The sequence below is a fragment of the Cottoperca gobio genome, chromosome 4 (genome assembly GCF_900634415.1).
Source record: "Cottoperca gobio chromosome 4, fCotGob3.1, whole genome shotgun sequence".
Classification (NCBI taxonomy): Eukaryota; Metazoa; Chordata; class Actinopteri; order Perciformes; family Bovichtidae; genus Cottoperca; species Cottoperca gobio.
This window is the reverse complement of record NC_041358.1, coordinates 27,064,436-27,136,524: the sequence shown is the minus strand read 5'-3', so window position 1 is coordinate 27,136,524 and position 72,089 is coordinate 27,064,436. Positions and strand designations below refer to the sequence as shown.

Here is a 72,089-nt window from a genome sequence, read left to right as displayed (position 1 = left end):
TTTATTCTCATCCTCTCATCAACCTTGTTTCCAGTCAGCCTCGTCACCTTCAAATCACGTTCCTATAAAACTAAACTTCTTCGTCAACTGTGTCGCGGATTAAGTTTATGTTTGGTGTATAGCAGAATCCCTTCAGTCCGCTGGGGGAGGAGACGCAGGACTTTCACCCAACGAGGCCCGTGTGCGTGCCTAACTATAACCGAACTATAGCTTTACAACATCAACCACATCTTTAAAACTGCAACCCAAGTGTGGCAGAAAAAGGTTCCTTATGAAGACGTAAGTGTGTGAACGTAGGAGACAGGGTTGTTCCAGCAGCAGCCGATGTACCGTGCAGACGCAGTGGAGCATCGAACAGATAGGGTTAGGGTTATATTGGACTTAGAATCATCACGTGGCTGCTATCCGCTAACACATTTGCCATAAGAGCTTTATAAGGTGATAATATGTCAGTGCAAATTAGCTTTATAACAACAGTAAAAGACACTGTGCTTATTAACATAATACAGATTATAATTATAAGCACAATACGGGTTCCCTCGACAACACAGGTCCACAAATAAGCTGACGCTGCAGGACGAACTTCAGTTCATATTTTACTTTAGCGGTGCGAACAAAATGCCATTTAATCAAACTACAAAAGAGCGAGTGACATGCAGTGAACCTGGGACGGGAGGCTGGGTGTACGGGGGCAAACACTTTGCAAGGTTGGTCATCCAGCTCTACTGGGAAGTCAGAAAGAGAGAAGCATTGTACAAGATCCTCTCCCTGCTGCTTGCATTCCCAGCATTATGTAGAAAGGGATTGCCACACACACACACACACACACACCCCACATGTCTCCATTCATGAATTTCTCTCTGTTCCGCCCACTAAATGTACAGTTCACACAGTGCAGGCGGTCAGTCATGACACATGTTTCTCTTTCACAAGCCTGGAGTTCCTAATTTGCCACACATGCTGCAGTGAAAGTTTGCAGAAGCACACAGATTCAAAAATAAGCTTCTAAGAATTTTGGATTGCAAAAGTGTGAATCCACCGCAAATCCCACTGTGCAGACGAAATGTACTGAAGTGCTCGTGTGCAACAACTGGGACGGTAGCGTCAGAAAACCTCAAACTAATGTAGAGCAGCAACACAGAGAGATGCAGTCCTCCCAGAACCATGACACTTCACACGTCTCAGGCGCTCCTCGTTAAATAATAAGCTTTTAGTGGAAAGTCAGTGAAGTAGTGAGCGTACGAAGGATGATGAGACGTCTTATTATTCTGCACGGGTTGTGTGAGAGTCTATAAGTGTAAAGAAAGAGTGAGGACACACAGGGGGGGGGGTCATTACTCAAGTGACTCAAGTCATTTCCCAGCAGTCACAGCTTTCTGTTTCCTGGTTGTCTGCAGCTTCTCTCTTCAAATATTCCCAGCGTTCAGTTCGCCGCAGAATCCAAACCGCTGCAGTTCGCTGAGGTCGGTCACTTCGCTTCACTGTGCAGCATGTGTCAAACATGCGGCCCGGGGGCCAAAACCGGCCCTCCAGAGGGTCCAGTCCGGCCCGCGGGATGAGTTGTTTTGTTGTTTTGATCATAAAGTAAAATACTGTTCCAGATACCTGCGACTGAATGTGTTGTGTCTGTGTAGACACACTGCTCTGTACGTTGTAACACACGTGTGTAAATGATACGCTGATACTGACGCACTGCTCTGTACGTTGTAACACACGTGTGTAAATGATACGCTGATACTGACGCACTGCTCTGTACGTTGTAACACACGTGTAAATGATACGCTGATACTGACGCACTGCTCTGTACGTTGTAACACACGTGTGTAAATGATACGCTGATACTGACGCACTGCTCTGTACGTTGTAACACACGTGTGTAAATGATACGCTGATACTGACGCACTGCTCTGTACGTTGTAACACACGTGTGTAAATGATACGCTGATACTGACGCACTGCTCTGTACGTTGTAACACACGTGTAAATGATACGCTGATACTGACGCACTGCTCTGTACGTTGTAACACACGTGTAAATGATACGCTGATACTGACGCACTGCTCTGTACGTTGTAACACACGTGTAAATGATACGCTGATACTGACGCACTGCTCTGTACGTTGTAACACACGTGTAAATGATACGCTGATACTGACGCACTGCTCTGTACGTTGTAACACACGTGTAAATGATACGCTGATACTGACGCACCTTCTCTTTCAGGTTGTTCTTAAAGTTTTGTAAGAAGATAACATTTGAACATTTTTGCATTAAAACGAAGAGAAGATGTGGAGTTGTTGGTGTTTACAGGGTATCATGCTGTGATGTTACTGGTCCGGCCCACTTGACATCACATCTGCATGTGGCCCCTGAACTGAAATGAGTTTGACCCCCCCCTGCTCTAACCTGTTCCAAAGAGTATGAGAATGAATTGAATGTGTATTAAACGTTGATATTCAGTGAAACTGAAAACATAAAGAAAACACAGACGAGTCATCGTGTCTGAAGTCTCGACTCATTTATTTTCTAATCGCAGGTCGTCTGAGCTTCGGCTCGAGACCATATCTCCGCTAATTGCTGTACAAATGATCACTCTGCGGTGGATGATTCCTCCGACAGTACGACGATGGAGAGCAGGGGGAGAGATCCTCTGGCCTGAATGAGTGAGCGTCTGTGAAAGTGGATAGGAAGGCGGATGAGCCACGCCAACCTCCTCTGACCGCATTAACAAAACCTAATGGAGCGTCTGGCTCCACGAGGCCTCGTCATCCATTATCTGACTGTTGCCCCGCGCAACCAAAGAGGCTGCAGCTCAGCTGTCGCACCCGATGCTCTCCCTTTCTTTCCTTTGTCTTATTTCCACTGGCCTTAATGAAAATGATGGGTGAATCAATTCCCCCGGTGCGCAAAGAGGCAGAAGAGGATATTGCATCCACGAGGCCCGTGGCCACAAATCAGCTGTGAGTCAGCAGGAGGGGAAAGGAAAGGTTCGGCCGCCGTCCTCTCAGAGAGGGTCAGCAGGTCATGTGGACAGAACTGCTCAAAACATCCATCTAAACACTTTAAACACTTTCTATGATGCTACTAAAAGATTACAATACTTCACAGCTATGAGAATTAAAACGCACAGCATGAAGTATTATAATAAGTCCTGATTATTACTATAATTATATTTGTTTTATTACTTATTTCACTGTATTTTGTTAACATTATACTTTTGATTATTATGATTTGTTTTATTATACTTTATTTTATTAACATTTGACTCATTTTAACATCCTCATTTTAGTTTATTGCTTCTAAAGCACTTTGAGGTGCATTTAATTTGTTCGAAAGGTGCTTTATAAATAAAGTTTGATTATTGATAATACATAATTATACAGTGCAATAAGCAGATTATAATAAATTATTAGTATGTTTATAACCAGTGGGGGAAGAAGTATCTACATAATTTACTGAACAATAATAATAATAATATTATTATTAATAATAATATTGATAATAATAACAACAATAATAATAATAATAATAATAATAATAATAATAATAATAATAATAATAATTTATAAATGAACAAAAAACTTTCTTACAAATGAAAGTCCTGCATTGAAAATGTTACTGAAGTATAAGTATGTTAGTTTAACCAGGAAAATGTACTTAAAGTATTAAAAGTAAAAGTACTTAGTTACTTTCCCCCTCTGTCTGAATGGTAGCATGTCGACAGCGTCAGAGAAAGTGTTTTTTATCTTGCTTTTTTCTTTTATTAAATAATTAGCAACTGTCCACGAACGTTACAAGTGGTCGTACGTAACTCAACACATTTACTGTCGCTGGAGGTTTATGAGACGGACTGAGAGGAACTTTATTCTCAAATGAAAGAAACAAGAAAAACTAAACGAGCTGAAACGACTTTTATGTTTTTTTATCATTCATTTAAAGTTTAGCTGGAAATCTGTGATGTTACTCGGAAATGAAATGAGTTTTGACGACAGCAGTTCAAATACTAACTTTATGTGACTTAACACTTTAAGAAGGACACATTGTACTTATTACTCGCAGATCTTTCCACCGTGTTGTTTTCAAGCCTCTGCTCGTTAACGAGGGGATTATGGTGTTCAAGGCGTGACTCAGAAGACCTGCACCACAGGTCTCCGTGAGAGAGCAGCATTGTGTGCTGATGCTGCTGCTCTGTGTGGAGACTAATGCCAGAGGTCCCTCCCTCTGACAGAACATCTTTGGTATTGTGTGATTGTGACCTTGGCGTTGAGCGGTTTAAACACTTGAGTGTGGCCTGCCAGCGTGGTGAGAGGGTGACAGCATCCTCTGAGAATGGGAGGGGGGGCAATAAAGCCACTTACATAGGCATGCTACACAGAAATTGCTTACTTGATGCTAGGTGGCTAATCTCTCGTTAATCCACGGTACTTACCCAAAATCATAAACACACACACACACGCACACACACACACACACACACACACACACACACGCACACACACACACACACACACACACGCACACACACACACACACACACACACACACACACACACACACACACACACACACACACACACACACACACAATGCATGAGCTGTTCAGTGTCCTCATTTCTTTCCAGTGCTCCTGGGAATGTCCTGAATCAGACCAGCCTTTGCTCCCGACCCCCGGCCACAGAAAAACACTTTCTCTGTGTGACCACACAAAAGGTGCAGTCATTGTGTGTGTGTGTGTGTGTGTGTGTGTGTGTGTGTGTGTGTGTGTGTGTGTGTGTGTGTGTGTGTGTGTGTGTGTGTGTGTGTGTGTATGATTGTTTAAATGTTTTAGGAGGCGACATCGAGTGAGAAATGTAACTTTTGTCTGAGCCGCTGTGTCGGATGATCCTGTGTTAAGAGGGATGTTATGAATTTTGAGGAATTATATCCATGTGACTCACACACGCCGTGCACACACGCCGTGCACACACGCCGTGCACACAACAGAACGTTATTTTCCATCTTGAAAACAATTCTTCTTTTCTACTGTTGTCCGGTATGCTTTCCTTCAGACGGCGGGTCATGTGAGCGGATCTCCAAATGATCATTTCTCAGTAATGTGAAATCATTACAATAAGTTTCAACGTCCACAGCAAATTGGTTTTGTGCTTTGTTTGCTGCTCGGTCTCTCTCCGCAGCCCGGGCCTGGGCCTTACTCATATAAGAGGAAATAATGACGCCAAGGTCCATTAAGTGGGATGGCAGGACATCATATCAGCATTAATCTGCCACTTAGCAGAGCGGCCTCAGGAGGGGGAGACAGGGAGAGGAGAGAGAGAGGATATGATGTTCAGCTCCTCCCAACTGGACTCAGGCTTTACATTTTTTATTACTGTTTGTCCTTTTATGATATTAAAGTTTGGTCTAAAGATCTGGTTGAAACAAATTGATTTTGGTGTTCCAGTCCACATGTTCTGTTTCTTTTTATAACCCTGTTACGCTTCCCTTAAAGTCACAGTGAAGTGATTGCAACTGTATATGCCAAGAGGAGTCGTATTATATATAAATACTCAAATATGTTGTTTTTTAACACATACTTATCGCATGCCAAGCCACAGCAGAGCAATTAACACAGAGACGGTTATTATCATTTCTTTTTTTAAAGATGAAAAGTCATCTAAATACCTAATCTGGTACAAAGCATCTTGTTTGAAATTCATTAAAAATATATATATGTTTGTACATGGTCCCTGATCAAAATACACAATAAAATACTAAAATATATTTATTTATTTATTTAAATGGTAAATGTATTTTGTGTTTGTCACATCATCACCAAGTCAAAGCTCTAAAAATACTTCTGTCATATGAAGTAAAACCCAGTATTGAACTGTGAGTATTGAACGGTGGGTTCATGTGTTTGTTTTTTGGGGGAACGTGAGGGAATAATAACAACCTGTTATTATGTGTAATTTATCATTTTGACGGACATCAGGTGTGAAAATATATAATCCTCCAGGGTAATGATAGACTTATATTTTAAACTGTAGGCCTTTGTTCCAATGTAAGATCCTCTGCAGGACAACAGCAGGACAGTAGACCCCTTTCCTTTGAAAATAAATGTTTTGTACCTGTAAATGTTCTTCATGTTTTCATTTCCTCACCACAGTTGTTAAATACATTTACTAATTTGACTGTAAAACAATGCTATTTTGCAAAAAGTCCTCATTTATTGTTTCTTGAATATACAGATCCCTCTCAGATCACCTTTACGCTCTGTTATTTAAAGCAACTTTTGGACACTATTAGGTAATAAATTGTTTTTGCAACGCACAATATTTGAACCGTTTTTAAGTCAACCAAATCTTTGCATTTTAGTGCCTTTAATTTTGTAAAGTGTAGGTTTGCTGTGTCTCTATAAGTGTTTTGTTTACAATTCTTTTGTCTTATTTTTTGAAGGATTGAGTGTTTTTTTGTGTTTGATTGACATGTATTTCCACACACTTCCACAAAGTCAGTTAAATAGAAAGTAATTTTATTAGCCTATATTCAAATTATAAATGCAGCTAAAACGTTTAACTAAAGTGTAGACCTTTATTGTAAATGTAAGTATATGCAATATACAGTGTATATATTAATATAATCCAGCCTATAGTATTGAAGGGTCTCTATCATGGTTAGTTTCAATGGTGCACAGCGCCATCTAGTGGCATTAAATAACACCAGAGACGGTTTAGAAAGGAGACGCCGCACTGAGAGTCAATTTCCTGTATCTGTGTGACAGATTATGACCGATTCTTTCGCTCCACAGTCACTAAAGAAACTATTGGACCTCTTTTTCACAAGCCACATAACTTCAAAACATTCTGACCCTAAAATAGAATTTTTCAGATGGACAAATCAGGAGCAAATTTACTTTGTTCGACACAATTGTGTCGCAGCAACAAACTCTCGCGAGATCTGGCATTGCAGAGCGTTAACGTCAGTCAAACTGTGTCAAAATGTTGAGCTAACATCAACTAACGTTCACAAACACCGTAGCTAACTACTTTTCGTAATACTTAACATGTTTGATAGCTGTGAAAATATCTATTAAAAGACAGGAAGTGTATACTATTTCATACCATTGACGCCGTTTATAATCACCATGGTAATCACTTGTAGTGCGTCATCTTTACTTAAAGAGCATCTTTGATAATACATGGCCCTTTAATTATAGCTGTCCGAGAAGATCCCTGAAGGACCGTTGATTAAGAATTGTTTTTTAATTAATATAATACATTATCGTGTACTTTGCAACTTTTTTGTAACTCTATAAAAAAAAAAAACAGGCAATAAATTTGCGTTTGTTTTAGTCGTCCGACCATTTGCCTGATCACAATTATCTGTCAGTTGCTCCGGTTGTTAGCAGTTAGCAGGATAGCTAAACTAGGTCCCCGACTGTCAGTTGCTGAGAGCGGTGACAGCTGACAATATCATTTTATCCCTTGCTGTGTGCTCAATACAATCGCCACAATGTTTGAGGAGGCTAGCGAAGTGTTCGACAACATGTTTAAGTCTTCCTTTCCCCTCACCTTCATTGTGTTCATCCCCGCGGTGTTGATCCTGGTGTCCCCGCTGCCGGCCGAGGCGGCTCATGAGTTCACGGTGTACCGCATGCAGCAGTACGACCTGCAGGGACAGCCCTACGGTAAGTGTTCCTGATTTATCACTCAGGGATTAATGTCAGCACTTCTGCGGTAACTTGACCTGTGACTACATCGGTCTCCAGCTAACGTTAAGTTGCCCCAACTAGCATTTCAATGACGGCACGTCTCCAAATCTTTTACTCCAGTCTCACGGAGGTTTCGAGCATTTATGAGGGGAGGGTTGCTTTTAGTAAAGCCCGGTTTGACCTTTTAATGCTGTTTTTATAAATGTGTATTGCCCAAAACAATCGGTGCAGAGAGGAAGTTTGTTTTTACAAAAAATTAATGCTGTTTTCACTAGCGGTGCCTCGGAGGAGGTGTTATCTTGGGGGGGGATTTTAACTGCACAGCAAATGCTTTTTAGTCGGAACCACGCAGAGCACATCCAGCGTTAACCAGATGTTCTGAGAGCGTGTCTGCTTCATGGTTGGGGATGTATGGAGGAGGATGTAACGCAGAGGCTCTAAACAAAACACATGGTCCCCACTGCAGAGGAATAGGATTTCCTCGGCCAGGTCTAGATCGTTATTTATTTGTTTTAAACATCATTAACATTTTTAAATGTGTATGTAATATTATACTGTTGGTTTTTACCGATCAATCTTTGCTTTTATGTAATGTTTTTAAAGAAATGTGTGCCAAGAAGCGCCATACTGGCCACTTTAACTCCGTTTAACATTTGATAAAAAATTTTAGAGAAGCTTTTATTGATTTCTGGAGTGGGTTGTAGGCAAAGGAAGAGTGATTTTAAAGTCTTAGGCAGTGGGGGGGACCATGGTAAGACTGAAATAAAAATGCTTGGCAGCCACACCTCAATGTCCACCCAGAGGACATCACCGATTCTATGAAAAGTACTGGAGGGTGTTGATATAGTGGGAACTTTAGAACAATAAGTGAGGAGTCCACAGGGAGACGAGGTATATTGAGATCATCAAAGTAAAAAAATGGGCATTAAGCCGACCCTGCTAGACGGTTAAATTCCAGGGCGCACGGGTCCGTTCCACGGTTCCAAAAGCAACGAAATGGATGCTCATCCAGTTTCTTCTCGGCCTGGGAGAAGAAGAACGGACCGAAGAGGGTAATCCATCACTGCTCTCAGTCACAGGGCAAGAGAAGAGATAACGGACCAAGCCAGATAAACACGGGCTGGTGAGTTTTTCTTCCTCCCTATCTCGAGTGAGTACGAGGGGAGGAGGAAACGTTTTTAGAGGGGTTTAGGGGGGACTACCTCAGGTAGCAGAACAAACCAACTCACAGCTGGAGGGGGCCGTTGACCACACGGGCGCTACAGGCTGCCCTCTGCAAAAATGCAAAGGACGGCGGGCTACCGGCACGACGGCCCTCACTGTTGAGTTTTTTTAAAGCATATTGGGACATTTTAGCAACAGATCCGTTTAGATTTTTTAACCCGAGAAGTCTGGCCTCTGGTTCCATGCCGATGTCCCTGCAGCAGGCCTGATAACCTCTGCCCAAGAAGGAAACCTGCAGGACACGGGAAACACGGCGCCACCCGGTGTCTTTGCTGGTGTGGATTTACAGATTCTGTCAAAGCTCGGGCCACCAGGCTTGGGGGGGGTATGGAGCAGGTTCATCCACCGGGACCAGACCTAAGTGGGCCCGGCAGGTACCTGGTAGACAAGTATACCTAATTCCGAGGGTTGTGAGGTCTCCAGCTCATTGGGCTTTGATATGGTCTTGATTTCTCTAGACAGGAGGAAAAGGCCTTTTGACCGCGTTGAACACAAATTCCTCTGAAAGTAATGGAGAAAGTTTGGGTTCAGCGCTGGTTTTCATAGCAAGATCAAGGTGTTGGTACAGTGAAGTTGAGGAGAGTGGGTGAAGTTGTTGAACGTTTATATGGTACTCTGTGTGCTCCTTTTAGAGTGTGTAGAGGGGTCCGGCAGGGCGTTGCTCTGTCGGGGATGCTCTATGCGCTCTCCCTGGAACCTCTCCTCTGCAAAATACGCTCCAGCCTACAAGGTCTGGTTTTACCTGGTTTTAATAGCAGATTTGTTTTATCCGCATACGCAGATGATATTATTGTTTTTATTAAAAGCCAGAGAGATGCGGACATTTTAACAGAGCATAGTAGATAGTTTTAGTGTCACATCGGCAGCCGAAGGTAAATTGGAAGAAAAGTGAGGCCCTCGATGGCGGGGGAGTGGACGTGGGCGGTCGCCAGTTCTTCACCCAGAGCCGCCACCTTGGAGAAAAACTGACGGCATGAAATATCTCGGAGTAGTATTTGTAGGAAAAGGAAATTATTGTCCAGAAGAATGGGAGAACGTCACAGAAAAAAAAAAAAAAAACAAAAAAGGGATTCGGGAAGCTTTCCAAGTGGAAGTGGCTGCTCCCTCAGATTTGTCTTTTAAAGGTTAGGGTTTTGGTTTTTAAAACACCTTTGTGTTGTAGCATCCCAATTGTGGAACCGTCTGACCGGTGTAGACCCTCCCTCTGGCCTTTTAAGCAAAACTGCAGAAAGAAATGGTTAGATTTTTTTTGGGATGGTCTACACTGGGTTTTGCCACAGGGGGTGCTGTTTTTATTCCAGAGAGAGGGGGGACAGGGCCTTTTTCCACCTGGCCGCCGAACAGCCCCTTTTTAGACTCATGTTTTACAAAAAATAATCTTACCGGCCCGGCTGATTGGTTTTGGTGGTGGAGAGATGTGACCAGTTGCATTCTCAGACGTGTTTTTAAATAACCTGGGGCTGGATTGCTGCCTGTTTTACCTGATCTAATTTTTTTAAGTTAAATGGGCTGCATCCATTTTATCAGGGTGGTTCTGTTTTTAAGGTCTTGGGCCCTTTTAATCATAAAAGGTGTCCAATGTCGGGACTCTCTGCACGGTTGTTGAAGGAGCCTTTAATTTACAGAGCCAGGCTGGACGTCAGCAGCAGCAAGCACACCCAGCCTGATGGTGGCGCTCTGCAGGTCCAGAACCCTGTGCCTGCAGCAACTGGTGGATGCAGTGGGGCCGGCGCTTGAGTGATGCCCGAGCCCTGGGCTTGCTGCTGGTCTGACCTCCGTTCGAGTGGCTGAGATGGATTCTGGAGCTGTGGAGCCAGAGGCTATCGGGGAAGGAAAGGAAGAGAAAATAAAAGACTACAGTGACGGGAAGGCTTCTCCAGACCCAGCAGACCCTTTTCCAGAGATCAACCTGAGCCCAGGGCTGGGAGAAACTGACCGGTCCCCTGCTCAAGGTCATTAACCCGGCAGGACTGACGCTGCACAGAGCCGACAAAAAGACTCTATATATGAACTGTGTCAAAAGAATCCACAAGAAAGGCCTGTGCAGCAGACCCTCCACTGTGTGGAGCAACAGACTGGGTTCAGGAAGTGGACCAAGCCCCACAGTGGGGGTCTTTTTACAAACCTCCCCTCAAAAAAGCGGGACAGCCGACCCCTCCAGTGGAGGATTTTACCATGGTGCCGTCGCTTTTGTAACGCTTTTATCGCCGTTATTAATCCCGCTGTTTTTAACAAATGCCCTTTCTGCAACCTACGTGAAGACTGTATTCCATGTTTTTTACTGAGTGTAAGAGACTCACAGAGTTTTTCTCTCTTTTAACATTTGTTTTTAGTCTTTTTAACGTAGTTTTTACCGAGAGTGTTTTTATCATGGGAGCTGCCTACAAAAAAGACAACAAAGAAAAGTGGGCAGCTCCTAAATTCCTCTCGGGAGAGGGCAAAAAATGGCCCATGTACATTAGCAGGGAAAAACAGAGTAGAGAACAGAGAGGGGCAGGAGGCCAAGACAGTGTGGCTGTGCAATATCAGGGCAAGACTCTGGCTCGATTTTAGGTTTCACAAACATACGGGGATCTCGACACTTTTAAAGAACGTTGGTGTTTTAAAAATATTATCTGCAGTGTGAAACAATGAATGTTTAAACTTTGCACAAGGTTTTTATTGGTAATTTTTATATATTTATAGAGTTGTTATTTATAAATGTAGTATTTTTTGATATGATAATATTGATTTTTCGTACACTTTAGTGAGTAAACTGTGTGTTTTAAGAATATGAAAATTAAAGTGTTTTTGAAAAAAAGACAAAAAAAAATAGCTACATACATCATGTTATAGACAATTCGCTTAGAGATCGATATAGAGAGGAAGAGAGGATGAAGATTAGACAGATAGAGAGAGAAGAGAGAGAGAAGAGAGATAGAGAGAGAGAGAGGATAGTGATATACGAGTAGAATAGAGAGAGGATCAGATAGGAGAGAGAGAGAGGGAGAGAGAGAGAGGAGGAGAGAGAGAGAGAGAGGGAAGAGAGAGGGAGGGAGGAGAGAGAGAGAGAAAGGGGAGCGAAAGTTTGAAGGAGGGAGCAGATAGAGACGAGAGAGAGAAGCGGGAAAGAGGAGAGAGAGAGAGAAGTAAAAGAAGAGAGAAAGAGAGAGAGAGGAAAGGCGAGAGAGAGAGAATAGGAAGAGAGAGAGAGAGGAAATGGAGAGAGAAAGAGGAAGAGAGTAGAGGGGAGAGAAGGTTAGAGGAGAAAGAGAGCTGAAGAAGAGAAGGGAGAGAGAGAAAGAGAGAGAAGAGAAAGGAAGAGAGAGAGAGAGAAGAGAGCCCAGAAGAATCGAAGTGAGTGGGAAGAGAGAGAGAGCAGGCAACGGAGAGAAAGCCCCAAAAATGTATATTATACGGTGTGTGCAAGCCCCAATCCAGATCTAGCAAACCAAATAACTCCCTAAACTGCTAGACGTCACACGAGATATCTCCAAGAGGGACGAAAGAAACACTCGATAACGAACGGAGAAACACGGAAAGAAGGCGGAGAGAGAAAGAGAGGAAAAAAAATAAAAAAAAAAATAAAAAATAAAAAAGAATAATAAAAACAAATTCTCTCTCTATCCATCCCTCGCCAACAATATCTCTCTACTCGATCCCCACACTCTACTCTCTCCCTCTCGCCCCCCTCTCTCTCCCTCCCTCTCCCCCCGCTCTCTCTCCCTCTCGCCCCCCTCCCTCTCCCCCCCCCCTCTCTCTCGCTCCCTAACAGTCCAGCCACATTACAGTGCACCACTTCCTTACACATCTCAGGCTGACAGCTATTAGCGGTGACGCAGCTATTAAAGATGAACCTGGCGCTGTCAACCTGCCTCACTAGCTCCACTCAGAGTGATGGAGTTCGACCGGAGCCCAGACACCTCTGTGTCTGACGCAGGAGGCAGAGAGACTGAAGACGTTGCAGAATTATAGATATTATATAGATATCTATCCTCCATTAGCAGTGATAGTCATCCATTAGGTGCAATTATGCACATACAAATAATTGTATTTAATGTATTCTATCTCAAAACTTGGCGACATTCTCGTTAGAATTAGCGACTTTTGGAGCGAGTGCTGCCGGATACTTTCATTGGAAAAGAGTTGATCTTTGCCATGATCTGTTTTTCTAAACCTAACAAAAGCGTTTTTTGTTAACATGTTTAAAACGCCGATGGTAATCCCATAGAAAATAAGTTTCTCTCAAAAACGTAATTGAGAATGCAGTTTAGTTGTATGGGCTCGTTATTTTGTAGGAGGAAGTTTCTGCCCGTTTACTATGAAAACACGTTTGAATATCTGATGAATTCAAATATGCATGAAGCACCAGGCTGCATATCCAGCACGCGCTGCTATAAATATCCCTCTATTTGAACACTCAAAGTGACATGTTACCCCCACAGTCTCTGTAGGATTAAGGCGCTGCCTGCTGTGATATTACATTAAAATGACTTCAGCTTATTGAGAGGTTGTGCAGGAAACTGTCTCCATTGCAGTTTTATTAAACTTGCTTTTTCTGAAGTCAACACTCAGATCACATGAAAAATTAATTGAATTAATTAATTCAACGTATTAAATACTGGCAGATTATTTAAAGCATTAAAGGCTCTTTTCCTTGAACATGACTCAATTCAATGAACAGATCCTATAGAGGACAAACTTCTACTCAAGGCCTTGAAATGTTGTGCACACTGCTGTTGTATCTCTTACTGTAGAAGACAGAGGGCGGGTCATGGAAGAAGGAGTAGGAGGAGAAGAAGAGCAGGTAGGTGCTGTATGACCACGACATGGTGTAGAAGACCAGCTTCCACGCGCTCTCCGGCATCTTGGCAGCATCTTTGGGCAGCAGCATGCACCACCGTGCAAGAGGCTGCAGGGACAGAGAGAAGAAGAAGAGTCAGTCAGAGGAGAGGAAGTCACACTCACATCGTGCTTTCTTCAAACTGTGTGAACTCCTGGGAGGTACTTTCCATTCATTTAGATCAGGGGAAGCCAACGTGGTGCCTGCGGGTCGCCCGCAGGGAACGCGTGAGACGCCCGCAGGGCATGTTCTAAAAATAGCACTAGTCCCCATGAAGCTCCGTCTAAAATGTGTATTTATTTGTTTTACTGTTTAAAAAAAAATCAATAACACTTGAATTATTAAAATGACAATATTGAATATAGAATTTAAAAAACTAAAAATGTTTTATGTATATATGAACTCTGACCCTGTAAGCTAAATCTTCATTTCCCTTTTCGTTGAGACGCTAGCGGGAGCAGCTACGGTGGGGCGCTAGGTGCGTTGTTTACGCTAAACATGGCAGAGAAGCGAAAAAAACCAAACTATTTTCACAATGATTGGGATGAAGAATAAGTTTTACAACAGTGAAAGAAAAGTGTGTATGTCTCATTTGCGGGGCGACGGCGTGTCACAGAAGCTACCATGCTAACTAGCATGCTAACTAGCATGCTAACTACCCATCTGCAGCACTGCGGGCAGAACAAGTCGTGAGTTAAAGCAGCTTTGGGCAGCAGCATGTCTGTTCACCAGGCCGGTGAACAAGTCACAGAGATGCAATTTTGTTTTTATAAAGTAAAAGAAAGCCTTTTCGGACGGAGAGGTCTTGAAAGGTGCAATGATGGTTATTGAAAACACTGTTCTAAGACGAGAAGAAAGTTTCCGATGTCATCTCCACTCTCTGATGTTACAAAGTTAGTGGCAAGACTAGAAAAGTGAGCACCAACTCCACAAGGGCTGCCATATTGGATTTCTTCTCTACGTGTTTACATTGTATTTGGCTAGTTTTTAGTGTGTAATCATCGCTCTTCTAGTTATGGGGTTTGGACACTGACATTGTGTGGTGAAAGGATGTTCAAACAGTGGGAGAAAGCTAAATAAATGGGCAGAATCTCATTGTGAGCTTCACGATTGCAAAAATTGCGACTGCAAGCCCCCGTTCGAACTATTTCCATTTCCAACAGCACTAAAGAACAATGATAGAAGGCTAGCATGGACCAAAGCTGTAAAGAGACAGGATTACAATGGGAAGTCTTGGGAGCCCAAGAAATCTTTGTGGATTTGCAGTGAGCATTTCATGCAAGGAAAACCAACAAATGAATTCCCTGATCCTGAACTCGACCTGGGGTATGTAGTCTATCTACCTGATTTATATATTGACAAATGTTCTTTCTATATATTGAGTTTTATAATAATTAACAAACACAAGTTAGGTATATATGTATAATAGCTTACCCTGCAACACAACTGCAATAAGCACTTATGATATCGCCAGTTTTCTTGACTGCGCAGATCCATGCCCAATGTGGCGTATGGGAAATTTTCATTGAATGAGAACATTTTGCTTTCAGAAAGCAAAACTCAGAATCTGCGAGAGGATTGAAAGATATTTGTTTCAACCAGCCAGAGTCAAACAGTCTAAATGCTTTGCCTTCTTTGTATTCGTTCAAAGTTCGTTTATGAAACTCAACATGGTTCCCTGGGTGGTCAGACATTAAACATAATGTTATATCGCTGAGGTATATCGGCGGCCAAGAAGTCATGCTGTTGTTTTCATTGACCCGGCCATCCTGCAGTGTCAAGGGATCAGGCACTGAAACGCCACTCGGCATAACCAAAAGCTTAGTCTTTTCTTTTTCTGTGATTGAAAGTCTTTCGTTGGCTGTTGGTTGCTCCTCAATGCCCATCTCTGATGCAGCAAACACCCCGGCAATAAGCTCCAGTTCTGTTCCTGAAACCTTTAAATTCCGCTTGCGGCAAAATACTTTCAAAGCTTCGACTTTCCACATCTGAACATCATCATAAGAAAGGAGTTCAGAACTCACTGTAGAGCAGTAGGTTTGTTTACAACATGCTTGAAGAATAAGCTAAATACAATGTAAACACGTAGAGAAGAAATCCAATATGGCAGCCCTTGTGGAGTTGGTGCTCACTTTTCTAGTCTTGCCACCCCAGCATGCATTGCGATTCCACCGGAAGCCCGAAACTCCGATTCCGTCTATAGATGCTGCTCTTTTACAGACTTCTCAATGCACCATTCATTTGCAGAAAACAAATTGGTCTTAAAGGACTAGAAGAGGACAGTGTACATCGTGTCGAGGCCTGTACCGAATGTACTTCACTTTATATATTTACAGCTTCACATATTGAGGTTTTCGAATGTCTGTCGTCCCCTTTATGACGTCATTCAACTAAAAGAAAAGTAAACTAGAAGGACACTCAGAGAGCATTCAAGTGCTCCTTATATGGTTCACAAGCTGGGAAGTCGTTTTTCCGAATTGGGAGTGTTCATGAGCTTGAAATCGTAATGTAGAAACAAGAAAGAAGAAGTGTTAAAGGCCAATTTCATCTCAAGGGGTGTCCAGTATTTGCATGACAACGCAGAGCAACAAAGAAACAAGAAAGATAGATAGAGAGATAGATAGATAGATAGAGATAGATAGATAGATAGATATAGAGATAGATAGAGAGATGATAGATAGAGATAGATAGAGAGATAGATAGAGAGATGATAGATAGATAGATAGAGAGATGATAGATAGAGAGATAGAGAGATAGATATAGAGATAGATATAGAGATAGATAGAGAGATGATAGATAGAGAGATAGATATAGAGATAGATAGATAGATATAGAGATAGATAGAGAGATGATAGATAGATAGATAGATGATAGATAGATAGATAGATAGATAGATGATAGATAGAGAGATAGATAGATGATAGATAGAGAGATAGATAGATAGATAGATAGATAGAGAGATAGATAGAGAGAGAGAGATAGAGATAGATGATAGATAGAGAGATAGATAGATAGATAGATAGATAGATAGAGAGATGATAGATAGAGAGATAGATATAGAGATAGATAGATAGATAGATAGATAGATGATAGATAGAGAGATAGATAGATAGATGGAGATAGATGATAGATAGATAGATGATAGATAGATAGATGATAGATAGATAGATATAGATGATAGATAGAGAGATAGATGATAGATAGAGAGATAGATATAGAGATAGATAGATAGATAGAGAGATAGATGATAGAGAGATGATAGATATAGAGATAGATAGATAGATGGAGATAGATGATAGATAGATAGATGATAGATAGATAGATGATAGATAGATAGATATAGATGATAGATAGAGAGATAGATATAGAGATAGATAGATAGATAGAGAGATAGATGATAGAGAGATGATAGATATAGAGATAGATAGATAGATAGATAGAGAGATGATAGATAGAGAGATAGATAGATAGATGATAGATAGATGGAGATAGATAGATAGATATAGATGATAGATAGATAGATGATAGATAGAGAGATAGATATAGATGATAGATAGAGAGATGATAGATAGAGAGATAGATAGATATAGAGATAGATGATAGATAGATAGATAGATGATAGAGAGATAGATGATAGAGAGATAGATGATAGATAGAGAGATAGATATAGAGATAGAGAGATAGATGATAGATAGAGAGATGATAGATATAGAGATAGATGATAGATAGATAGATAGATGATAGAGAGATAGATGATAGAGTGATAGATAGAGAGATAGATATAGAGATAGAGAGATAGATGATAGATAGAGAGATGATAGATATAGAGATAGATGATAGATAGATGATAGATAGATGATAGATAGAGAGATAGATATAGAGAGATAGATGATAGATAGATGATAGATAGATGATAGATAGAGAGATAGATATAGAGAGATAGATGATAGATAGAGAGATAGATATAGAGATAGATAGATAGATGATAGAGAGATAAATTGATAGATAGATAGATAGATAGATGATAGCCAGATGATAGACAGATGATAGATAGATGATAGATAGATGATATATAGATGATAGATAGATGATAGACAGATGATAGATAGATAGATGATATATAGATGATAGATAGATGATAGACAGATGATAGATAGATGATATATAGATAGATAGAGAGATAGATGATAGATAGATAGATGATATATAGATAGATAGATGATAGACAGATGATAGATAGATGATATATAGATGATATATAGATAGATAGAGAGATAGATGATAGATAGAGAGATAGATATAGAGATAGATAGATAGATAGATGATAGAGAGATAGATTGATAGAGAGATAGATAGATAGATAGATGATAGCCAGATGATAGACAGATGATAGATAGATGATAGATAGATGATATATAGATAGATAGAGAGATAGATGATAGACAGATGATATATAGATAGATAGAGAGATAGATGATAGATAGATAGATGATATATAGATAGATAGATGATAGACAGATGATAGATAGATGATATATAGATGATATATAGATAGATAGAGAGATAGATGATAGATAGATAGATGATATATAGATGATATATAGAGAGATAGATGATAGATTGATGATAGATAGATAGATGATAGATAGATAGATGATAGATATAGATGATAGATAGATGATAGATAGATGATAGAGATAGATGATAGATAGATAGATAGATGATAGATATATAGATGATAGATAGATAGATAGATGATAGATAGATAGATGATAGATAGATAGATAGAGAGATAGATGATAGATAGATAGATGATATATAGATAGATAGATGATAGATAGATGATAGATAGATGATATATAGATAGATGATATATAGATAGATAGATAGATGATATATAGATAGATAGATGATAGATAGATGATAGATAGATGATATATAGATAGATGATATATAGATAGATAGATGATAGATAGATGATATATAGATGATATATAGATAGATAGAGAGATAGATGATAGATAGATAGATGATAGACAGATGATAGATAGATGATATATAGATGATATATAGATAGATAGATGATAGATAGATAGATGATATATAGATAGATATATGATAGATAGATGATATATAGATGATATATAGATAGATAGAGAGATAGATGATAGATAGATAGATGATAGACAGATGATAGATAGATGATATATAGATGATATATAGATAGATAGAGAGATAGATGATAGATAGAGAGATAGATATAGAGATAGATAGATAGATAGATGATAGAGAGATAGATTGATAGAGAGATAGATAGATGATAGATAGATGATAGATAGATGATATATAGATAGATAGAGAGATAGATGATAGACAGATGATAGATAGATGATATATAGATAGATAGAGAGATAGATGATAGAGAGATAGATGATAGATAGATGATATATAGATAGATAGATGATAGACAGATGATAGATAGATGATATATAGATAGAGAGATAGATGATAGATAGATAGATGATATATAGATGATATATAGAGAGATAGATGATAGATTGATGATAGATAGATAGATAGATGATAGATAGATAGATGATAGATAGATGATAGATAGATAGATGATAGATAGATAGATGATAGATATATAGATGATAGATAGATGATAGATATATAGATGATAGATAGATAGATAGATGATAGATATATAGATGATAGATAGATAGATAGATGATAGATATATAGATGATAGATAGATAGATGATAGATAGATAGATGATAGATAGATAGATAGATGATAGATATATAGATGATAGATAGATGATAGATAGATAGATGATAGATATATAGATGATAGATAGATAGATAGATGATAGATATATAGATGATAGATAGATAGATAGATGATAGATATATAGATGATAGATAGATAGATGATAGATAGATAGATATATAGATGATAGATAGATAGATAGATGATAGATATATAGATGATAGATAGATAGATAGATGATAGATATATAGATGATAGATAGATAGATGATAGATAGATAGATATATAGATGATAGATAGATAGATGATAGATATATAGATGATAGATAGATAGATGATAGATAGATAGATAGATGATAGATATATAGATGATAGATAGATAGATGATAGATAGATAGATATATAGATGATAGATAGATAGATAGATGATAGATATATAGATGATAGATAGATAGATAGATAGATGATAGATATATAGATGATAGATAGATAGATAGATGATAGATAGATGATAGATAGATAGATGATAGATATATAGATAGATAGATGATAGATATATAGATGATAGATAGATAGATAGATGATAGATAGATAGATAGATAGATAGATAGATAGATAGATGATAGACAGATGATAGATAGATGATAGATAGATAGATGATAGATAGATAGATAGATGATAGATATATAGATGATAGATAGATAGATAGATGATAGATAGATAGATAGATAGATGATAGATAGATAGATAGATGATAGATAGATAGATAGATGATAGATAGATAGATAGATAGATGATAGATAGATGATAGATAGATAGATGATAGATAGATAGATAGATGATAGATATATAGAACAAAACAAATGTTGCAGGAGAGAAGAGAAGTCAAGTCTATAGTTTGGAGAATGATGACATCCTCTACATGTTAGAGGTATTTAATAATAAACATGAGTTTGTTCATTTATAGTGCTGCATATCGAAAGTGTAAGATGACCCTAATAAGATTCTAATGTAAGATGACTGTTGTCCTGCTGCCAGCGCTGCTGACAGTGTCAGGATGTTGTTTAGATCACAGATACAGCAGATCGCTTTTACATACGCATATGACTCAAATATCCCTCCTTCCTCTCTGTCGCTCTCTTGCTGACACACACACACGCACACACACACACACACACACACACACACACACACACACACACACACACACACACACAGCATCATCAGTGAGCTACAGTACAGTACAACCATGTGACCGTCTGCACACAAAATGTCTTTCACAAGTCTTATGTTTGCTTTGCAAGCAGAAATAGAGGAAGTCGGAGAGAGACGGCCCCTGACTTCCTGATGCTGCAGCCTGATAACGTGAAGACCCCACCTACTCACATTATCTTCTCAGTCCCTCCCTAATCTGGCTGCCTCCTCACTTGGCATGTGATGAATTTCATGTCACCGTTATTCTGAACAAATTAAATCTAATAATCATCACAAATATGCGTACAACTCTTAAAATGGCACGAAAAATCATACTGGGTCTGTTCTTTCTTACATGATAGTACATGTGTTTTTTTAAACCAGGCTTTATTTTTCACTTCTCATGATAGGGAGTTTTCTCAAGGCGCTCGTGTCAGGATATTCACGATTACCTTGATAATGCAAATTCACCACAATCAACTTATTGCGATGGTTTTTATTGTTATCTTTGATATAAATCCTGTATCGTCCCATCCCCCACTCCTCACTACCATCTTTAACCTCCCTCTTCTCTCTCTCTTCAGCAGCAGAAGCTCTGAATCATAGTCCTGGAGGCACAAAGAGGTGCAGGATGACAGGTAAAATAGGTAAGACATCTATATCAGTTAGGCAGTGAGACAGGCAGGTGTTCACTGAGTCCTTGCTGTGCCAAGACAGGAAACCAAGCCCTGCTCACCTCCTCATGCACAAAATGACACGCGCACACACGCACGCACGCACACGCACACACGCATTCACACACACACACACACACACACGCACCACTTTGGAAGGCAATGAAATGGTGTAACAGGAGGCAGGAAAGTGAAAGTTGCCGGTGTCAGTGATACAGTTCATCTCAGTCAGTTGTTACTAAGCAGCTAGTCTACAGGATATGATACGACAGGGCTCAGTGACCGACTGCATGACAAATTAATGGAGGGAGAGTCGCATGTGAGCCATGTGTTCTCACAAAGTCACATTCACAGGGATTCATCAAGCTGTTTGTCTTTCCCTGTCTGTGTGACAAAAAACATGGACGTCTTTTGTCTCTTGTTCATCATCTTACTTTCTTTCTTTCTCTCTGTCTGTTTTCTAGAATTGATGGGAGTTGCTGCGTCACACTCACACACACACACGCACACACACGCACACTCGCACACACACACACAAGAGAGTCAAAACAAAACAGGGAAGGAAGCTGACAGGGCTGATGTGAGATAAAATGTACCGGGAACAGACTGAAGTCGTGACACATGATAGAGGAAGATAAGCAGATGCAGTGAGCCACATGATCCCACCCGGGGCTGCTGATTGGTCGGGACGGTGGTGACATGTGCTCAGGACACTCACCACATTCTTTTAAGTCTCTCAGAACATTTGTATCAGTCCCTCTCTATCAGCTCCCATCCTCCGCCTCTCCCCCTCCATCCCCTTTCATTTCTCCTTCTCTCTCCACCCCTGCGTCGCTCCCCTGCCTGCGACATTTATTTATAGAGGCCAGCTGTCAGCACACAGCATACCCCCCCCTCCAGTCTTCCACCACATCACCCCCTCCGAAACACAAAGAAACATACGCCTACGCACATTCACCCAGGCTGAAACACTAGTGGCTGCTACAGGTTACTGCAGACAGCAGCCTCTCCTCTGCAGCTCATATATTTCTTGTTAATCACCATTACTGCTGTCTCACTGCTCGGACATCTCTTATTAATGCCTCCATATCCACGTCTGTTTGCACCTCTCTTATATCTTCCATGCCATTGTTTGTCACTTTACACTGTGTGCGACTACACTCATGTGAGAACTCGTGACTTCTCTTATGAAAGAGTGTCTGCCACATTTTGAAAACCAAAGTGGTGGGACTCTTCAGGTAGGTGGTGACAGATAATGTGGTGTATTTTATTTTGATTGCACCAAAACTATACTAGACAAATGAAGCTCCGGGGTAAGTTCAGTCATTTGCATGCTTAGGCGTGTAGTTTTGTTCTTTTACATCCTCTCATGATCACTCATCATTTCCTTAACGTCTCAGCTCTCAATCGTGATATCAGCTGTTCTCGTCAGCTGGTCACATCTACCCAATAGCACAGCGACACACCTACATTGTTAGCCAATCATCAAGCTGCTGTCTCTTTTTAAACACGATTCTCTCTCCACCTTTAGTACGTTCATGCTGCTGTTCATCCCTCCACCTCCCCGTCACCACTGAGTGCAGTGTCTGAAGACTTTATCATCACATATCATCTGTTATAATAAACAATTATCTTTTCTTCAATCCCCTGTCTCTCCTGATTGTACTTGCTAGCAACATTGTTTGACATGTATCATGCTGGCTGCAAGTCTTCTTTTTAAAATGATATTGACCTTTGATACTTGATGTAAAGTAGAGGAATACAACTGGTTCTACAGTTTACTTTGCTGGGATGGAGAATTTGAGTAATTGTATACAACGATATCTGTCCTTCAGAGTCTGTCATCTCACTGGATTGTAGGTAACGTATTGCTTTAAAGACAGTTGTGACCTATTTTAGTACAAAATGAAGTGTGTATTCGAGCCTGTAGTCAGAATAATGCTTGGCAATGCTCAATGGGAATATTTGTTGCACCAAACCCCACTATCACCACCTACACACCTTTACGACATGGAAGTACAACAAGGGTCACAATGAACACAAGTCCTGTGACTATCTTGTTTTATCCTTGATGTTCTTTAGAACTGTGCATGTCACCATGTAAGTGTCTTTTTGTCAAATAAACTAAACACAACAGAAAGTGTCTTGAAAACTTTGCCGAGTTGTCAGATCCTTCTTCAATCCTCACAGTAACATAAACCGCTCTTTTGGTGTCTGATAAGCTTTCAAACTCATGGATCTGTTACTCAGACTCCATGGATCACATTTCTAATCTGTACCTGTAGCAACACTCCCCCACCAAAGCAGCCCCATGCATTTTTTAATACAGTGCTGTATCTGGATTATCACCCAGCGTGACACAAGAGCAAGAATTGTCCTGATTGTACATTCAGTTTCAATGTTTAAACCTTTTCAACACCTGTTTTTAAGAGTAAATAAACCTCCAAACACAATATGTACGAAGCCTGTTACCGCCTGTAAAAAGCAGAAATGTGCTCCTGGCTGTGCCATGACCCGGGCACCAGCTGATGGCAAATTTGTCTCTGAGCTGCAGTCACCGCTATTTGTAGAGGAAATGTAATATTTTTACTTCCTGACTCGATCTAAACCACACAACAGCGGGAACAAAATCTTTGCTTCCAATGCAGATTCTGAGAAATGATATAACAGCCTGCCAATGGCTCCATTATTGTCTCTGTGTGGCAGCCGGCCCACCATCACACCGGGTCCTGTCCACCCACTCTATCCATCTACCCTTTACTTTTGTATGCCAGCCTACAAAGTGAGGAGTATAGTGGGTCAAGGACACTGAGATAATCCACTCGTCCTCTGCCGTATAAATGACAGGGCCTTGAATTACACTCAGCTGGGACCTGCGACCATTCAACAGCTCCCCCCCCCCCCAACCCTCAGTGACAGACAGACTCTGGCTGAACTCGTTCTCTCGATCACAACATTTTGCTGGATTTCATTTCACTTTCCACTCCCCCTCGCTAAAGAGAAGCAGCTTTAAAACAGAAGGAGGAAAGGAAACGGAGCGTGTGTTTGACAGGAAAGGAAAAGAGTCGGTGTGAAAGAGACTTGACGACAAATAAGTGGTTCCCTTAGCAACCATGCAGGGATGCTGGCAAAGCCTTACAGTGTGGCCTCCATATCTGCTCCACTACAGTCCTTCCTCATCCGTCCGTCCCCCTCTGTTTCCCTGCTCATCTGCAGCTGCGTCCCCATTGCAATCCCTTTCACCCTCCACTCTCTAAAGCCGTTTTCAGACATGCACTGCAACCCTGAAATTATGTAGACATTACCCGGAGGAGCTGTACGTCAGAACGCAGATGTCTGAATCATTCGGACAGGACATCAAGCGGACTTTACCCTGTACAAAGTCTGTGTAAAGTCCAATTGAGAAGCGTCGGCAACAAAATCAGTTTGATTGAACTGATTCTATTGGAATTTCCTAAATGGCCACGAAAAACGCAGCGCTACGCCATTTTGAACTGAACTTTTGTTGGACGCCCTGTTTCTATTTATTGCTGTTGCTCGCTTCGAGAGCAGCGCAATGGACAAGAAATGGCCGATTAGTGAGGTTGAAATAAGGAGGTAGATGCCACCAGGTGACTAATGGTGTTCCGAATAAATGTGTAAGAAAATGTGTTTGGGACGAACAGAGATCTTTCCTGGATGTCCAGGGGACGCACCTTATATTTCCCCTGATAATGCCACGATGTAAACAACAAATCCGTGTTAAAATCGACAGGAGAAGAGTTAACCGTTAGCTGTTAGCAGCCGATGAGCAGCACAATCATGCTTGGCTAAATAACGGAGCTAACAGCTAAAGCTAACAGAGGCTCTATTGAGATACATTATGGTGCGTTTGGGCTCTATTCAGTGAAAAAGAGTATCAGGCGAAGGTAAAGTATAACGTTATCATGATGAGTTCAAATGCTATCTTGAAAAATGTAGTTTTTGGCGAGAAACTTGAAAAACAGTTGTTTAAAGGAGATGTTTTCACAGCAATATAAAATCGTTAATAGTTATATATTTTCATTCTGTTAATGTCTTATCAATGAAGTGTCACAGTTTGTGTTTAGTTGCGTTAAATTACCTTTTCTGTATTGTTTTAACTGAAGTTTACATTTGGGCCACCGACAATGTATTTTGGCCACCAAATTTAGGGGCTTGGTGGCCAGTGCTTGAAAATATTAACGTCTATCCCTGAAGAACGGCTTTAAAGTTCTCAGTCCGTCCCCCCCCCCCCTTCCTTGTAAGCAGGTAAGGAGAGAGGGTGAATGGACTCCACTGGCCTGTTGCGTAAGAGAAACTGGGCCAGTGAGTCAGGATACTGGCTGCTGGCTCATGTGTGGATCTGTTCAATAGGCCCCCTATCTCATTCACCCTCTTTCCTTCCTTCGATCTTTCTCGTTAATCTGACGTCACTTTGTCTGCGTCGGTGTCACGTTTAAACCCAATCCTGTCGAGGATTCCCTCTGTTCTCTTTACATCTTTTTCCAGGCTGGGGCCAAATGGGATTAAAAAAGGCTAATCCAATGGATGACTGGAGACTATATGCAAGTAAATATAGGCTATTTATCTGTGATTAACACTTTACACAACACTCTTTGAGGTGTCTTCCAGACTTTTCTGCTGCTCTAAACACATTAGAATAAACTTCTTTTTCATTCCACATTTATTGTACTTCATCCCAAACAGAATACCCCCCTCTGTCCCCGCCCCCACATCTCCCCCATTGTTCTTAACAAGGTGATGAGCTGACAGCTGTCATTGGGGATAAAGCTCTTGCCCCAGACGGACGCAGAAGGATCCAGAGAGCATTTCCTTTGCAGGATTTCTAATATTGTTGGTTTTCCATGTAACAGGAATGACAAGTTCAAAGTGTAATAAGCACACGTTGCCGGCTGCTTCTTCTCACCGGTTCTTGCTTACAATATTTAAAACTCATTTACCAACAAATGGTGCTAAAATCTTTAAAATCCAACTGCAGCTTTTTAGTGAACATTTGTGTGTAAAGTTTTGATGATCGACTCAATGATCCAATATCATCGATGCAAAGCCATAACCTCTTTACATATCATCATCTCTAAAACATGCCTTTATTTTGAAATTCCCATGGCATGTCTGTGTCACCATTTCTGTCCAAGCGCAACTCCTTCTTAGTCTTTTCAAAATAAACTTGGTTAGGTTTAGGAAAATATTGTGGTTTAGGTGAAAATAGCTACGGAAGTGACAAAGTTCACACAGGACACGAACATTCACCCCGACCTCCTCCTCTTTATACTTCCTGGTTCACAATTACGTGGATTACATACACATTCATTTTGTGGGATATACACAAATTACAGTACATTACTTTCGTATGTAAAGCTATTAAGAGTGTATGAGAACAGCCTGAACACAGCAACAGGCTCCATCACAGTGAGGCTGTTAAAAGTAACAACACTGTGGGAGTGAAGTCGCATCTAGAAGTGTTAACGAGGGGGGCTATGGTTTAGGCCCATACCACGTGATCCCACGTCCTTGATTCAAATACTGTCAGGTAGCTTTGTTGCACGTCACACACACCTCTCTCACCACACGTTTCCTGTACGGTAAACATAATGGGCCAGTAAGATAATGCGTTTCCTTTCATAGTCTCCTTATATCCCTCACTCCGGGTCAATAATGTTAGGTAATGTTTAAATCCCTGACCTCTTCACATCTGTATCCTGCCTTCTGGTGAGATGAGTCGGCTGTTTATTTATACGGGTCTCATTAAAAGGAAATGGACTACAGATGAAAAACATTCTGTGAGGAACTTTGATCAATCAGAGGGACGTGAGCGACTTAGCAGAGAAACTTGTGAAACACTTTTGTAGTTACTTCTGCAGAATGGAAATCAACCAATCAATCACAGTAAAAACGCCACAAACGAGCATTTAAAGGACCTTTTTCTTTGCAGCTATATTGAGGATTAAAGCCACAAGCTTGTGTGTGTTCTTCTCACCATGATGGGATGATATGATGTGTATCTTTGGGTCAAACTCTCTGAGAATCCCCACTATCCCAAGCACGACATGACAAAAATATGCCATTACTTGCAAATACTAGAATAGAAATACCGCCTCGTGGTGGTATGCCTCCGAAATCTGCCCAAAATGTCATCACTTTGGCATTTTACCTTATTAGACATGTGTGTGAAGTTCTCATAATTAGCATATGAATCGTTGAGTTATGGTCACGGTGACCTTTGACCACAAGAATCTAATCAGTTAATCATGTGTACAAGATTAACTGATTAGCAGCGCGGAGGCATAAAACATGAAAGGAAATCATTTCCAACAATCTTTCATTGAACAAGCTCACCGTGCACCAGAAGGCAACAGATGTTGAGGTTTGATGTATTTTCTCTTTGACATGGACCTTGAAGGACAACAGTCCTTTACAACTAAAGGAAACGTGCCAGGATGTGCACATCTGGATGAAGCCAGACAAATCAAACAGCATGTGATGTTTTTTGATTTTACATATGGATGTTACTTGAACTTCTGGCCCACCATGGAAAACTCACATTACTGCACATAGAAAGTCAAACCCTGCTGGAATACTGAAGTTGAACCAATAGGCTGGCTGAACACACACACCTGATTTGATTAAAAGGACAGGATTGCACGAGGCACCGTCGCTGCAGAAACTCATTTGCATGCAAGTGCGTGTCTGCACGAGTTCTAGGACTGTAGTGGCAAAACACACCTTCTGACCATAGCATATTAAGCAAATGTCCAGGCACCCTGCTGAGCTACTTTAAAACTACTACAATGAAACACATCATCCTTGAATCTGTTGCAGGTGGATTTGTATAGCAACTATCCTACACATTTACATCATCCGACACTCCCAGGAAAGGAACTACCAAATACTAATTTCAGTCTAAAATAAACCTGCAGCGGTTTCAGTTCCGTCTGTATTAACACATTTGATATATTCAAATTAGGGATGGGGCCTTTCTGCCTTGTTGTGCATGTGAGCACGCACATGTAGACGGAAAACCCATCTGACAGCACCTTGGTCATTACATTTAAAAAGGTTGCACTGTATGTTGCACTTCCATCGCTTTGGCTTATTTGAAGTTATTGTTCTGCACTTAAAAGTATTCCACCTATTTGAAGCTAATGTACTTGTAAGATTCTTGCTGTTTTGAGTTGTATCTTCATGATTGTTTGCACTTATTGGAAGTCGCTTTGGACAAAAGTGTCAGCTGAATGAAGTGTAACGATGTGTGCATGAGAGCGAGTGAGCAGGTGCACGTGTTCGCAGCAGTTACAGACTATTAGTGGATCCCAGAGGAGGCATTAACCCCCTAATTGGTTCTCAAATTAACTCACAATGAAAGACTTTAAAAGCATTAAGCTAAAACATATACTCACGTACATTACTACGATTGCATGTTTGGGAAGCAGCATTATGTTAGTTGTAACACCTGCTTAAGAGCACAGATTGCTCTATAGCCAAATATGGTGCATTGCGAGCGGCGCCAATGGTATTAAATAGTAAACGCTTCCTGTCTCCAAAGTGGGCAGTCTAATGTATTTGTTTTATTTTGCTTACATGAGATATTTACACAGCTAACAAACATATTTAGCATTAGAAACATTAGTTAGCTAGGGCGTTAGCTTGAAATGTCGACAGTTTGACTAACGTTAACGCTGTGTTGGCGAAAGTCAAAGTACATTTCTTCCTGATTTTGTTTGGATAAAAAGCCATTTTCGTGCCAGAATGTGAAGAAGATATGTGGCTTGTGAAATAATGGGTCTAATATTCACTTTGGTGACCATATTCACTTCTCCCATTGCAGTTAATACTCAGGACCTGCTGCTCGTCTCCTCGAGGGGAGTGGCACATGCAAAACCCATGTGACACAGTTACAGGAAGTGTCCTCTCTACTCTGCTCTCTAGTGATGTGAGATACAGCTTTCATTACGCTCTCCTTTATCTTGGTTATGTGTGGCGGCACAGGGATGTTTCCTCACATACACAGTGAACACTGATGCCAACACTATTATTATTATTATTATTATTATATATAAAGCAGTCGGTAAACAGAGTAGAAGTTATTTAGAAAAACATGAATCTGTAATAACTGTAATAGAATTTGGTTATTAATTAGAAAAGGTGTCATGCCAAATGGTTTTGGGATATTAGCTGAAGATGGTACATTAGTCGGCTGCGCAGGGACCAAACATTAGTTTCCATCAGTGGAGACAAACTGTGGCCATCAGTGAGCTCTTTGTTAGACGTGAGCAGAACATAAACCTCGGGATGTTTGGTCATATGCTTTTTATTTGTGTCTGATGACTTCTAAACTAAAGAATATATAATTATTATGATGCCATTCTTCATGTTCCCTCACTGCGGAAAGAACGGTTAAAGCAACAGAAGGAGAGGAAACATAACGCAGTCTCAGAGTGAAGTGTTCAGAAATTCACTCAAGCTGCTCCCTGTCGAAGCTGACGGCTAGAAGACATATGGCCGTCATTTATAATGCACTGAGCACGCCGTCGGCAACACACAGAGAATGTGTGTGTGTCTACAACAGGCCGATGGTTCACCGCGTACAGGCGCTATCTTAGAAACACCCACACATTCATAGACAGACGGCAGAGTTGACTGAACATCAATTTAATGATTTTAATTTAGAGGCTGTGCATGAATCACTGATTCGTTACACACAACGGATATATTCAACCGCCCATGCTAAATGCACATTCTTGTGCTTTTTGTTTGAATTTCACTCAATTCAGAGACTTTTGAACCTCGTCAGGGCAAAGTCACATAGCTGTAGCGTTACCAACACAGTATATCTCGCTTGACACCAAGTGGAGCTGAATAATAAATACGGATCTGGCTCGCAGAGTCTGGAAACAGACTCTGCAAGTAATATCGTTATATTCAACGCTATCGTTTAATATTATAAAAGGTACAGTCGAGACCTGCTCTATATGAGAAGTGCCTTTTTTTATATGTATTATCGCAGATCACATATTTTCCTCATACCACACAGCAGTAATAGTGTGTGTGGACGAGACAGAAGAAGAAATGTGGGGGCAGAATAAAACAGATGAAAGTTACATCAAGATACAGAAATAAAGAAAGATGACGTGAGGGGAACTGAGGACAAAGAAGGAAGCCACGTTCATGGGAAAGTTAATGACTATGAGTCAATGCTGAGAAACTGAATTAATTGCATCCCAAGAATTACCCATGACCCAAGTAAAGACAAGCATCCAATTACACACCGTGTGGACTTCAATGAAGCGCACCAACATGGTGTAAAGAGCATGAAGATGAAGACTAAAGGAGCTCTCCTCCGACACTGAGCTCACTGATATAGACCGGCCTTGCTAGAGGAGAGACAGCTGCCAAGTGTGAAGCCGCCACTGACAGTGTGTTCTTGTGTAATGACAGCCTGTCCACTGTGTCCGTCCACAGGCAAGTAAGTGAGACAGAGAGCGAGAGGAAGAGGAAAAAGATTGCAAAGTTGGCCACAGCAGCTCTGCAGCGGTGAAGGCCTCACGGCACATTCCAGTTGACCGGCGGAGAGTCGGACTGTCAAAGTCGGCAAACAGAGCTGATTCATGATGCCGCTTTGAAGCTGGTGGGACTTATGGCTGTGATTCCCCACGTTAATGAGTATACAAGCACTCCCGCCGTTTCTACCTTCAGAGAAATCATTGTTAGACCTGCAGTCGAAACAACAACCAGCCTCAAACTTATTTATGGTGTCTTAAGAGGGGGTGTCACGATACTAGAACTGTAGTAGTCGATACCAATACCAGTGAAATTCCACAATTCTGGATAATAATTGGATACCACGGTGAAAAACAAAACAATAAATCCCATAGAATTCAAAATACACTCTTTTATTACCGTTTGCACACTGCTCTGTGAAAACATCTTCAAACAGCTGCATTTATTCAAGTTTCTCCCCAAAAACTAAAGATTTTACATTGAACACATCATGATAACGTTATATTTGACCTACCTAGAGCCTGAACGCACCATAGTGTAACTCTATGGAACCTCTGCACACGGCTAGGAATATATCAAATATGGAGAACAATTATCTTTGGAGTATTTATTCTTTGCAAAGAAGGTTCAATTGTCTTTCGGAGTGCAAGCAAGAAGACGCTGTGTATCTGCGTTCATACATAAAGACAGTGAGTAGAGAGGGCAGGGGGGGGGAGAGTCATACAGCTTATCTGCACATGATTCAAAACAGAAACAGCATAAATCATATTAATACAGCTGATCGAATGCAATCGAAACCTGCTCCAAAAAGAGTTGTGATACAATTACAAGATCTCCTGATAGCACAGTGGAAGTACCTGACTGGTGGAAAACTACAGAGACAAACTCATCTACTATATATAAGTTACCATTACATATATATATATATATATATATATATATATATATATATATATATATATATATATATATATATATATATATATATATAATATATATATATATATATATATATATATATATATATATATATATATATATATATATATATATATATATATACTGTGTATGCTGGTACTGCAAATGGCTGGCAACAATAGTTTGTATAATGGGTCCAAATGGTTCAGAAAGGCAGTGACATGGAAACCAGCTTCTTGACGAGCTGGTCACCAAATCCGTCAGCGGGAAATGTGACCTGGACGGCGTGAAGCTGAGTGCATTACAGGTTGGAACAATCCTGCAGGCAGCCAACCCTACAGGTGCACACAGGTGAGGAACATGTTGTGGCTCTGAAATCAGGTATGCTATTATAGAAAACATCCACAAAACACACTGTAAACGCATAATACAAATATATATATGATATATGTAATTAGACTTCTGTAGGTGCTTCTACAGACTTCTACAGTGTTATGAATAATTGAAGCACAATCTCCGTGTGGAAAAGAGCGGGGTGGCCAGTTTTTGAACCTCTAAGTGCTTCTGTATTTATGATGTGTGACAGCCTCACACACACACAGCAATACATCACGTGCCAGGCGATGGGGAAAGTGCTGTTTGCTTATACGCTATGTGATGATAAATGATATAGCTGAGTCATCAGAGAGGATGTAACTAATATTAACTAAACTTCGGAACAATTGCAATCAGTGTCAAAATTACAAGCAAGTTTCACCTGAGTGGGCACTTTTGGCTGAATGGAGAGCACTTCCCCTTCTCCACAAATCCAGTATTAGGTTTCTCTCTGCGGCTTTAATGCACAACAATGAGCGGGGGCTTCATGGGAAGTGATCTGGGATCTGTGGTTGGGGGACGTTGTCTATGCAGCGAGATAAGCTCTGCAACAAGGTTGGAGCTGGCAAGCATAATGCTGCTCTCTTCTTTGAGTGACTGCTTCAGTGTGTGTGTGTGTGTGTGTGTGTGTGTGTGTGTGTGTGTGTGTGTGTGTGTGTGTGTGTGTGTGTGTGAGAGGCTATAAGAGGCATTTATGAGTGGTTAGAAGCTGCTGCAGCCAGGCCTGCCTGCCTTGTGCAGCTAGTTTGTTGTTGCCTCTTTCCAAACACTTGCTCTGACGCTGCTGGATATATAAGTTAAGGCAGCGGGAAGAACTTGCATGTGTGTGTGTGTTTCATTTGAACCAATATGTGCACGTGTGTTAGTGAAATTGTGTTAATGATTGGCTGCTGTATGCTGAGTCAGCAGGCCTGGCCTCAGTCACACAACCCACTTCTCCTCTCCATTCCTTCCTTCCTCTATATGACTGTCTCTTCCTTCTGTTTATTATTCTTCTCTCATCATAATGCTTACTCTGCTCTTTTTAAAAAGGTAGTTACATATTGTACGTTTAAACTGTCTCCTCTCTATCTTCCCTCCTTCTTCTCCATCCACTCGTCCACTGAGGCTCTGCATTACTACAGCAGGAAGTTGCACATGCATACTATTTAAATAATGCAAGCAAATAGAGACATAAACCTGCACACGCTTTGGCAAACGTGTGTGTGCGGTGGATTTAAAAAGACAATAAGGAGCTCCAGCTACTTTCGCACTTAGTGTCACGTGACCTTTAGAAGATTACAAGGTACACTTTCTTCAGAAGACAGTTCATGAGCAGAGTGAAGAGTTTCAACATTTCACCATTTGTTTCCCTGAAATAAATGCTAAGCTCTTCAACACTTAACCTGAAAGACACATTTTAAAATGCCATGTGTCCGTCGTGTCAATGGATGAGTCAGGAGATTATGATGCACCAGTGTTGTTATGTAACAGCAGAGCTCAAGTGGCTTATCCACAAGTCGTGTTTATTCAAACCTGAATAGGTGCCGCTCTAAAGCGTCGAACCAGAAGTGAAACATGCTAAACCACACAGTACTGTGAACACTGTGTGGGCCGTCCCCACCCCCAACACAATCGCCTCTACCTCACCCAACAGCTTGCTCACTGACATGTGAAGTGGTGTTACCGTGTGGCGACGCAGTCGAAGAGTCTTATGAAGGTTCCTAACTGAGTAAAATGACCCGGAAGTATTACAGTGGCAGCCGAATCGTACAACAATGACAGATGTCTGCGTGTGTGTGTGTGTGTGTGTCTGCGTGTGTGTGTGTGTGTGTGTGTTAATCACATGTATCTGTATTGTTACGTGCTGGGTGCGGCCTGGCATTCGTACACACACAGAGCCTCTAAATGAAGATGTTTCTGTGTGTCACACACACAGAGCCTCTAAATGAAGATGTTTCTGTGTGTCACACACACAGAGCCTCTAAATGAAGATGTTTCTGTGTGTCGCTGGTCTGAACTTTCTTCCACAGCCTTCATCAAACACGTTTAGTGGAGCTTTGACTTTATGAGGCTATAAAATTTTCATGAGAGCTTTTGCACGAGCAAATCCCAAAAGAGTGCGGCACTAGTTCTGTAAATGCTAAGGCAAGGCGCTTCAATGCTTCCTTTCTTATCTCCTTGAGCCTAGGTGACACTGGGCCGTCCTTTACGAAAGAAAAAGGAGATGGAGGAGACGCCGTCCCACAATTGTTTTGTCCACAGCTGATGATGGAAGTGAGCCGTCTCTGTTGAGAGTTGCACAGGCACAAAATCAATCGAGCACTTGCAAAACAAAATGGTGCGAATGAAGACAAAGTGAGCTGAAGCACAGGCGAGCATTATTTTACTTAAGTAAAGATGAAGCTTGACACTTAACTTTAGTCTTTGCTGCTCTTTGATAACCACATAAATAAAACTATTTGTATGTAAGTACAGATTGATCACAGGGATCTGACTGTAGAGTAGAACATGCAGAAGAGATTAATTATATATTTTAAGTGGGTCAGCCTTCATTCTTCAAACATGACCAGGACAACTGTAAGTAACCAAACAGGAAACTGATTATTTTTATCCCACAGCCTTCATGGGGCAGATGTGTTTTAAAGTCCAACAGCAACATCTGTAAATAGATCCTGAGACAAGAAATGAGGCTGCAACTAATTTCCAGTTTGAATTAATCTGCTGATGATATTTAGAATTAACTGTTTAATCTATGAAACATCAGAAAAACTGTACAAATGTGTCCGAGCTCAGAATATACAGTTTACTGATTAATATGCAGATTATTTTCTGGATAAATCGTTTGGTAAAAAATGTCCATCACAGTTTCTTAAAGTCCATCAAATATATTCAGTTTAATATGATATGAAACATACTTAATACAGCATTTCCGGCCATGTTTGCATGAAAGATAACTGTTACTGCACTGTGATAGTTAGCTATTAACTATATCGACTAATCGTTGCAGCTCTACTTTATATATAAAACTAAGAAAAGCAGTTTCAGAATCTAGAGAAATCAATTAATCAATTCATTCTCTTTAGATTTTTAACCAATGGGTTAATTGTTGGTTGCAGCTCAACAAGAAGTTTGTATCATCAACCAAAGTTAACCACGATTTAACAAACAAATGTCCATCTGTAAAGTTGACAGTTATATTAATGTCTACAGAATGTCTTTGAGGTCCATGAAGGACGAGTCAGAAGAACCAACATCCATCCCTCACATGTCAGACCACAGTCTACACAACAGGATGAATTACAGTGGGCTTTGTCCACCGATGTCTAAGCTAACATTTAATGTCCATAAGGTTTCATGAGCGCTGAACCTAATTAAGTATGTGTGCTTAACATTCTGCTCATATTGTGCACACATTAGAGCCGCTGCTGTGCACTTCAACACACAATGACAAGCGCAGCTCCATCATTACTGACATGGTATTAAATGTGTTGTGTGTTTACTTCAGTGAGGAAACAGAGTAGATCAAGTCAGTGCAATTATCTGTGCTCCAGTAAGACCTCAAACAATATAACTGTAATCTCAGCCCGCTCTCAGATTCTATAATGTATAACAGTGATATTTGTTTTGCATTAGCTGTGACCTAACACTGAACCTATCCTCTTCATCCCTAATGTAAGCACGGTACAGGTGATATTACACATGCACTCAGGGGAAGTCTGACTGATTCATAATTCGCCCAACATTACAAATCCCTTAAACGGAGGGTTGCATCCCATATTGTTGCGCAGGGGTCAGTGATTCACACGCACACACTGCGACACACACATTTATAATGTTAACAGGCCTCATTCTTTGCATTCTCAGGCCACATCTGGCTTCACACACGGGGCCCTGAGCCACAGCGCGCTGCTGTAGCATCATCGTCGTAGCATCCTCCACGTGGAGCCTCTCCACCCCCACTCACATCATGGCAGAATAACGAGCCACATCCTGGCTATCTGTGGAGAAGCGCCTCTCCCTGAGAGCACCAGCAGGGCGGAGGTTCTCAGCAAACTGCTTTCAGAGACATTGTGGTTTTGTAAGTGAACATCCTCAGGTGCTTTAGACGTACCTTTCTTTCCTAAATAAAGCCATTATTATAATGTAGAGGCAATAGGCTACCGTGTAAACCGAGACGAGCCGCTTCTTAACGTATCTCTGGGTGTGTGAGGCCGCTGTGGGCAGTGATGCAAATCACAGAGCGCGACTCATGATGCAGATTTTTATATGATTTTTGCATCTATGTGAAGAAACTAGAGCTGCAACTAATCTGACGATTATCTTCTCAAATAATCAAATCATGGTTACGTCTATAAATTAGTGTCTTTAAATGTCTTGTTTTGTCCCTTTCAATATGATATAAAACACAAAAGAGCAGATTGGGCAGCTGTGGCTCAGGAGGTAGAGTGGTCGTCCACCGGATGGAAGGTTGGTGGTTCGATCCCCGGCCCCTGCAGTCATGTCGAAGTGTCCTTGGGCAAGACTACTGAACCTCCTGATGGCCTGGCCAGGTGAGTGTGTGTGAGTAAGTAAGTGTGTGTGAATGGTTACACTACTGAAGAGCTGATGTGCACCTTGTATGTTAGCCTCTGACTGTGTGTGTGTGTGTGTGTGGATGACATGTGTTGTAAAGCGCTTCGAGTGATCGTAAAGATTGGAAAAGCAGAACATAATCTCCATATTTGAATTTTTGCCTGAGAATCAATCATTTAAAAAGTTTTCATCTCATAGCACTTTTGAATTGTCAAGTGTTTAATAAACTCGATTTCCTTTCTGGTTATTATTATCTTTAACTTTTTAATTAATCTTCAAGGAAATTCATTATCTTAAGATACTGATTTTGGGATATTAAATTACATATACTAATTTTATCTGCAGTCCTCACCACTACTTTTAGAAAGAGAGGGTGTGTGTGTGTGTGTGTGTGTGTGTGGGGAGGGGGGGGGGTCTGCATCACTTGCATTTTGATATAATTGCAATTAATGACCGTACTGCAGGTTCCCTAAAAGTGTCTGAAAGCACTAATAGAAATCTAAAAGCTTCAGGATTATATTGACCGTTTAATGTGTAATACAAATGGCTTTGTCAACAACATATTTGATATCTATTTACCAGATTACCAGAAGGAATAAGATACAAGATGAAGAGACATTATATTATATATATTTTATAGCATTTTGAACTATAAAATATAAACGTTATTAGAATTTAAAGCATAGCCTTCCTGTCTGTATGTGAGAACTGGAGTGTAATTATATAAAGTGTTGTACTGTACACGGTTATAGATACCAAACAACTGCTCGCACAAAATACAACTGCAACGATACTAATCGATAAATTGATCGACAGAAAAATAATATTTTGATAATAATGAATCGTTAAAGTAAGATTGTGTTTTAAATAAAGACATTTTTCACTATTTTCTGACATTTTATAGACCAAACGATAAATTCAGAAAATAATCTGCAGATTAATCAATAATGACAATTTCTTTACTTTAAATCAGATATACTGTACTTATTTTTATTTATTTTTACAGTGATTTGTCATATTCTTATTGTATTTTCTTTTTTCTTATGTTTCTTGTACACTTTGTTTTATTTCATAATAATTTCTATGTTATGTTTTTCAATATTTGCTCCTAATTAACCATTTGGATTGTTCTTACTGTCGTTATGTTTGCATCATTATACACCAAAGCAAATTCCTTGTGTGTAAAAACCTAAACCACATTCTGAAATAATAATCATTAGTTGCAGCCCTTCCAAAAATAATTTCATACTTATTTATTACACTTTATCTGCTCAAATGTTTGCCTAACAGCAAGTATAGATAATGGTGTTTCCTGTGTAACACTTTATCTTAAGTCTACAACTAGATATATTTGTTAACATGTGTTATTCTCACTCCCACCTGCAGCCTCACAGCATGTTGTGCATTCAGTCACTTCTGCAGGGCTGAGGCTCTAATTAGAGGAATTAGCAATTAAAACCATTAATTAATTGTGTCAGTAAACTAACCTTGAGGGATGTGGGGAGCGTTGTTGTGATTGTGTGTGTGTGTGTGTGTGCGTGTGTGTGTGTCACCCACCTGAAACAGACTTTCTGTCAGTCCCCGTCTGACCTGCGTCCACAAAAAGGCGCAAAAGAAGAACAGGGCGATCTCGGTCCAGGTAATGTACGCGTTATCCAGGAGAGTCCGTTTGGAGAGCTCCAGCCCGCAGGAGCTACAGTCTCTCCACGCGCCCAGCATCACGGTGGAGGCTCTGCTGATGAGGTCCAAGTATCCCGGCATGGGCTCCACTTCCACCGGCCCGGCGTCCCCGGTATGACTGCTCATTGTGGCGCGGCGCAGAGAACAAAAAACGTGGAAACCAGAGGGGGGGGGGGGGTACTCCAATTGAGGGACAGAGGGAGTGCAGTACAGTCCAGACTGTGTGGCTAATGCGGGAACCAGCTTGCTCACATTAAAAACGCCAAAACAAGCTTATCTAACCAGCTTACCCTCTTCAGTAGCCTAATTCTTTGTTTTCCAAATGAAGACATGGGCCCATTCTGCGCGTGCAGGACAGTTTTATGAATGATAGCAGGGCCCACCAGGTCTGACCAGACACATCGGCTATGAGGGTGTCTTTTATAATCACACAACCCAATAATTAAATGTGTTTCTTTACATTAACACCTGAATGTCTGCTGGAGGTTTCGTCTGATCATCATCCCGCTACGCACACACGCGCTCATCAGCGGCGGCAGCGCGTTCCTGGTTAGCCGCCTAGCTAAGTTAAATCAAACACACACAATAGTGAATGGACCAGCATTGACTGAAGCTTCCCAACCTAAGCTAGCTACTTGAATAAATTACCTTAAAAAACGTGATAGCCCGCACACATGAACGAATTCAGCTCGTCTGTTCCGGCCGAGCCCAGGCAGCACATGCGATTACTGTGCCGCTACACGCGGTAACGTCTCATCTCTGTCCGTTATTCGCCTTATGTAACGTCTCTGTGCCGCTTCATGAGTTAGGCTACAAAAACAAACAGAATCCCGACAGAATAGTCACACAAGTTATTCCAGCGAAGAGGGAAAAGGATAAATCAGAAGAATATGATCCTGTGAAGAGGCTGCCGTCACTTCTGCTGCTTCTCCTCCGCCGCTGCCGCTGCCGCTCTGGGCTGTCCGACGTGCGTGACCCGGGATGCGGTGTTTTTGACGCGCTTCGCTTTCAATATAAAATCAAGTGGTTCGTTGGAAAGAGGACAGCTACGTTTATTATTCGGAAAGAAGAAGAAACCCTAAAGGGGGCGTGCCATAATTAGGGCCGCTATCTTCTTCTTCTTTAACCCTCTTCTGGTTGAGGATTAAAAAGGATGATTTAAAGAGACAGTGCAGGCAAATGCTTCACACTGTACATCATTACATTTAAAGTAAAGAAGCATGTCTAATGTATATTTCAGTTGTAGTATTTATAGTGTATTCTAACTCAGTTATTTGCATTGTATATAGTGTATTCTATAGATATGTATATATTTACTGTCGGGGTTTTTACTACTGTGTGATGCCCAACAACCTGCTGCTGTAACACGATTTTCTCATTTGGGATCACACACACACACACACACACACACACACACACACACACACACACACACACACACACACACACACACACACACACACACACACACACACACACACACACACACACACACACACACACACACACAAACTAAAACAAACCCACACTTCAAACACAACACAGGTAATAAACATTTATTATTACTTCAAAAGGAATGCTTAAAACAGATGTGTTGATTTCCATAAAGAGAAACTCTGATTAATAAAGAATGGACAGGTTGCATCTAAACCCGGGGGGAATTATGAGATCAGGTCTGGTTTAAATAATAATACAGCCAAAGTTGTAATTTGACATGTAAAAATATCAAAAACAAATACAAGTTATAAAGAGAACTTCATGGTGCTTGTACTGAAGTCCATTGTTGAGGGGTCTTAGTGGAAAGCAGATGTCTTATGCTGTAGCGACGGGAGCGTACTGCATCACTAGTCTGTCAAACTCGTTCTCCTGCAGGGAAACGAAGAGCAGAGGAAACAGTTCAACACCAGGGGAAATATCTGACCAGCTGTGCGTCACATGGTTTGTTTCAGTAATGGTGTAGAACTGTGTAACTACAACACACTGCGGGACAAGGCTGAAGATTCAGAGTTGAATGCTCTCATGGCTTCAAGGACACTTGCTGCCCAAACATTAAAAACTAACAAGCCAGGTAACTAAATGGTTACAGAGTAAAGGTTACGAAGGTTCTCAACAACTGAGCAGATCTTATGAACCTGAACAGCCCCGGCCACAGCTCAGAGTCCTCGCTCGGAATGAAAAACTATTAACAACAAATAAAGACGTAATCAAGTTACCTTGGCTAAGTAGTCTTTGAGGAATGGGTGGGCTCTGTGCGCATCTTTCAGCTGAGAGAGGTACCGATTAGTTACCTGAAGGGAAGAGGTCAACAGATGGAGCAAAGGTCAGAATGTGACAACAGGAAATGACGGCAAAGAAGCCTCGTAAACAAGTTTAAAGGCCCTAAAAACACATTTTTTATGGCCTTTAAACACAATTTCCACTTTGTTATCTCAACCTATGAGGTTATTTTTTCAGCTTAGTTTGTTTGTTTGTCTGTCTGTCAGCAGGGGGGGGGGTTGATTGATTGATGTTTCACTTTGGTTAACATTGTAAGACTTTTGTGCTGAATTCATGTGCTGTCAGAATAATGGGGAAAATGTGTTGCCAAGGGGGAAGCTTCATGTAAACACCCCCTCAAGTCAGAAAACGCTCTGAGCAATAAAATATAACATCTTAGCCTCCATGTTGTTTCCAGATTACGACTTAAAGCTCATGAACACACCAACATCGGAACTTCCCAACTCGGGAAATGGGAGCATCCGAGGAGCACTTGAATGCACCATTGACCTTGGCGGAGGTCTGCAGTCTACCAGTGCCTTTCTAGTTTCTTTTCTTCTGATGCCAGTTGTGGATTCGTTTGTGTTTGTTGTCAGCCCACAAGTTTGTCATTAATACTTAATGTTATGGAGAAAAGAAAAGTCCAGTGTTCTTAAATATTGTTGATCTTTGTACAGTGGTGTTGTAAATAGCTTAAATCAGCTTTAAGAACAACGAGAGGAGACAGATAAACGTTTCCAGAAGCAGCTGATTAAGACAAATAACCAGATCCATCATTCAATAACATTACTTATAACGTATTTACACTGGCATACCTGAGGGTTTGGCACTATGTCTACATAATTGCAGTTAACCTTGAGACGTGTTATTCTGTGGTTATCACAGTTTGAAATTATCTCTATGAGCCAATGGTCAGCTTTCTATTGCATCACTCTCAAGTCCATCTAACGTAAGACAGATAATTGAATCTTTATCTCATGAACTCTGAGTTGCAGGGTGTATTACTCACACAGCACTAAAGCACTAGAAACGCTTAGATGACACTTCTCTAGATAGGAGGACAAACGCAATCAAGAAATTGCTTGCTTGAATGCTTTTGCCAGCGTCAATCAAAGCAAACACACATAAAATTGCTGATAAGAGCAGGTTGCACTCTCAGCGCAGAGTGTTATTGCTCAAAGATATGTCACGTCCTCTTTGACTGAAGATGAGTTTGTCTAAAAGGGAAAATACTAAACTGACGGCTGTTGAAGCTTTGCCATTAGGAACAGCTTCTGGTTCAAAGTCTCACCTCGGGAGCTTTGCCCAGGTGCTGAGTCAGCACTATGAGGTTGATCAACGTCTCAGGGTGACTGCTGTCCTGGAAGGGGACGAGACAAAGAGAGACACAAAGTGAGAGAGACATTCCCCTCAAAGCAAACAGGACTACAGAAGAAACAAACGTGGAGAGAAGCTTGTTTTATGACTTTCTGAGATTAATGAATAACTGATGACTCTAATCTCCATATCACACCTACAGCAGCTGGTGCAGGTCAATATTATTATATTATGGCTTCAAATGTACATATTTCTTCATGTACGCGTGTGAAACACAATAACGTCTGTTTGTAAAAACATGTTTGTGGTTTTGCTTGGCAGAATGTTTCCACTGACGTTCATGTAAAGCCACATGATACTCAGGGTAGAAAATTAAATGTTTGCCCCCCCCAGTGCTAGAAATGTGATGCATTTACATAAAGAACAACTCTTTTTTTTGCCCCCTTCATTGTGTTTTATGGGGCAAATAACTTTAATTTGGGGGCAGATTTGCCCTTTGTCCCTGATCATCGTTCAGTGAGCGATGACATCAATGGATAACTACGGCTTTGTAATAATTTACCTTTAAAACATCTTTGATTATATAGTTTCATGTCCCATATAACCTTCTCACAAACTGTTTGGTCCACATAAAAGCCATCGTAGCATTTAGTGAAGCAAAATAATGCATTCTGAATTACATTTATACAAGTACTCCAACATACAGCCAGCTCGCAGCGACCGGTTTGTGTTGGACATTTAATTCAAATAAAAAAGCAAAACTCCGAATTCACTGACCTCAATACGACTCTTCAGTGTTGGCAGTCTATGTAACTCCATATATCGGTCTATTTCCAGCCACTTGACATTTTCTTTGATGCAAGTTCATCAAATTATCTTCAGCTACTTCCAACCAAAATGTCTTCAGAACTTAAATTGATATACATTTGCGAGGGGCCAGATTTGGCCCGGGGGCCTCGAGTTTGACACAGTTTGGCTTTAAAATTAATTAAAAATAATTATCAAAAACAGAGAAAAGCAGGAAATCTCCGTGTTAGAGAGCAAACAGCATTTTCTGCCACATTTAGCATGAAAAATGACTAACGATTAATCAAAAGTAGTTTGCATTCTTTATCTTGTGGATAAAAGGTGTGCACTGACACCACCCTGAGGAGAACACAACGTTTAGTTTGTGGCGCCACCTGCTGTTATAATGTGAGCAGTTCATGTCGTCGAGGGAATTTGTTTCACATTCAAAGGTTTTATTGAGGTTTTTGAACGAAACTGTCGTCTCATCATATTTTATGACGTCATCAACAGAAAGAAATTAAATAAATGTTTTGTTATTGTCGTCATATCGATGTAACGTACGGTGCCGTGAGATCACTGCTACGTGTGCAGCAAGCGGGAGAGCAACTTGTTGAGCAGTGACACACTGAAAGGTTAAACTCCATCAAATACGGACTGAAGCAGAACATTTTATTAGATAAAAACTTGTTGTAAGTTGGGGAAATTATATCTTCATTCAATAAATCTTGACTTTTGGACTTTAAACGCTCGGCAGTTATTGGAAATGTTTGGATCGAACAAGTCTGAAGCAAACCCCCAGAATTAAAACAGAATGAAAAGAAGCAGCATTTGATTGTAGATTTAAAATGTTAATGTCAACGTTCTGATTGAAGCTTCTGACAGTTGTGATAACTTGTTTAAATTGTGCTTCATCATCGTCATCATCATCATCGTGTAAAGATTTGGTGAAACCGAGTCAACATCATTTTCATAACATTTCTCACTTAAACACTTCTAACAGCAACGTTGTTTAAATACAAGACATCTTTGTTTTCCATGTCCCCCCCCCCCCCCCCCTCTTTAATCTGTGCTTCATCTTGTTTAACTCTGTATGCGTATCTCACCTCCGACTCCTGTTATCAGGCAATCATTAAGGATTTCATTATGAAGGATATGAATCTAAAACCAGCCTCAGAAACAAGCCACCGAGAGTGTGTGTGTGTGTGTGTGTGTGTGTGTGTGTGTGTGTGTGTGTGTGTGTGTGTGTGTGTGTGTGTCGAGTAGGTCAGTAAACGTGAGAGGGACAAAAAGAAAATAGTCATCTTACCTTGTCGAGTGCCTCCTGCAGCACTCCCTCCGCCTCCTCCCACTTGTTCTGAGCCATGTAGCAGGCCGCCTGCCCGTTGAGGAGCAGCAGTGTGGACGAATACTTGTCCGACATCTCCTGGAAAATGTAGTAGGCTTCCTGCAGCTTCTCTCCACCCTGGAGCAACAAGCAGAATAAAGCAATTCAATGTAAGGAAGAAGACATCCGAGTCATCAGCAGCGATCATGCTGGGAAGCCAATAATACGGCAACACCTTCTGCTTTTTTGGTTTGTTGTTTTAATGGCATCACGTGTACACTGCTCCTGAAGAACTATAGTGTGTAATATGGAGCACAGCTTCTCTTGGACCTGCAGGACTTTGGTTAGCTTTATATTACACACACAACTGCTACACACGAGCCTGCTAATGATTTCAAACCTGATTGCAGCTTCAGTCCATCACAAATACAACTCGGATGCTGATGAATAGGAAGTTAATTTACTTGCAGACCGATCATTCCATTATGTACGGAGGGTTTACAAGTTATTCACGACAGAACATTAACTTATAAATGTTAATCTGTGTTTATCTTTGATGCGTTACAGGAATGTAACGGAGCGGTCTCCTCACCACAGCAATATTAACCCAGGCTGTGGCCAGTTGGGTTAGAGTAGCATCCTCATCCTGCTCCTGCATCTTCTTCAGCTCTTTCCTGTCAATGACACACACACACACACACACACACACACACACACACACACACACACACACACACACACACACACACACACACACACACACACACACACACACACTTTGTGAGAATAATGAGACAGGCAGCAGTCACGCATTTCTGTTCAAATAAAGCTCTTATACTAATGTATATATTTTATAGTGTATTTATATGTTTATAGTGTATTATATGTTTATAGTGTATTATATGTTTATAGTGTATTATATGTTTATAGTGTGTTATATATATATATATATATATATATATATATATATATATATATAGTACATTTATATTTTAAGAATACATTTTATATTTCTGCATCAGCACCACGACACTTTATATTTATGACCACTTATTTAATCACTTGTACAGTACGCCAGTACAAACTAAATTTAAATTGTACATTGTATAGCTCGAAATGACAATAAAGTTTTTTGATTTATAGCCTTAATTTTGTATTTCACTTCAAACATTAACAACAATGTGTATTTGAATAAACAAATCAAGGAGTTTAAAATAACTTCAGCGCGATGAAACTGACGTCTCTTCCTCAACAGGAAACTTTCTAAATCCTTGTTTAAATGTTTTCAGTGTTCTTGCTCTGCTAGAATATAAATATGTTTTTAGTTGTTAGTTAAATCCAGACTTACTAAACTCATTTAAAAAGCACCTCGATGTTTTCCACAAACCTTCAAATAACAAATCTAACCTGACGATTCAAATCATCCACCGTTTATGTGTTTTGCTTTACCTTGCCAGGTCGAGACGATCCAGACTCAGCAACACCTGAATGTTCATGGCCATGCTGAGAAATAAACAAAACAAATGTTCAGGACACTTTCTTATGAACCCAGCGTGACGCATCAGAGTCACCGGAGCAGAACAAGTTGTGGAAGCGGTGGATCTGCCAGAATGTGCCTCTCTAGTCGTAGTGATTCTTATACTTGTGTTCACATTACCTGGTTGGTGACATTTCAAAACAAAGATGAATCAAGTTCATTTTCTTTGCCGATATATTTACATTACATTTAAACCTCGATCCCTTCTTACCACTCGAGGCTTTCTCCTTGGTGCAGAGTCCTGAGAGCAGCATCATTGTTCATCTCATGGTAGTAGATGGAGGCAGCCATGAGGAGGAAGGTGGTGTTGGCAACATCCACGCTCTTCGCCATGTTCTTGTCTAGATCAGCAACAATAGCATCCCTGCAAGACAAAGAGAATATCAGCCAATGAAGACAAGAGAATCCTTATCAGGCACTAAAGTAGAGGATGTTGTGTCGTAATCTCTGCACACAATAACATTTAGACTTGTAAAGGCTACGGCTGCGAGATATATTCTGCATTTTGGGGATTTCTGTTGAGCATACATTGCGGTAATCCTAACGCAACTGATACAACCCGTTCACCAAAATAAATAAAGAAACAAATATGTGACATACTGAGTTTGACGTTTAAAAGACAATCCAACCCCTTTTACAAACTGAAGAAGAGTTGGCAGCCCAGCTTAAGTATTTTAACCTCCCCATACAGCATCTTTAACATTAAATTGTGAAGGCATCAGTCTCCTCTTTGCATCAGCATTCACACTCCCACACAGACACAGAGCTGTATTATTTCTAGGTGTTCAGTACGACTGCAGCAATGTGTCAAATCATCAAAGTAGAGCTGCAACTATTAGTTGATAAGTGATTAACCCGGGTTCATACAGCTGAAGGGAAGTTAGATGTAACACTTTATTAATGTCACTATGCAGACAATAATGTAAAAATGCATGTGCATTTGAGATTTTACAATGCAACGTCCGAAAACTGCACGTCTTAGCATTTTTAAGACTTTTGAAAAAGATTGATTTAACACATTTTAAAACACAACAAATAACTAATAATTAAGGCCTTATTTTTAGATTAACAAATTCAATACATTTGAAGACTTAAAAAAAAAGGGCTCCACAAGAACCCTGTAATGATTAAAGTAATCTTTTATTTTACATGCAAAAATGGCAGAAAATGCTTTTCTGTTTTAAATCACATTAAATTGAATATCTTTGGGTTTTGGAATGACAAAACAAAACATTTAAAGACATCTGGACTTTAAGGAACAGGGACAGGGCATTTTTCACTATTTTATAGACCTAACAATTAATCAAAAGAAAAGATTGGCAAATTAATTGATAAGTAAAATAGCTGTTAGTTACAGCCGTACATCAAATACATGGTTTGCATCAGTGCTGTGTGAAGAACAAGGTTCACACCATCACATCACGTGTGGCTGCATAACTGACTGTAATACTTGATGCTAAGTCTAGTTTTTAAATGAGTTTCTGTCTACACAGCATATTGACAAAGAGTGTAGCCCCATGCACCTTTTCCATGTTGACCTAAAAGTCACATTAAGCTCTTACCTTTTGCTTTCACTGGACCGATACTCAGCAAACATCTTGACAGCCTGCAGCTCTGGTGGAGAGTTGGCCTTGATGTCAGTCCAGGACAACAGCATACTTCCTCTGTAGTAGCACACAACACAACACAACACAACACAACAGGTGAGCAGGGTTTAACCTTTAATGACAGGTGAGCAGGGTTTAACCTGATGAACGTAAAGCAGCTAATGACGTGAGCTCAGTGTGACGCTTAACAACAATTCAACGTGAGAAAATGACTTTAAATAAAAGGTTTACCTGGGCAATGTATGCTCTGTACAAAAACATATCCCTTTCAGTCTCCTTCTCTGGTGTTGACGGCTTTAAAGAAAACACAAGACGTTAACGTTATTTAGCAACATGTTTAGCATTAGGAAGAGAAATAACGGTAAATAACGGACGAAACAGGTTATTTTAAAACATTCAGCTGAAGCCGTGTTAGATACCTACCTTCACCTTCTGAGCCTCGTTGATACACTGCTGATAACTGCCAATATAATAAGCATTTTTCACATCGAAGAGTTCATCAACATCGCCCTGCTGCGCCGCCATGTTTGACTACAGAGCTTCCTGACACGTAGCAAAAATACGTCATCTTCCTGCTTTCTGCCGAGGATTGTGGGAAGTTGAGTTCAACAACAAAAGCACAGGTTGATGATAAGGAAATGCAGAACAGAATTTTTTTTTTAACTTTATTTATTATTTATCTATGTTATGGTTATTTTATATTTTATTCTGCTTTTTTATTGTCTATGTAAATGTGTTATGTCTAATGTGGTGTCTGTTCAGCATAAAGGATGGAAATGTTTTAATTGTAATGATTATTATTATTATTATTATTATTATTATTATTATTATTATTATTATTATTATTATTATCAAAGAATGTGATTAGATTCTTATTACATTCAGTTTTCCTCCATTTTTATTTAACATGAACTTTATGGATTACACATTTCTCAGCAAGACTTCAAAATGTGTTTCTAACTCATTTAAGATTTAAGATTTGGAGGGATGAAACCCTCTTTTTAATGGTCACACATGTAGAGCACACAGCACACACAGTGAAATTGCTTGTTTACTGCTTAAAATCTAAAGAAGTAACAGTGCTGATTTAGTTTGACTCCTGAATTACTTGTTTACTCCTCAAGGTTCTCTAATTAGCTGCAAACTCTACTTCCTGCTTTAATTCAGACCAAAACAGGCCTTTAACATGGTGAGAATATGACATGTTCTATGTTTTAGCAGTCATGTTTGCTGATAATCTAAGCAATTAAAAGAAAGTATAAGGATTGTTTTCATTATGCACATGATTGTTTTATGGTTTTACAACAACAGTTTATTTCCATTCTGTAGCATATTTTATTTACCATTGCAGCGTTTTTTCGAACACTAATTGGCCTCAAATTTACATTTTAATTAAACATTCAGGTCCTTGAAGCTACAAATCAAAGTGTAATTGCCTGTGGTGTTATTCTGTACATTTAAAGAGGTTTTACAGTTTAAAAATTAATGTTGGTTGATTGTTAATTAATGGAAAAATGAATGGATAGCTAGAAATAAAAGATAGCAGATAGAAGAAATAAACAATCCTCCCCTTACGAATTAAAAGTTGAATTCATAAGCAATGAAACATAGTTGCACCCTTGCTCAGTTTAATGCACTCAAGTATTTTGTTGCTGTTTATGGCCTGAGGTTTGTGGTGGATTATGTTACACTGTATTTTAGTAATCATCATAAACCTGTAACTTTCCACTCGTAGCCACAGTTCAGTAGCTCCCACTAGTCACATTATACCACTAGAGGGCGAACCAGATTAATTTCCCCACAGCAGTTGTGTTTTATTAAGACATGCAGCAACACAATACTTGGACTTACAGTACAGGATATAAATATTGATAGGTTTAGTTTATGGGATAGTATAAATACCACTTGTTTTAATAACGCTGAGGTTTGACCAGCTGAGGCTTCTGGCAATGTAGGGCTAAAACTCCCAGTGTGATATCAATGCTACAGCATTACCTCAGTTGTAAAATAACAATGCAAGAAGGCTATTTTGACCTCGGGAATTCCTGTTTCCTCATTACACAGATGACAAACTTCCTGCATCCTAAAAAACATCCGCTGACTAATTCTGTGTGTGTGTGTGTGTGTGTGTGTGTGTGTGTGTGTGTGTGTGCATGTGTGTGTGTGTGTGTGTGTGTGTGTGTGTGTGTGTGTGTGTGTGTGTGTGTGTGTGTGTGTGTGTGTTCTCATGTTAAACTGTTAAATGTACAATAGTTTTTAACATTTTTAAGTAATAATAATATTTAATAATAATAATAATAATAATAATACAATTATTAGAGAGAACTTTTCACAGTTGTCCTACATAAGCAAAGGCAAATAGACAATAACATTAGACCCATAAACGACAGTAGATGCTAAAAATATATAAGTGAAATAAAAAAAGATTGAGAATTTGTAAAAAAAATTAAGTAATAAGAGTGACAGTGATCATAAGCCCATGAAATAAATAGGTTTTCAGCTGTCATTTAAAAATATTCATTAAGTTTATTTCACTACCACTTTTAATTCAGATATACTGTATACATTTCTTCACAGTAATGTGTCATATTTCATTTTTTTTTATAATATTTCTCTATTTTACTTCATCTTACTGTGTGTATGTATGAGCCAATACACCAAAGCAAATTCCTTGTATGTAAAAAAAAAACATACTTGACAATAAACCAAATTGTGATTGTGAATGTGTGATTTAACAAGCCATTTAGTCCATGACAGAATAACTGCTCCCCACAGTTCCTGCTCATTGTTCCCTTCACATCATTTCCTCTGGGAACCTTTCAGCCTTGGGACTGGGGGGACTGGGGGGACTGGGCACGGATAATTGCTGGAAACCCTAATGGGGGCAGGGAACGTCCTGGCTGTAAATGGCCCTTTCTGTTCGGCCTGATTGGGCTGGTCCCCTCCCCCTGATGCTCCTTCATTGGCCCACACCAACATCAATCTGTTGATTTCCAAGTCGCCCTCAAGTTTGAAACTTTTTTATTTTTTACGAGTAGGAGGAGGAGGAGGATTCGGGTTACCATTTGTAACCGATCTCACGGCTCAGCAAGAAGAAAACACTCTTTCAATAATTTACACATCTGTGGCTGAGACACGGAACAAGAAGGAGCGCGAGGACGTGTTTCTGGGGTTTTAACGCGGAGCTCTGACAAAAAAACACGAGAACAAACAGAAACACATGCTGTGAAGAGACTTTTTCCTGCGCTGCCAGGATGGAAACTTGATATATTTAATTGAGATTAAGTTGTCATCTTTTCGGCTGCCCTACGCGTCCCGCTGAGAGAAAGGTGAGTCCGTCATGTCCGCCTAACGGTCGAGCGGTTGCTCATGAAACTTCTGATAAACGGACACTAACGGACACTAACGGTCACTTCTCATCAGAGGCCTGTGTGGGCAAATCACAGCCGAGTTATTAGCCCGTTTAAATGTTAACTGTTGTCATTGTAAAGCAGCTTTTCCACCGTTATCGGACTAATATCAACTTAATGAGACTCCGTTGTGTTTGCTAGCTGACTTGTGCTTCTTTGACAGGCTGTGTTCTTACTACGAAGGTAGCGGAAGTAACACATTTTAAACACATAACAACACTTAACACATCAGTCAGGACGTGATGCACATGGGGACTGTTTAGTTTGACTCCAGGGTTTTCTTTTCCCATGTTCCCAGGGTGTCCTATCGTCCTTTTTCAGAAACTCTAGTGTTTTTTATACTCTGAAATCAACTTGGGTAGAATAGGTATTAATTGTCATCTAATCTTGGCCTATTAGTACATTTTTCAAAGCAAACATGTCAAACTTCCCCTGGTTTCATCCTCTCAGTTGAAAGGATTTGCTTCTTTTCTCTGTTTTATATCATCATACTTTGCATATCTTTGGGTTTTGAACATTTTGTTTTTCATTTTAGATTTTCTATTATAGACTTTCCAAGACGCCATCGGACAGATGAGACAAACCGATAGAAGTAGGGAGGTACAGGGTTGTGGTTTTGGACTGTTAATTGGCAATATGGCTGCAACTAACAACTATTTTCATTATCGATTAATCTGCCGATTATTTTCTAGATTAGTTGTTTGGTCTATAAATCCAAGGTGATGTCTTGTTTTGTCCAAAACCCAACGGTACCCTATACTTGAGAGGCTAAAACCAGTATTTTCTGACATTTTTGCCATCCATCAATGGCGATCAAGTTTAGTCTGTTCCAATAGTTTTATATAACTATCTTTAAATGACTGTTCATGGGATTGGTATACCCCAACATTTAAAGCCGTTTGTGCACCTTTTCGATGGATCAGTGAGAGATTTAACTTTGTGATCATGTATATTTAGTGGTAGAATATCCAGTTCAAGCACAATTTCATTTATATCCTGAAACTGGACATTGCAATAATGGGAGTACTGATGTGTGTGGTCAGGTAAATATAACAGGAGATCATCAGCGTAAAGGGATAGTTTAGTTTAACGGTTTAATGGCGAGTACAAAGAGTAAAGCTGACCTTGGACCGCCTTCCTTGTGGATAAGGTTGGATAAGGACAGATTTTTAGAGATAACATCATTTATTAAGATGTTGGCTTCAAGTGCAATAAAGAATGTGTGTAGGACGTCATTAAAATATAGTTTTTTCTATTATTAAGCTCGCAACAACAAAAATAGCTTAAACTTGTGGTATGGTGATTATTTCAGGAATGAAAATGGTGAGTTATGGATTTAATGTGATTGGCAATCTCAGAGTTCATTGGCTGAGTTCTGTTAGGCTATAGATAGAAACATCACGCTATTTATTAGCAAATACCATGCATATTATTAGAAAACTAAATGAGTCTTGAATGGATCAAACAAGTTTGAGGCCATCATGTGGATGACAATGAAGATTCAGAATCAGGTTTATTGTACATTGATTGAGTAATGAAAAACATTGCAGAAGGACTAACCATATTTGGTGTCATGTGAATCCTATGGTTGGAAAATTGGGCTTCTGCAGGGCTTACTATTTAACATTTTGCACACGCACTGATTGGTATACTTATTCCTTCATTATATAAAAGCTTTTATATTCATTGTCCATGTTTTGCGGTTAAAACATAAAACAATCTTTAGAGCACCATACAGAGAATACGTGTATAATGTGGCCAATTGAGACAATATTTTGCAAAGAATCTTATGTTTAACATTCATGGTGAGTCTACACAATTTATCATCCAACAAAAAATGTAGTTAATGTTGAAGAACAAGAAAAAGAGAGAGAAAGCTTTCATCCCAGCTTGTTCAAATGCCTAATAAGCCTCCTTTGTAGTTCCAGTGTAATCCATTGCGTTTCCAGACCGAGACTGGAGACATGTGTTTCGCAAACACTCATATGTTTTGTAACACATTGCTGTGTTTATATTATAAAGCTTCCCTCCAGAACAAAGTTTGAGTGTGGATGAATAGCTTCACTGTGCAGCCAGGGAGCTCTGGCAGGTAACAGCACACATTATCATGCACAGCCTCAACAGACATGTCAAATGAATTATGGCCTTGGATCAGGACCTGGAGTCGCCTCTCTCCTTGCGTTAGCTGTATCGGTGGTGAAATGATTTGACGTTTTCTACTTACTCTGTTAAAGTTGCCAAGGCATCCTTTGTGTCTCTGTTGTTGGTAGCTGACAACCATTGAGCTGAAAAACTCATCATTACAGAATAAGTGCTGAACTTCATCTCAACTTGTCATTTATCAAGTAAACAACTTTTCTTAGTTTTAGCTTCTCAGTTGTAAAGATTTGCTGCTTTTTCTGTGTTTTATATCATAATAAAGTGAATATCCTTGGGTTTTGCATATTGGTATTAGGGCTGCAACTAACGACTGTTTTCTTTATCGATTTATCTTTCGATTATTTTCCAGATTCATCGTTTGGTCTATAAAATGTCAGAAAATAGTGAAAAATGTCCATCCCAGTTTCTCTTAGTCCAAGGTGACGTCTTTAAATGTCTTGTTTCGTCCGTCCAACACCAAAAGATATTCATTTTTATATGATGTAAAACAGAGAAAAGCAGGACATCTCCACATGTGAGAGGCTGAAAACAGCAGCATTTGTATGAACTACTTGAACTATTATCACAATAGTTTGCAATAATATGTTTTGTTGCTGGACTAATTGATTAGTGTTTTGTTGTTGATTAGATAATTGACCATTTGAAAGTGTGTCATTGGGCTTTTCGAAATTGTGATGGCCAAACTTTTGTCTTGTGACTCCTATAAATATCTTCATTGTAAATTGAATATCTTTGGGTTTGGGACTTTTTTTTAAACCATTTTCTGACATTTTGTTATATAAAAGATGAATCGGTGAATTCATATGATAATCAATGAGGAAAATAATAACAATCATTAGCCCTAAAATAATCAAATTGATGTCCACTGCTTTGGAAGGCATGGAAATATAGAAGTCTAATGAAAGTCCTTTTTGTTTTAGATTTCATCCATGAGTGGTTTTAATGAGTATTTGGTTTTCATCATTAATCATAGCTTTGTGCTTCACAACAGCTTTATTATTGTTTCATCACAATGTGATTCTGAAAGACGGGAAATAATGATAATGATATACGATAATTGCCCGTCAATAGCAAGATAAAGCAAATACTGGTGAACCTCGTCTATGTATATTTCAGTGTAACTAGATCCCCTCCTCCGTGTGTCTTTTCAGAATAGGACAATACAGTCACGTTGCCAGACATCCCCCGTGCAGTGTTATTAAAGGCAGAGCTGGAAATTGCACCAGCACTGCTGGAAACACTGTTGTTTCCTGCTAAAGGGAACCCATGGTAACTCACTGACCAAACCAGAACGGTGTTGATCTGCTTTTACTAGGCTGCAAAGTTCAGCCGAGCGACCAGGTGGCCTCCAGTTTCCCTGGAAACCCGAAACACTCGGAGCATGTGGCCTTGTCTGAAAGAGCAGAGCTGCATGACCTGCAAATATCACGGCATTGTTCGACATGGAGAGCGAGACATGGCGATATCTGCCAATAGACCGCCAAATTCATGTCCCCTCATATTGTTTCCACTGATCTGCATCCCTGCTGGTATTTGCCCCGTCATTGACATACCCAGTTAACAAATTATGCTCGCTTGAGGCTTGAGGTGAAGAAAATTACTCTTAATGTGCCCTGCTCTTATGGCCTTAATTAAAATGTCATAGGCCCAGACATCTTTCATGGCTCAAGCACCAGTTAGCACCTTGATTATGTCTCGCACTATGTGCAGTGCTGCTGATTATATTGCAAATAATATGTAATTAAAACGTGGACCTGGCAGTCAAAGTGAAGCCATGTGATAGTGATTGGACTGCACTTTTTAAAATTCTTTAATAATCTTTCTTTTTGTTTTGTGTTATGCCAATTGAGCTATCCATAAAACAGCTACCCGCCTCTGAATTTTAATGCTAGAACAAATGTTTTCAGTGCGAGCGTTGTGTCGGCCCTCGGGCATCACAGCAGCTTCTGTATTCCCAGCCTTATTTGCATGCGTAACACTGACTGACTGATGTTCCTAAATTAACGGCATCAGCTCACAGTAACTGTCTTCTTGTGCTGGCAGTCGACTTCATCCCCGTCCCTCATCTCTGCCCCAACCTGTTGCACCGCTGCAGACTCATTTTAGCCTCCGGTCTATTTTAGTCCAAATCGGCAGGCTGAATTATTAATCCCTGATCCATTATGCTGATGTGTTAATTATTAATTGTTCAGCTAGCAGATCTAAGAAAACTGTTAAAGAGTAGGATGGGGCATAGTGTCTGAGCGAAAGGCACTTATTGCCTGTTTCTCAGCAGCTCTGCACAGATGATAGCTGCGTGGGAGGATTAGAAAGTGACAGCAGCATCATACAAGGATCTACTTTGCACAACACATGCAATGTCGTATGTTCACGTATCTGTTCTGATGTAATTATGCCTCTCATGTCAGAGCCGCTGAACCACGTGTGTATGTGTGTGTGTGTTTGTGTGTGTGCAAAGAGACCATTATGCAGACGCACTCGCCTGTCATACAATTGTTAACTCTCTTATTAGCAGTCAGCAGCTCCTCTGTTATGCAACATCCCGAGAAGAGAAAGGCAAACACTACAAAACTTGACGAAAGATGAAATAGCCATGTTCACTTGTCCTGAAATCCCTAACAGTGGTGTGGTTAGTTGTCCCTGTCTCTGAACACAAAGCACCTTATATAACCGCCAGGACTGTCTATTGTCCCTCAAAGTGGAGTCGGATTATATCATGCAGCTGGGGAGTATCTGTGGAGAAAGAAGTTTTCTGTTTCAAGATTTCCCAATAACAATTCATTTTAATGGCATCCGTAATGCTTGTGGTCATGATCAAGAAGCTTTCTTTTCCCTCCAAACTTTCTCTCAAGGGTCCACAATTTTCTCGTTATTTTGTGCAACGTTGTGAAGCTTTTATTCAAAACTTGCATTGACAAAGACGCATTAATGGTGCTGTAGAATTCACTTGTTTGCTGGGTTTTTTCTTTATCCACCTTTTACTCGTGGGAGTTCAACCAAAAGGCAGCAAAGCAAATACAATATGTTCAGAGTGTGTACACAGTGCAGCATCATTCAATCCAGTTGGACAGCCCTGCAGCAAACACTCCCTTTATGACTCTTATCATGTTTAGTTTGTGTTGCCACTGTGTCAGAGGTGCTGATTGAGGGCTCTCTTGTATTGTATTTGAAAGCCTTTTTATATTCGAGCCATTTTGAGGAAAAACTAGAATCAACAAAAGTGTTTTTATCGCACAGCTTTTGTACTGGGTTGCATCAAAGACTGCAGATGTTGCTGTTATTGTTTCCATACTGCTCCGTCTCTTTATCATGTTCTTTAAACGCTGCTTTGATTAATTTAGAGCTGAGATGATTAGTTGATTAATAAATGATTTGATTGACAGAAAATATATTAAATTATTGTGTGCAGAAATTCCCTAAATTCATTTGTTCTTACGTCATAAATGTGAAGATTTGCTGGTTTTCTTAATTTTCCAGTGAACTGCAGATCTTTTAGTCTTTGGACACAACAAGCAGTTTGACCCTGACACTCCCAACAACTACCGCCACATCTCCAACCTCCTGGAGCTGCTCCACTACAACCCCACCTCAACTCCAATAACCTCTCCGAACCCTTCCAATCTGTCTTCTGTTACACACACGGCACAGAAACTGCTCTCCTTCACTCCGGCTTCCTCCCCATCCTCCTCCTCCTCGACACCATCGGCCATTCCATTCTCCTCTCTCGCCTTCAGCTTCAATATGAATAACTGGCACCGCCCTCTCCTGGTTCACCTCATGTCTCTCTGACAGACATTATAACATCTCCATAAACCACTGCAGATCCTCCACCAGCCACTCCACCCTCACCGCATGTCTTAATGATATCAAAACATGGCTGCAACAGAACTTTCTCCAACTCCACTGCAACAAATCAGAAATAATCATCATCAATCCAACTTCCCTCACCTGCTCCACCCAGTCCTTCTCACTTCTCACTCATCGTCTTCGAACCCCACCCTCTCCTTCCTCCCCCATGTCAACCACTTCCCCAAAACAGCTTTTTTTCCACCTCAGGAACATTGCCCGCCTCCGACTTCCTTGTTCTTTACCGTCCATGCCCTCATCCCTTCCAGACTCCACTACAGCAACAGCTTCCTCTTCGGCTCACCCAACATCACAAATAAACTTCAGTACGTCCAGAACTCCGCCGCCCACCTGCTCGCCCCCACCTGCCACCTAGACCACATCACCCCGGTCCTCCGCTGGCTCCCAGTCGAACACAGGCTTGACTTCAAAATACTGCTCACCACCTACAAAGCCTTAAAGAACCCGGCCCCTCCAACAGAAATATGCAAAGTACCACCAGGACCAAACTCCAGACCCGGGGGGACGGGGTCTTCTCAGTTGGTGCACCCTCCCTATGGAATGCCCTCCCAGACCACATCAGACAGTCACTGATGTGGTCTGAAAAGCACTACATAAATTAAATGTATTATTATTATTATTATTATTAGTTAGTGTTCATTTGTGACTTTGCTGAATCCAAACTCTCCAAGCTCGCACAATAACACAAACTAACTAACCAATGGAGTCTGGTGGCTTTGAGGAGAGCGTAGATAACGGCTTCAGGTCCCCGTTAGAAAGGGCTGCAAGGTTAAGCGGTCAAAATATTCTAAACATAGCGTACACTTACTGATATTGTTTTCGATGGCTAAAAAAAGTAGTAAATTGCTTTGCATCCGTGCCGTAACTCCTGTCTGACTATGGAAAAGAACCTCATACAACTACACTTCAAAACATCCAAGCCATCGCTTTAAGCTGCTGGATGTTGACGTGTGTTCAGTACAGCTCAAAATATGTTACTGTCAAATATCAGAGATAATCATAGACACACATAACGTCGAGGGGCGGATTATAGGGTTGTTTGTGTTTTGTGATGAATGATTGTGGTGTGATTTATGTCCGTTCAGAAACTTGGAGAGCAGTAAATCCCCACGAATACAGAGCGGTTCTCAGTAATCGCTCCATCCTATAGCGGCGAAGACTTTCTCTGCTGATGGAGTCGTCTCTGTCAGGGTCACAGTGCCCGCAATCCATGTGACTACTCATCCCTAAAGAATATAAAAGTCGTGACATTTTCTGCTGCCATCAACCAATCACTTCTAAGATGAAGTGTCATGAAAAGTTACACAATCTTGTGGTGGCCAAGCAGTGGAGACACATTCTTTATTGGTTTTCTCTTTTCTGCTTGTTGTTATCAGCACGCACCAAGCTGTCTAGATTGGCAGCAGGTAATAGTTGTGATATATTGGGTGGCATGATGGCACCCGTTTGAGTGGGCCGGAGCTGCAGGTGTATCCAATTTCTGGCTCGTTCTCACCTGTCACACCTCAGCTTTAGTTTGAGTGACAGGTGAGTGCAGTCAATGCCGAGGCCGCTTCCTGGATCCTGCTCAATGCTCGCTTTAGAAATCCAATGGCACGCTCTCATCGTGTTGCATTTACTCTGAATACGACCAGCCGAAATGTTCACGTCAAGTAGTATGTGTGTCATATTTTTATGAAGTATATAGATTTGGCCTTTTGGATTGTATTAATGGTAAGTGAGTCAATTAAGGCGACAAATTCTGCAGCGAGTTCAGCCAAACGTTCAGCGTTTTCAGCTCTGTTTTATCCTTATCTTTGCTTTGCTTTGGGACCGTTGGTTGTCTTCTTGAGCTCTTTGAAGTTGTGACGACCAATTTCTGAAACAATTTTCTGACGTTTTAAAGGTTGAACCAGTTATTCTCAATTAGGGCCGAACGATTTGGAAAAAATAACTAATTGCGATTAATTTGACTGATGCTGCGATTTGATTCATGACATTAAAGAGAATTATCAACACATTTTGCCTTTTAACAAATCTTTGGATATTTTTGTGATATTGTGATTTTGATAAAATTCCTATTAATAGTTTAGCGCTCAACGGCTCTTTGGTTTATAACCACTGAGAAAGAAGCAACGTCTGCTCGAGATCAGTTTTAGTTTGAGATTTAGTGTGAGCCGTTAAACCAAATTAATCTTTCCTTTTTTAATTGTTCAGGATAAGTGGTTTAGTATTTCCAGTATATTATATTATATAAGCGTGGATGGATGGATGGATGGATGGATGGATGGATGGATGGATGGCCAGGCAGCTCGGTGGTGCACCGTGATGCTTTGAGCTAAATGCTCGCAGTGACAATTGCTGCTGAAGTTTAGCAGGTATAATGTTTACATTGTCCACCATCTTAGTTTAGCACGTTAGCATGCTAACGTTAACGAGGATGAAGGGAATGTCATTACTTTTGAAGGTATAAACCAAAGTTAATTTGACCTGCGGATGTTGCAAGATGAAAAGTCAGAGGATCACCAAAGTAATAATCATTCGTCCTTAGAGGAACATGAATGTTTGTCACATTTCATGGCAATCCGTCCAACAGTTGTTGAGACATTTGGACCAAAGTGTTGGACCGACAGACAACTGATAATGAAAGTAATTATTAGTTCCTGCCCTAATATGATAATTATCAATAATCAGTAATAGTTTTCATTATAACTATTATACATTATAACATTAGTCTTTAAAAGTTGATGCAATAAGATGTAGAAGTCATTCTTTACAGCCCTTGTTCGCTGCATCAGTCTCAAAGGTCGCCACAACGGCCACATTGTGAAAACACTAAATGAAAACGACAGCCAGTAGGCGTTTTCATCTCACAAATGAATTGGGAAAAGCTGTTGGCTGAAATGTCCCCTATGCAGACATCAGCTTCGCCTGCCCTGAAACTCAAAGAGGCTAAACAAATAAAAGGCAGATAATAACGGGTCCACGCAGCTTCACCCGGCACCGCTTCAATTATCCTCCAAGGACGGCTGGCTTGTTCTGCGTCCTCACAGCTGGAGGTGTGAGTCTTTGGGTATCTCACGGTTCTTGTGCTCACGATTCGATATAAAATCCATTCTGGATTCCGTACATAGAGGTGCTTATTTAGGATCCGCTGTGCGCTAATAAAGGTGGTGTGGCAAATTATGGCATGAAAGTAAAGTGTGTTTAAGATTCTGTTTTTACATGAACGGATAGCAATAATGTAAACGCACAAAGACGAAAGGTAACCTTTATGTATGCTGAACTCCAACATAAAAAAAATAATGTCAATTCTCAGTGCCTTGCTTAAGAATAACAAGTTATACAAAGAAAATACAAATGCTTCCTGTCACATGAATAGCTTAGGCCAGCTGCCTTCTTGTTTTCTCACAAAATTGCCAATTGGAAAAATGAATTGTTCACAAAATAACATGTAAAACTAGTGTTTTGCTGAATGATTTGTTAAAGAGAAAAACACACTAATGCTTGACACAACTTGGTGTGTAGGATGACTGTCCATCAGAAGCTAGATCCTTTTGTAGATTGTTGTTTATTTTGAAAGATAAGAATCTAACTTCTTCATTAATCGATCCTCAGACTGTCTGCACTTGCTGCAGGGTGTGAGAGTCCCTGGTTACTTTACCCAGACTCCCTCACTGTCGCTACACATCCATCCAGCACTGTGTCGGGTCCAGTTTCATTTCCATGAGTCATGTTTGCGGAGCTTTTGCCTGCATGTCTTTGTGAGTGAATGTCTGCTGGCTTGTTCTACTTGAGTTTATGATTTTGTAGCTTGTCTGACTGCAGTAATTATGTCGGGGAGCTGCTGCTGTCTTTGTTTTACATTTCATTTTCAGCTGCTCACACCAGACCCATCAGTAATGTGTGTGCAGATGTTTGTTTGTGTGATCTCAGCATGCAGCGACGGTTGTGGCTCGTGTATGTTTGCACTCAGCAGTTTTCGCTGCCGTCGTGTCTCGTTCCGCCTTAAATCCGTTAAGATATTTTGCCTGTATAAATACTGTGGAGACGCTGTGTCAGTGTTGGCCCGGCTGTCCCTGGGCACCGCACTTCACAGGCCATTTAGATCTGGCACTAACCAATCTCATGCTGCAAAGTCACCAAAAACAAAACAAAAAAAGGATTCCTTGATCGAAAAAACCGTTTCATCACTCAGAGCACTTCTTCCCCCGTAGGACCTTTTTTTTTCATGCGTTTTCATTTGGGCAAATGGGAGGGAGGAAAGTGAAGGAGTGAGGATCTCCCCTCAATCCTCAAGATTAGTGCCGGGGGTCTGGTGTGTCACTCTTCGTCTGTGAGTGAAACCCCCGTTAAAGTGTTAGTATTCAGGTGTATGAACTCTCAACACCTTCCTGTTGTCGACAGACTACACACAGCTGTGATTGGCTCCAATCCCCAACGACAGTGGGATTTAATGGCCAATACTAAATCACCCTCCAATCTGAGAAAGAATTTCTTAATGTGTCCATTATCGCACTTCTCTAAACTCTTAAACGTCCGTCAGCGAGGGCGCAGAGAGGAGCGGTAGGTAAATGCAGACTAACTCTAAGTGTTGCGATAAGCGATCGTCCTCCTGAGGCTCACTGCTGTGATTACAGCGTGACAGCAACTCTAAGTGATTCTTCTCAGTCTCCGCTCTCATAGATATTAAGCTCGAGGTTTTATTTTCTTCCAGTCTGATCATTAGTGTCTTTCTCCTTGTTATCCATTTCACACACATTGCATCAGAGTCTGTAACAAGTGCAAGTTTAGAGTTACAACGCTGGTGAAACGGTCGATGGGGATCTGCCAGTGATCGTTGATCAGCGCAGCCAGAGGCCCGATTAAACGTCCAGCGCCTGCAGAGAGAGGGGGAGTAAAACTAGGTCCAGCATGAGACAGTAAATAAATGACCTCTCATTCAACACCTACATTTCCTTCGATGCCTCAGAATTGATATGTAACACCCCCACCCCCCCTCTCTCTTTGCTCTCCCTCCTCGTGTGTCTCCTCCCTGGGAAGCATCCTGCTGACGCTCTCTCCAAGGAGTCTTATTGATATTCTTGGAGAGGCATTGCAGAGAGAGAGAGGGGGGGGGGGGGGGGTTGGAAGTCATTGTAGCAGCAGACTCACTGCCTTCTAGTACCAACAGTAAAAATCACAAGTCACCCAGCAGGATGTGTCACCATTCATTTCATCTGCTGCACTAATAGAAAATCTGCTGCTTTTGGATTTTTATTATTCTCGAGCGCGTGAAAAGGCAATTTGCCAATCATGCAGATTTTCAGTTAAGCTTTCGGGTTGCTTTCATGTGGAGGAGATTAAACCCCTATTGTGATGTGAATGGGACACTTTGCTTAAATGTATTTATTTTGTTTTCACTTTGACAGTCGCCTATTAGGCGACATTTAGCGTGACAGGGAGAGGTGTTAAGGACATAAAGATTAATTCATTAACTGATTAGTCAGTCGGCAGGAAATTAATCTCATTTTAAAGTCAAGCAAAAGCTCCAACAAACTCTTATTTTAGCTTCTGTAATGTGACATCTAGGAAACTAAAGCTCACAACTCATTTGAAATGAGAAATAATGAGAAAATAATTGTCAATTTAATTGATAAAAACAACAGTTTTCAATTCCTTGTGACATAAAAAATATTGATTTTCAAAACCTGATAATCAGAATACATATTTATGTAGAACGGGAAACTGTCCCAGCAGACCAAAGTGTGTGTGTGTGTGTGTGTGTGTGTGTGTGTGTGTGTGTTCATATTTACTCACTATCATTTTACACATAATTGGGAAGAAGTTGCATCTAAACGTGTAGTTCTGTTAAACTCTGCAGACAATATTGAGAATAAATGTTTAAGTGAAAGTTAATTGATTAGCTGATTGACAGGAAATCTGAAACCATTTTGATTCACAATGTAATTCATTAAGTTAATTGTCCAAGTCAATTATTGGGGAAACATGGAAACGATTCTCTGGTCCTCACATGTGAGGGTGTGCTGGTTTCTTCTCTTGTGTATCCTTGTAAAGGATCTTTGGGTTTGAAAGTGTTTGTCGAAGCGCAGACGTCACCTTCGGCTCCGGGAAATTGTAACGGACGTTTTCTAACATTTCAATATCAACGTTAATGAAAATAATTGGAAGTCGCAGCCCTATTTTAAGATCCCTGAAAGGAAGTCTGGGGACTTGTTACAGATAAAACCAATATCGTCTTCAGTTCTTTTTGTATAATTGCGTAGGAATACATTTTTGAAAAGGGTGGTGATAGATGAAGCGTCCCCTCCTCTTCCTCCTCAGTCTGTTGTAGAAAAACATCTCTCCGTCGTTGGTTTACTCTCGTGCACCCTCTTTTCACTTATCCTTTAAGAGTCGTAAAGGTTATGGAGGGAGTGTACAGGAAAATAGATTCATTTTATTTTTCAAAAAGCGAATGTACAAACCTGAAGAAATGACCCGCGGAAGGCATTGAGACGCGGCTGCTGAAATGATGCGGCGTGCTGTGTACCTGGCTGATGAGCGGAGAGATTGGAGGGCGTGTGAAAGCCGGCGGCCCCCGTGACCTCTGCTATTCATGAGCCTCCAACATGGGGAAGACTTTCACTGAGTCACTCTGCTTTGGCACACACTCGGAAACAACATCATACATAAATCAAGCAACAAGCGTGCGCGGAATAAGTTGGCACTATCTCCTGCTCACCTTCACACACACACACACACTTTGTTCTCCGAATGCATTCAGCAGATGAGACGTCCGGATAACATTGTCTGCTCTGCGTGGTCGTGCTGTACCTGACTTTACTCCTGCACGTGCAATGACTCATTCTTCTCTAACTACCTTGTAGGCCCCGAGCCAGAGGGTTGCTGCGACTAATGTGACAGCTGCCCCGGCTCATTATCTAATAAAGGGGACAGTTCTTGACCCTGCAGTTTAAACGGTGTTAGTGGAGATGTTCTTTGCAATCACCTCACACATGGCAGACTGACAGCGTGTTAGGTTTGGCCCTTCTTGCTTTGGAGATGTAAAAGTCTGAGCTGCTATCTCACATGAACTCTGGATAATGTCTGGAGAGTCGGGTACATGTTCTCCTCTCCTTTCACATGTAGCACAACACAGGTGTGTGTGTGTGTGTGTGTGTGTGTGTGTGTGTGTGTGTGTGTGTGTGTGTGTGTGTGAGAGAGAGAGAGTGTGTGAGAAACATGAGCACCTGCAGTATTTGTTCATTATCATAGGACATTATTTTAAAAGCTCACAGTTAGTTAGTTTAACATCCTTTAGTTGTACAATATATTAGTTGCATGCAATTTTTTCATCAGGTTTGTAATTCTTATAATTCTGTTCTCATTCCTTTTGGGCCGTAATAATAATAATAATAATAATAATAATAATAATAATAATAATAACCGCATATTTTATCATAATTTGGTCATAAACAACGGCCCTTACAGACAGAAGCTCCTGAATCTCGCCCGTTCTCTCTCTCCACTCCGCTTTCTTAAAGGTGACTCAGAAGAGGAGGAGGAGAGAGGAGGAGGAGGAGGGAGGAGGAGGGGATGAGGAGGAGGAGAAGGAGGAGGAAGAAGGAGGAGGGAAGCAGGAGGAGGAAGGATGAAGGACGAATGTAGAAGGAGGAGGAGGAAGAAGGAGGAGGGAGGGGAGGAAGGAGGAGGAAGGAGGCGAAGGAGGAGGGAGGAGGAAGGAGGAGGAAGGAGGGCGGAGGAGGAGGGAGGAGGAGAAAGGAGGAGGAGGAGGAGGAGGAGGAAGGAGGGAGGAAGGAAGATGAGGAAGATGAGGAAGGAGGAGGGAGGAGGAGGAAGGAGGCGGAAGACGAAGGAGGAGGAAGAGGAGGGAGAGAGGAGGAAGGAGGAGGACGGGAGGACGGAGGAAGGACGGAGGGAAGGAGAGAGGGAGAGGAAGGAGGAGGAGGAGGAGGAGGAGGAGGAGGAGGAGGAAGGAGGAGGATGGAGGAGGAGGAGGAGGGCTGAGGGACGGAGGAGGAAGAGGAGGAGGGAGGAGGAGGAAGAGGGGAGGAGGGAGGAGGAGGAAGAGGGGGAGGGAGGAGGAGGAGGAAGAGAGGAGTGGAAGGATGAGGATGAAGGCAGGAGGAGTGAAGAGGGGAGGAAGGAGGAGAGGGAGGAGGAGTAAGGAGGAGGAGAAGAGGAAGGAAGGAGGAGGAAGAGGAGGAAGAGAGGAGGGAGGGGAGTGAGGGAGCAAAGAGGAGGAGGAAGGAGGAGGAGGAAGGAGGAGGAGGAAGAGGAGGAGGACGGAGGCGGAGGGAGGAGGAGGAAGGGAGGAGAGAGGAAGGAGGAGGAGGAGGAGGGAGAAGGAGGAGGAAGGAGGAGGAATGAGGGCGAAGGAGGTAGGGAGGAGGCGGAAGGAGGAGGGAAGGAGGGAGGAGGAGAAGAGGAGGCATGAGGAGGAGGAGGCAGGAGGGGAAGAAGGAGGAGGAGGAGGAGGAGGAGAGGAAGAAGGAGGGAGGAGGAGGAGGAGGGAGAAGAAGGAGGAAGAGAGGGAGGTGAGGAGGAGTAAGGAGGAAGGCGAAGGAGGAGGAAGGAGAAGGAGGAGGAGGAGGAGGAGGAGGGAGGAGAGGAAGGAGGAGGAGGAGGAAGGAGGAGGAAGGAGGGAGGAGGAGGAGGAGGAGAGGAGGAGGGGAGGAGGAGGAAGCGGGAGGAGGAGGAGGAGACGGAGGAAGGAAGGAGGAGGAGGACGGAGAAGGAGGAGGAAGAGGGAGGAGGAAGGAAGAAGGAAGGAGGGAGGGAGGAGGAAGGAGGAGGAGGAGGAGGAGGAGGAGGAAGAAGGAGAAGGAGGGAGGAGGAGGAGGAAGACGGAGGAGGGAGAAGGAGGAGGGAGGAGGAGGAAGGAGGAGGAAGGAGGGAGGAGGAGGAAGGAAGGAGGGAGGAGGAGGAGGGGAAGGAGGGAGGAGGAGGAGGGAGGAGGAGGAAGAAGGAGGAAGGAGGAGGAAGAGGAGGAAGGAGGAGGGAGGAGGAGGAAGGAGGAGGAGGAAGGGAGGAGGAGGAGGAGGAAGGAGGAGGGAGGAAGAGGAGGAGGAAGGAGGAGGAGGAAGAGGAGGAGGAAGGAGGAGGAGGAAGAGAGGAGGAAGAGGAGGAGGAAGGAGGAGGAAGGAGGAGGAGGAGGGAGGAGGAGAAGAGAGGAGGAAAGAGGAGGAGGAAGGAGGAGGAGGAAGAGGAGGAGGAAGGAGGAGGAGGGAGGAGGAGGAACTCTTTTTCTTTCTTTCTTCTTCTTCCTTCTTCTTCTGCCTCTTCTTCTTCCTTCTGCCTCTTCTTCTTCCTTCTTCTTCCTTCTTCTTCTGCCTCTTCTTCTTCCTTCTTCTTCTTCCTTCTTCTTCTGCCTCTTCTTCCTTCTTCTTTCTTCTTCTGCCTCTTCTTCCTTCTTTCTTCTTCTTCTTCTGCCTCTTCTTCTTCCTTCTTCTTCTTCTTCCTTCTTCTTCTGCCTCTTCTTCCTTCTTCTTCTTTCTTCTTCTTCCTTCTTCTTCTGCCTCTTCTTCCTTCTTCTTTCTTCTTCTTCTTCTGCCTCTCCTTCTTCTGCCTCTTCTTCTTCTGCCTCTTCTTCTTCTGCCTCTTCTTCTTCTGCCTCTTCTTCTTCTGCCTCTTCTTCTGCCTCTTCTTCTTCTGCCTCTTCTTCTTCTGCCTCTTCTTCTTCCTTCTTCTTCTGCCTCTTTTTCTTCTTTCTTCCTTCTTCGTCTTCGTCTTCTTTCTTCTTCTTCTTCTTCTTCTTCTTCTTCTTCACCTTCACCCTCAGATGTTTGTCTTCTTCCGGTTTCTGGCGAGCTGCGATAGAAACATCATCAACACATTCACTCGCTCGCCGTGAACGCCCCGAACAATGAGCTGTATTCACACATGGGCTCAATCAGACATTACACAGACTTTGTACCAGAGAGCCGGCAGAGTGAAGTCCGTTTGATGTCCGGCCCGAATGACTCGGATATTTGCATTCCCACATACAGCTCCTCCGGGTAATGTCCAAATAATTTCAGGGTTGCAGTCCATGTGTGAAAGGGGCTTTGGAAAACGTTTCATATCCCGTTTAAAAAAAGCAAAAAGGAGACAAAAAAAGTTTTCAATGATTTTTAAAAGGAAAGGAAAGATGTCCTCATTTCATGCAATCACCGTTTAACTAAACATCCTTTTTCTGTCTTTCTCATCTTGAGCCAGTCTTGACCATGGACTCCTTCAGCACCAAGAGCTTAGCCCTGCAGGCGCAGAAGAAGCTGATGAGCAAGATGGCCACCAAGAGCATGGCCAACCTCTTCATCGACGACACCAGCAGCGAAGTGCTGGACGAGCTGTACCGCGTCACCAAGGAGTACACCCGCAACCGCAAAGAGTCCCAGAAGATCATCAAGAACCTGATCAAGATGGTGGTGAAGCTGGGAGTGCTCTACAGAAACAACCAGTTCAACAGCGAGGAGCTGATCCTGGTGGAGAACTTCAGGTAGGCAGCAAGAGGCAATAAAGGAATAGTTCAACGTTATGTTTGTGCGTTAGCTTAGCATAAAGACTGGAAGCAACCGCTAGCTCTGCACAAACGTATACACCTACCAACACTAAGGCTTATCTTGCTTGTTTCATCACATCAGTACACAAACAGTAAAAATAACACCGATTACCGCGGCAAATATGCACGTGAGGAGGCGAGCCCTCACATTAAAATGGCTGAATTCCCGCGAACGCCACATAAAACATTAACAGACATGTAACCCATTCAGCGAAAGAACCGAGCAGAACTGCCTTATTGCACCATCCAAATCTTCGTCAACACAACAATGAGCCGGTGCTGGTTGAGAGCTGCAGTTCACTTCTGTGTGCTGATGGAAGCAAATTAAGGAAATTGACTTTTTACATCAGTTTATATATTTTCCACCAAAATAGTAAAACTCCGCTTGGAGGCATGTGGAGCTGACTCCAGTGCACAGTATGGAGAATGGGGATTATATTAGCATGGAGAAGGACAACACTGTAACTGATAGAGAGGAGTTGTGAAACCTTTCTGAAGAAATCCAGCAGACAGCAGTTTCTATTTTTACTTCCCTCTGCTGCTCCGACTGACAGCCTCTCTTCTCTCTCCTCGTCTCACAGGAAGAAAGTCCACACTCTGGCCATGACGGCGGTCAGTTTCCACCAGATTGAGTTCACCTTTGACCGCCGCGTCATGAGCGCCATTTTGAATGATTGCCGCGAGCTGCTGCACCAGGCCATCAAACGCCACCTGACAGCCAAGAGCCACTCGCGAGTCAACCACGTGTTCAATCACTTCGCCGACTGTGACTTCCTGGCGTGTCTCTACGGGCCCTCTGAGGTTTATCGCGGCCACCTGCAGAGGATCTGCAACGGGGTCAACAAGATGCTCGACGAGGGGAACCTCTGACCTCCGCTGGCCTCGTCCACCTTTACCTCCCGTCACCCCTCGTGTACCATCCTGCAAGATTTCTTTCTTTTTTTTATGGTGACAATCGTGAACGTTTGTATTTTTCATTTGTTGCATGTGTGTGCGTGTGCATTTAAACACTGAATTCCTCGGCTAGTTAGTCCAAAGTGTCTTCTGCAGCCAGACTTTTTCTTATTCTACAGAAAACAAAACACAGATGTTTTTTGTTGTTGTTTTTTAATGAATGTAAAACTTTTATGCTCTTATCAGTATATTCAGGGATAGGAGCCTTGACAACTGTGCCTTGGAAAAAAAAACATGTTTGTCTTCATTTTAAGTCGACTTAGTTGCTCCTTTTACTAAATGAATAAGACATGAATCCGGCGCAGGCCTTCAGTCATGTCTCTGTGAGGAGCTTTTATTGGACCACGATGGTTTTGGGGGCACCAGGAGAGGAAAGCAAGTGAACTTCCATCTTTTCCAAATACCCAAGGATGTAAAGAAGTGCTTTTTTGTTCTTTTCTAAAAGTAGTATTGCACTCAATCCTGAACAAGCGCTGTACTGTACTTTCCCGCAATAATGAAACCATGTGAAACACGGCAGTTGAGTAATCCTTTTACAGCTTTCACCATCATGCACTGAACTCCACTCTGCCGAGAGGCCAGGCCTTTTGTGTAGAAGGCTGCCATAAACGCAGTTTTTACTTTTAATAGTCTGCTTTATAGCCACCCCAACAAAGATGAAGTATCCGGGTCATAGAGGAACCGTAAACACCAAGGTATTTGATTATACTGTGTATTGTAGAATGTGCTGCTGGCTTTAAGCTCATCTGCTCCGGGGAAAAGAAAACTCCAACTTTGTGTCTATAAATGTCATAATCGCAGCAGGTAAGCAGCGCAACCTGGCACCCTCCGCCAACGTTGCTCTGGCATTTTGTCAGAGAGGAATAAAGAGCGATCACAGTTGAACTGCTCATCATAATAGATGTTGGAGCCCAGGGTCAGCGGCGTTTCAGATTTATCGACGTAGCCTCAGGTTTATCCAGAAAGCACTACAACTCTGGTTTGAATTGTGACAGATTTGAACTAGAAAGACTCCCCAGGAGTAGTCCGATGAAAGGATGGACAGAAACCTGCAGCTCCGCGTCTATAAAGAGGGCCAGGCTTGGTTTAGAGATTAGAGCACAGATGAACACAGAACCTGATTGTACTCTCCCACTGCAATTACAGCTCCGCACTCTGGTGCTATAATGGCCGGGAGCCTGCCTCTGTGGAGCAGCCACTCTCCAGCTCGCCACACAGCAGGCTCGTGTTGTGTGATGTAGATAACATCGCTGTTTGTTTTGTCCCTTTTTAATGGACTGAAAGATGTTGTTGTTTCTTCCTTTATAAAGGAGAATATGAATAGTTACTACTTTCCCTCCCCAACCTCACATAATAGCTGTCTTTCCTTTTTTCTTTTTGTATCACTGAGCCTGACTGGGAGATTGTTTTGTTCTGCGGCCTCATTTTGTATTCTGGTTGTGAGAGTGTGTGTGTGTGTGTGTATGTGTGTTTGTGTGTTTGTGTGCGTACCTGTGAGAGAATTGGAAATTGAGCCGTGTAATAAGCGCTGTGCTTTTCCAGATAGGATTGCTGAAACTTTCACTTCATCTACAGCCGCTCTGCCAAAGAAATGAAGACTGATGTGACTCAAAATGCGGTGGTTTTCTCCCCAGAGGAACAGAAAACAGTATGCACTTGATAATTTATAGCCCTGGTGACGGTGATCATGAAGACACAGATGGTGGCTGTTGTGGGTTTTTTATTCACCTTTTTTAATTCTTCGATGACTTCCCTGTGTATATTCTCGTTTGGTAGATCCATTTGACTCTCGCTGCACTGTTTGGGAGGCTTTGAAGTAAATCCTTTTTTCTAAGTCCCTCTAAAACAGTTGACTTTAATTGTCTTTGGATGCCATTTTCTCCAATCCCTCCACATCTCAGGGATAGTTTAAATCTCCCTCGGTTTAAAATCCATGACACACTAAGTAGAAATCACCACAATCCTCTGCAACAGCCCCACTTATTTGACTAAAGCCCTGAAACTAAGCATACTTATGTTGCGTTTTTACTATTGTGAAGTTTGCAATGTTTTTATTTTCACTCGTGTACATATGATTGTTTATGTGTCTCTATGTATCCAAACACAACAAATATAATACAATTTACTTTTTTTAAAGAATATATTTTGTGTCTTTTCTTTCCCCCCCCCCCTGAGTTAATACAGAGCGTCTTCCCATTAGTGTGTTGGTTGGGTTTTTCCGGGCCAGATCGGAGGGTAATCTGACTACATCTGACCTGGATTCAATCAGCCAAATCCCTTTCCCTCCTGCTCCCGGCGCTGTCAGGAAGCCATGAAAGCAAACACAAATCCATCTGACTTGACAAACAATTCAACTTTGGGTCGTTTCTTTCCACTTCCTGCAGACCCACGCACGCCACGGTCAAAGGTAGAACAGGAAATCGGTCAAATGGACTCGTTGCTTCTGTTTTGGGAAACGACAACAGGCGGCTGTCGTTTTAATTCCACGAGAAGCACGAGTTTAATCTGTCGTTGACTTCTCAGACGTTGGACTGATAATTTGGTTTTTATCACGTCTGCAGCACCAAGTGCCCAAATGATCATCTAATGGTCGTGCGTAATGTTTTAGTTTCTGTGAATGCGCCCTCGAGTTCAGAGTAATGCTACGACTGAGGTGGGACGTGAGCTCAGTCACGTCTCTCTGCTTCTTCTTAACGATGTCAAATAAAGAAAAACATCCCGACATCTTAAATTATTTATTTCTGCCCTCTTCTATTATAGGGTCGTTGTGTAAGAGGTTAAAGCAGGGGGGGGGGGAGGTTGATGCAGGGTAATATCAGTGTAGTTATGTAAGAGGTTAAAGCAGAATAAAAAGTGTAATTTTCTTTCTTTTTTTGGGGGGGTTGAGGATTATTTCAGGGTAGCTGTGTTAGAAGAATTAAAAACTATTGGGGGGGGGGGGGGTGTTAAGGATATTTTCAAATTCAAAGCAGATTTATTTATTGTTTTGGGAGGGGGGGTGAAACAGAATAAAGTTTTTTGAGAGGGGGGGGGTGTGTTTCAGGTTTAATCAGAAATAATAGTTTTAAGTAGTTTTTTTTTATGTGGGTTAAAAGTTGAGAGATTTTCAGTTTGCTTATTTCTTCCGTGTCTGTGTCTGTGTGTCTCGCTCAAACAATTTCTGAAAATTAGAAACTTGAAAATGACACAACGTCTTCATCAGCGGCTGTGACTGAGGGCTCTAATACATTTTGGTGGAGCGAACTTCCACTGGGGCATAATTATCTTTTCTACATAATGAAGTGACTACAAAGGATCCGTCCTGCATCCTAAGAAGGAGCGCGCTGGAAGACGAAGCTTTTCCTCTTGTGTTCAAGCTCAGATTACTGAGCTGCGATCGCTGCTGCAGATTTCTAACCTGAACTAAACAGATGTGAGCTGAGCTGTTGTAGCGTCATCCTTATCTCTGGGATCAGTTGTGACAGAGCAGAGCGTCTCCTGCTGTGCACTCGTACAGCCCTGTGAGTAAAGGACAAACCCAACCAGACTCGTGGTCCGTCGCTGCACGTTGGTTTTGGCTGCAGTCTGTCTGTCAATACGGGTGCAAACACCCTAATGTTTGAGTTCTGGGTGGTGCTGCAAAACAAACCACAGGCCATTGTGTTCAAACAGCAGGCAATGCTCAACATCAGTCTTATTGCTCACTGATCTTTCATCCTCAAGGCCGGCGATAACGCATCTAAGGCCTGATGAGTGTAAGAGGACTGTAATGAGAGAACGATGATCTGTTGTTTGTACTTTTCAAACACCAGCAGAGGAATATGCATTTGTTGATTTATGACGCAGCGTGAACGAGGAGCAGATTCAGTTGATATTATCTGCTCCGAGGGTTCACTGTTGTTTCTGTTTGTTTACATTCCCCCTGTTGCAAACTGACTGCTGTT

The 72,089-nt window shown here is 41.3% G+C and overlaps 3 protein-coding genes across 4 annotated transcripts; 1 reads left to right on the top strand and 2 right to left on the bottom strand.

The window, feature by feature from the left end:
* Nucleotides 1–13,601: 13,601 nt before the first annotated feature.
* Nucleotides 13,602–39,429, bottom strand: cers1 (ceramide synthase 1). Its single transcript, XM_029429628.1, has 2 exons — nucleotides 38,301–39,429; nucleotides 13,602–13,805 (listed from the first exon to the last, which is right to left on the bottom strand). The coding sequence occupies exons 1-2, from the start codon at nucleotides 38,547–38,549 to the stop codon at nucleotides 13,602–13,604; spliced, it is 453 nt and encodes a 150-aa protein (XP_029285488.1). The 5' UTR covers nucleotides 38,550–39,429.
* A 535-nt stretch (nucleotides 39,430–39,964) lies between these two features.
* cope (COPI coat complex subunit epsilon) lies at nucleotides 39,965–47,842 on the bottom strand. The gene is given in 11 exon segments (XM_029430483.1): nucleotides 39,965–40,289; nucleotides 40,637–40,711; nucleotides 41,971–42,039; nucleotides 44,092–44,247; nucleotides 44,702–44,783; nucleotides 45,559–45,612; nucleotides 45,858–46,010; nucleotides 47,209–47,285; nucleotides 47,287–47,310; nucleotides 47,485–47,547; nucleotides 47,677–47,842. Coding segments are annotated over 11 exon segments (909 nt in total). The 5' UTR covers nucleotides 47,779–47,842; the 3' UTR covers nucleotides 39,965–40,235.
* Nucleotides 47,843–50,161: 2,319 nt separating this feature from the next.
* Nucleotides 50,162–70,307, top strand: tnfaip8l1 (tumor necrosis factor, alpha-induced protein 8-like 1). 2 transcript variants are annotated; one of them, XM_029428987.1, is made up of 3 exons: nucleotides 50,162–50,582; nucleotides 66,866–67,149; nucleotides 67,794–70,307. In XM_029428987.1, exons 2-3 carry the CDS (start codon nucleotides 66,878–66,880, stop codon nucleotides 68,080–68,082), a joined length of 561 nt encoding a protein of 186 aa, XP_029284847.1. In that variant the 5' UTR covers nucleotides 50,162–50,582; nucleotides 66,866–66,877; the 3' UTR covers nucleotides 68,083–70,307. The 2 variants fall into 2 exon arrangements, with proteins under 2 accessions (XP_029284847.1, XP_029284846.1); XM_029428986.1 differs by having other exon boundaries at nucleotides 50,167–50,582; nucleotides 66,870–67,149.
* The last annotated feature ends 1,782 nt before the right edge of the window (nucleotides 70,308–72,089 follow it).

Bases quoted from the DNA above. Each gene is read 5' to 3' on its own strand.
- tnfaip8l1 (XM_029428987.1), top strand. From the start codon at position 66,878: ATGGACTCCTTCAGCACCAAGAGCTTAGCCCTGCAGGCGCAGAAGAAG. The intron at 67,150-67,793 runs GTAGGCAGCAAG...CTCGTCTCACAG, and splicing joins ATCCTGGTGGAGAACTTCAG to GAAGAAAGTCCACACTCTGG.
- cers1 (XM_029429628.1), bottom strand. From the start codon at position 38,549: ATGAGCAGTCATACCGGGGACGCCGGGCCGGTGGAAGTGGAGCCCATG. The intron at 13,806-38,300 runs GTGGGTGACACA...CTGTCCCTGCAG, and splicing joins TGACAGAAAGTCTGTTTCAG to CCTCTTGCACGGTGGTGCAT.